We start from the raw sequence: 57,320 nt of genomic DNA, 5'->3' as shown, positions 1-57,320 counted from the left end.
GCACGGAGACACAGTTTGTCTTCATCACCGCGGCTGATTATCGACTTCACCATGGTGACCCGCAAGCAGATGATGAATGCAGTAATGTCCGTCCACTGACCTGTGCTAAACGACAGCTTCACCTCTGTCCCTCTCCGGTCCTCGGGGGGGTCGCCACAGGTCACAGCCCAGTTTCCATGGGAACCGGAGCAATCTGAGGAACATTCCTCCCGAGCGCCGCGCGGCGACACCTCACGCCCGTCTTCTCCCAGCGACTCGGCTGAGATGCACATCGAGTGTGAAAGCAGGAGTGAGAAGTTGTTGTTTATTTAATTTTCTTACGAGTCACAAGAGTGGTCCGTCAACCCCGCTCCCTCTTCACGCCCGCTCCTCCTCTCTCCTGCACGAAAACTCATTTTCACACATATTCACACACATTTCCTTTGCCTGCTACACTACGTATTGTTCCCTCGCACAATATATTCCTGTTATTTTGAACAGCCCAGGTGCAACCCTGTGAGTGTCTCTCTCTCTCTGAGTGAGATGGTATCTGTTATTCCAGCTCTCCAACTGCTGTGACCTAATGTAACTATTGCACCTATACATTCTCAACAGCACAGTCCGTCCCAAGAGGTTCTCTGCACCTTTGTGTCTCACATGCACTCAAACACATTTTATGTTTCAGTCTCAAATACTAATCCACTGACACCATTATAGTATCAGGCTCACAGCTTGTGTATGACCAGTGCGTGTGTGTTTGTGTGTGTGTGTGTGTGTCGGTGTGTGTGTTGTTGTCGCTTTATCAAACACTGTCCGCTGCTGGCAACAAATTTCCTCGCAGGTGATCTGTTATAGTGACAGGGCAGCGAGTATTTTTAGCCGGAGAGAGAGAGAAAGGACAAACAATGAGGCAGGAAAGACACAGGGTGACAACAAGGGGACGAGTACGGGCGAGCGAGAGGAAAGAGAGAGGTCGAAGGGGGAGACAGAGAGAGAGAGAGAGGGAGAGAGAGAGAGAGAGAGAAAGAGAGAGAGAGAGAGAGAGAAATGGGGGAAGTGAAATCTGAGGGTAAAACAAAACCACCTGGATGTTGCTGACTTGCTCCTCTTCTGTCTCAAGCACAGGCTGCAGAAGTACATCACATTACACCCATACACCTCATGTTTGTGCACACACATACTCAATGTGTGTAGAGCCCGGATGGTTTATTACAAGTATTTGTATAGTTTTGCACATCATATTCGAATAATTTGTGAAAACATTGTAATCACAAAAGTTGGAGCTGAGAAACATAGAAACTGCTAAATCGAACCGACCAATACACAAGTCAGTTAAACAGGCCGGGCACTTTTTCAGAAGTAAAACTAAAAGTGAACTCACCCTAAAAGTCAGACACAATCTCTCATGGAAGGTTTTATATGTCAGTGCTCAGGAGTGGGTGGCAATAACAAGCCAGGGCTAAAGGGCATGGGTTCAAGAAAGGTTAGATAAAATCGGTAATAAAAATAATTGTTAGCTGTGGCTCTATTCACAGCAGAGACTTTGGGGCGGCGATACACTCACCTTCTTTTTCACTTTCTGAAGGAGTGAGAATATTTGTTTGATTTTCCGAGACAGGGTGTTTTTCAACATTTCGACTGATCTACTACAGAATAATATATGTATCATATAAATATATAAATATTAGGCGCATTAAGGGAACTGATATCTATGAGTGTGTGTAATTTGGTGAATTTGTTGGACCTTGTTGGAGGTCGTTGCTCTACTGAGCCTGGTTTAACATCTGTCTGATCACATAATTATCCTTAGCAAAACAAATTCAAAATGACTTGGGCTTTTATTATAATGGGACTTAACCTCTGATCTCTGGCAAAGCAGCAACTCAGAAGAACAAGTGAGGAGTGCAGTTTAAAAGGCAAATTACAAACACAGACATATTTCTTTTTACTTCTCCTTTTCCTCAATGGGAATAGTATCAAGTGTAAGACTTTGTGTTTTTGGTTCCGCTGTCTCGACAGAAAACAGCTTCGGCCTCAACCTCCGAGTGGTGAGTGAAACAATATAACATGCTCAGAGTGGTGGTCAGGACATTCTGGTCCGTGCACATGCAAGTTCAATGTCCTCCTCTCTCTCCCTCTTTCTCTCCCCCCCTCTCTCTCTCCCTCTTTCTCTCTCTCTATCTCTCTCTCTCTATCTCTCTCTTTCTCTCTCTCTCTCTCTCTCTCTCTCTCTCTCTCTCTCTCTCTCCCCTCTCTCTCTCTCACACATACACACACACACACACACACTGATTTGTTCCCTGAGTCAGCACACTGCCTCAGCTCCAGTTTCTCTACCCCGGCCCGCCTCTGCCCCAGGACACTATTAGGACATCACTCTCTGTGTGTGTGTGTGCGCGCGTGTGTGTGTTTGTGCGTGCGTGTCTGTGTGTGCATGCCTTTGTGGGAGATAGCTACTGTTGCATTTACGTGATCAGGTCCTTTCACCATCTTATGCAATACGATATTTTTCACTTTGCGAGTAACCCTGGATATTTTTGTCTTGCTCCATCGAATCAGCTACTGTGCCAGTGCACCATAAAAGATGCACGTCTCCTCTAGCTCTTCCAAAAACTCCCCCTACGGGTTTTGCATCTCATAGTGTGTGTGTGTGTGTGTGTGTGTGTGTGTGTGTGTGTGTGTGTGTGAGAGAGAGAGAGAGAGGACGATAGAGAGAGGGAAAGATACTACTAGTTCTGCTAACATGGCCCAAAAATAGCAAACTGGAGAGGTGTGAAGTAAAAAAGGAAAGGACACTTTAGTAAGTAACTGACACGGGGTGAGTCACTTACACACACAAACACACCCACACACACACAACTGTGTGTGTGTGTCTCACATTGGCTTTGTCAAAGCTACGTGTGTGTGTCTTTCTGTGTGTTAGTGTACGTGTGTGTTGGCGGGAGTCATATCTTTGTCCTGCTACCTTGTGAATTGTTCCTTTTCCTCAGTCTTGTGATTTCATTCATCCATAGAAAACGCCATCAAAGATCTCCCATCCCTGGCTTCCTCATTCTTCTCACAGCGATAGGTTCCCGTTGCCCTATATCTCAACAGCCGACCTCACAAACCTTCTCTCAGTCCGCTGGCCTTCCTCAGAGTCAGACACTGTCAAACTGTAAAGGTGAGATGCTTGCAGAGGGTTCACCGGTCTATTGTCACCTGTGCTCTCCCTTCTATGCTCTTAAAATTGACACACACAGATGAACGGGTTTTGGTCATGTGCTGTCGTCATTGCAAATTTTACTGTTCCAGTTCCTGAGTCAGAAGAATCCTCCGTGGGGTGAAGGAACACAATTTCACAATGTATCATCTCAGGTTTAAAATATGGTTCGCAAACAAAGTGATGTGTTTTCCCAGTGCTATTTACATCTGTGTTTACAGGATGTCATAGTGTGAATGAGGAAGTGAGAATGGGAGAGACAGAAGGAGAGAGGAAATGATACTAAGACATTTGGCCCGCTCATTGCCCAGTGGTCACAAGAGCAAACGATGCATGCGTGCACTCACACACACACACACTCTCACACACACACACACACACACACACACTCACACACACTCACACACACCATGTGATTTCTTGATTATTGCTGTAGTCACAATGTTGCATGCTCTGCGGTCGTTTGATCACAATCTCGCTCATGCTCCTGTCAACCTGCAGCTCTCCACAGATAACGCTTCATCCACGGGATATAAACGTTATTGAAATTACTTTTGTGAGCTACATTTCATATACTCCATGGGAATGAATCCCTTCAAACATACAACATATTACAGTTAGACACGTTTCCACGCCTGTAAAGTGCTTTGGAGTATCTGCAATTTCGTAAAGATTGTGTTTGAGAGGAATCAAAATTTAACGGTTGACTGAGGAGCCTACAGTAGCTCTGACTATTGCTCCACTGATTTGAGCAGAATACGACATGTGACAGTTAACAATGTGCAGTAGCTGAAATCTTTTGGATGAAATTACTTTTCTTTACTTTTAATTGAGCCTGGCGATGCCGGTTAAAGCACAAAGAATTGTACAGACAGTGAAAAATATAAGTTATTCAAATATAATCTCATAACTGCGTCCCTGACCTTTTTATAACCATTTACCACAGAAAAACTTAAATTTAAAGTGCTGCTTAATAAAAAACAATTTTTTTTACTCTTTCTTTCTACCTCCTTAGAGTTTTATTTCAGGGGTTCATGTTGAGATCAAGTCATCACTGATTTGAATGGGGTTCAGCACTATAAACCTGTCATAAGGCATCAATTATATCTATATATTAACACTTGTGTTGACATTGATTCATCACCAGTTCATTGTTTTGAACTGAAAGAGAGAGTGCATTATGTATGAATGGTATTCTCAGGAGGATCAGCTGTTCTTCACGTGCCCCTGACTTGCAATTTTTTATATACTCGTGATCAATTATTCATATATTCAACATTTCCCATACCCATATCGACAAAACAAACGAATGAGGCATTTCAGAAAATGTATAGAAAATGGATACTCTCTTGATGCAGCAGGGAGATAAAGTGTCTTGAATGCATGTTGGAATTTTTTCAGCTCATCAGGTTCAGGTCGTGGATTGAACCTTTTTATACAGGACTGTGGAAAGATGCTAAACTTCTCTTCTAACCTGGACCTGAGTCAAATGTTCTCCAGTGAGGACAAAGACAAAAATAGAAAAGTCCAAATATTCACTTTTAAAAGTTGAAGTTTAAAGAATAAAATCAAAGCTGGGCTCGGCCTATGAGAGGAACTTGTCAAATCAGTATGACTGCAAACTATGTCGTACTGTGTACTATGTTTTGAGTAATTATTTTGTTGCATACTTTCTGTCAACTTATGTGTTTACACCGGGGATCAGTGAGAAACAGCTTTTTAAATACCATCTGTTTCCTGTAAGATAATGTTGACTTGGACTTTAACAAGTATGATTTAAATACTTTTGTTCAAAATGTGAAGAAAAATATTTGTTTCTATAACTTTTATCGCTTAAAAGCTCTCAGTCTTATTCCTGTACTCTAATTGTGTCAGTGAGATTAGGATTGAGGGTTTATACATGGTCATATTTGATGGGAAAGGACACACGCAGCACAGTTAAAAAGTTACTTGACTTGTTACTACGTTACACAGGACATCCCCCATACCTCACAGTGGTTTCACAATAAAATGTGTGAGTGGCTTCAGGGTTGTAAGAAAAAGAAGCACATGATGCAGCTGCTCGCAGGTCATGAACAGATGATTAAACCCCAAAAAAAGAGAACTGACTCATTATGACTGTGATGAAATCCTGAAATTTTAGATCTTGACCAGCTGATCGCACACTTCCCCCTTGAATAACATGGCCAACCCTCACTGGTTATGTTCAGCTCACCCACACAGAGTCTCCCTACCGTGTGGCTGGCAAAGCACACCTTTCCCATCATCCCTGTGGGCTGTGATTGGCTGATGGGCTTAGAGGCTGAGGTGGAGCAGCAAATAGCCAAGCAAGTGGGCCGTTCTACTTTGCAGCTCGAGGGAGGTTAATGAGTGAAGGCGCTGGGCCATCAGCCAAACATGAGCAGCAATGCTAAGGCTCCCACAATGAGCCTGACTGTATTACCACTGAGCTCTGTCTAATTATACACTCCCAGAGAGAGAGAGAGAGAGAGAGAGAGAGAGAGAGAGAGAGAGAGAGAAAGAGAGAGAGAGCATATCAGGCAGGGGAAAGAAAAAGTTATCAAGTGTCACTGTCTGTCAGAGACTCCCTGAGAGGCATGACTGCTGCAGATTGAAGTTGTAAGGGTGAGATAGAAGGTGTGTGTCAGCCGGAGTGAAGGAGAGAGGGAGAGGGAGAGGGAGGGAGGAAGGGGGCTGGAGAGATCAAGCTGGAGAGAAGGAGAGAAAGCACGCTCACAGGGACGTAGAGAGAGCAAAGAGGCGTTTAGAGAGTGAGAGGGAGGAGAGGCAGAGATAGGATGAAGGGAGGGAAGGCTCAGCGGTAGAGAGGAGGAAGACACTCGCTGTCTCTCAAAACTGGATATCTCCCCACGAGCCTGCTGCCGCCTGATCCAATGAGTGAACTCACTGCTACTTGCTACGCAAAGACACCCGGCAAGGTATGTGACCACACCACTTCCTCCTCCGAGTGTGTGTGTGTGTGTGTTTGTGTGTGTGTGTGTAGCATGGAGGGAGCGCAGGTGTGTTGGCAACTTTGAATGAATGGGTGAACACACTGTGCTCTGTGATTTGAAATGCTTTGAGGGAAACCAGTTTAGGAGTTAGTGTAACTGCACGTACAGCACATGTCATCCTGAGCCGGGTTAATTATAGGGAGAATATGTTTGTGTGTGTGTGTGACTGTGAGTTTGTGTCTCATGTGTGTCAATGGGCTCTTCCTATGTGCTCATGGAAGGCAGCACCTGTGTGTGGGGGTGTTTGTGCGTGTTGAGGACAATGACACTGAGAGTGTGAACAAGAGGGAGAGTGTGACTGATCCAGCGAAAAGGAGTGTGTGAGGAAGACAGAATCACACACACACACACACACACACACACACACACACATGCATCGAGAGAGAGAGAGAGAGAGAGAGAGAGAGAGAGGTGGAGGTTCATCACTCTGCCTGACAGCAGATCAGGACTTCAGAATTAGAGCAGTGGGCTTAAATAGCCCTGGTCCAGAGATAGCTAAGGGGCCCTGGAGGAGCCCGCTCTGGCTGGAAGGGATGGATGTGAGATTTGGTGCGGGTGGGGGTACAGACGAGTTTGGTACAATTTTGGAAGGAGGCAGATTGAGGGAGGGGGAGAAGGAAAGAGAGTCAAAACAGGAGATGCAGATGTTTTGGGGGCATCTCCGGGGAAGAGCTCCTGCAGAATGTGCAGGTGTGCAGATGCCTCTAACTTCTCATTCAGTCAGAGAGCAGGATAAATAACGTCCTCCAATTCAAACTTTGCAGCTCCACTCATTCAGTGACTTTGAATCTGTCTGTTTCTGCATCCCTCTGTTTCCTGACTCTTTCATGTCCCTCCACCTTTCTCGCCATTCTCGATGGAGGAATACTACGCCAGAGTGCGTGATGATGATTTTCTGTAAGTCTATTTCTGCCACAGCAGGCGTGTCCTTCTGCTGCAGTGATACCCCATATGCTGCACATAGGAACACTTCACAGGTTCAGACAGTTCTCGGCTATAGGAGACGCACAACATTCGTCCCTTGCCGACTTAATTTACTTAGCCTATATCAATTATGTGAAGGATCTGCTGGAGTGTGCAGGAAGCGTTCTGTCACTGAGAGATTGCTCAGTAACAAAGTGTAGAAAAGAGCGTTTATTTCTGGTATTTGTTAACGTCGGGTTTATCACTTTCACATGAAAAAGGTAGGCCTCCTGTGTATCAGTGAGTTTGTGTTAAGGTTGGGCTCAAGTGACTTCAAAAGCTGCATCTCCTTTGAATATAACGTTTTGTATATTATCTTACCCCGACAAAGACTGGAGCTTTACGTTACACTCCTGCTCTGCAGCAGAGCGTCTCCTTGTGAATGATGTAGAGATGACAAAGAGAAGCTGTACCTACACATGTTTATCTTTTTGTGTGTGTGTGTGTAGGGGGGGGGGGGGGGGGGGCAGAAACACAACTTGTCCCTGTAGTGCTGAATGGGGAACACGGCATGTTCTCCCATCCCCACGTTTTCTTGGAGTGCTGTGGCCCTGAAGAGCAGAACGGGCCTCTTGTGGGAGAAGGTTGAGTGGCTGCTGGCCCTTTAAGAGTTCTATTTTTACAGGGGCACACTCATGCAAGGAGCGAGGCAGCACAGAGGAGGCAGTGGCACACGGAGACTCTCTCTCTCTCAGCTCACCGCCTCACTTGTGTGACTCCCCACAACACATCCTTTACAGGACCCTGGATCAGTGAGCGACTGCGCGAGAGAGAGAGAGAGAGAGAGAGAGAGAGAGAGAGAGAGAGAGTCGTCAAACTTGTTCAGTCCCTGGAGGAGAAATGTGTTCTTTAAACGCCCAAATCATCAGAGCTGGAGGTTTTCACCCAATAAGGAGTGGATCTCTCTGAAGTCTAAACGTGATAATGAGTGGGAGCTCGCTATGAAGACACCCTTGTGCACACTGTACACAAACGTGCCAACATTCCCACATACTTGTTTTGATATGCAGATAGCGATGAAAGAAATCTGAAAACATTCATGCCCCCTTCTTACAAACACATAATGCACTTAAGTTTGCTCACGCCCACGGGCTCCTCGAAAGAACTGAGCACATTTCAGAACATTTGTTTCTACACAAACACACGTCCGTGCACTGGGAGGTGCGCACACAGTGCAGTCCACCCACGTTAAATATTACTTATACATCCTCAATATCTGGACCAAAAATAATCTTCTCCTTATGCAATCTAAACGTTGTATAATGCATGGCTTGTCATTATCACAGGGCTCCTTCACGCCCTGCTGTGCCTCTCCACCTAGAGCACCACACACACACACACACACACACACACCACACAGACATCCACCCTGCACCTTGTGTTGACAGTCATATACTCTACTCTAGCACTCTCACCCACGTTGAGTGTGTGCTCACAAACAGCCCGCCAGATAAGTGAGAGGGAAAGACAGAGAGCGTGGGCGGGGTGGGGTGGGGGGACTGAAAGTGAAAGAGACATGAAGGGAGGACTAAGTCGAGTGTACATTCATGCAGAGACTGTGCGTTTGTGTGATTTTAACAATCGTTGTGTCTGGTGTGTGTCTGCCATGTGTGATTTCAAGGCCTTTGTGTAAAAGGCTTTTTCTGTCTTGAGGCCACACACCATAACCGCACATAAACTTGTTTGTGTGATCATTTCTTTTCTACGTCCCTGTTCCTCTTCCGAGTCTCGGAGAGCGGGGAAACACTCACCAGTTCATTAAGTTTCGCTGTCACTTCCAGTCACACACAAGCTCGCATGTCTTTGCATGTCAAAGTCGAGCTCCACTCCTTCCTCATGTGTGGATGCATCTCTAAAAGCTCCCTTATAATTAGAAATGTACATTAAGCCGAGCAGCTCGCATCATTTTCTTTCAAGTATCCTGAGAACTGACAAGTCGAGCAAATTATGCACATCTGCTATGTGTCAACACATGGAGGCATACAGAGCTCCACATCACAACTCACCTGCCTCGGTAAAGCACTTACCAACGAGTCGTACAGCAGAAATTACCATTAAAATATTTGCAGGATTTAATTCTTCATTTACAAACATTTGAGTCGGTCAAGGACGCCTTGGTGGCCTCTGTTCCCAGATCTGCGCCCTCACAGTGGGAGACTTGGCTTGGAAAGCTCAGCTGAGGAATCAGGAGGGTGATAAAATAATCCCAGACAGATGCAGGTGTTTGAATACAGCTGACACCACGACTAGACGACTTTGAGGTGCCAGACGCACCTGACGGCTGCGGTGCAGGAAGGAGCAGGAAGTGATATTTCATAGGATGCCTTGGCTTTCAGATCCTAACGTGTGAGGACAGTTATCTGCATCTTTCTCCGCCTTGTGTTCGCGCAGATCGTTTTCTCTGGCCTCGACACGTGAACATTTGTGTATGATCAAGCAGTATGTTCTCCTCCTCCTCCTCCACACTTCATCTACAATGGGGGTCGACGACCTTTCAACCTCGCCACCCACCTCTTACACCTACAGTTTTTCCCGGCCGGGTTTGTCTTTCTGCGTGCTGCACGAGGCGCAAATGCATCTGCTCTCCTGAACAGCAGATCCGACGTGGACATAAACACAATATATCACACAGTGTCTGTGTCAGCGTACAGAAGGTGTAACATCTGAGACATCCGGTAGCCTGTAGTGTCAACAGTGTCCTGACAGCTCGTCCTGAAGAAGGACGTCTTCTACCTTTGTAGCAATGTGGTTAAATCAATTATCAAAATATTTTTACTTTAAGAATTATAATAACTTGACTTTTATAAGATAAGATGAGATAAGATAAGATAAGATAAAATAAGATAAGATATGATAAGATAAGATAAGATTAGATAAATTAAGATAAAATAAATGAATCCTACAGTGGGGAAATGAAGAGGACAGGCAGAAAGAGACATCAGTAAAGTAATAATGAGTAGCGTGCAATTCTTTTAAATGTAAGGAGATGTAAAAAAAAAATTTAAAAGATAAATAAATGAAATATTAGAGTGATACATGTTCTCTCTCACATGGAGCTGGGACTGTCCCCGTATTCATTTAGAAGAAAAAAGCATTAAACCCACTCAATATCATTGCAGCCTCTTCTAGACGGGTGTGTTTGTGTGTGTGTTTGTGTGTGTGTGTGTGTTAGTGTATGTGTTTGTGTGTTTGTGTGCGTGTGTGTGTGTGTGTGTGCTCTTGTACAGCTTCTTTCTGAGGACCAGTTTGAGTCTACAAGTTACGGAGTGAGGACATTTTGTCCGGTCCTCACTTTGTGACACCCATTTAATGGACTGTTTGGACTGTTAAGACTTGGTTTTAGGGTTAGAATTAGGTTTAGGCTAGGTTAAGGCTTAGGGTTAGGGTTGGGGTTATGGTTGACGTAATGAATTAGTTTGGATGGTTAGGGTTAGGGTAAGGGGCTTGGGAATGCATTATGCCAATGAGTACCCTCACCAAAATAGCAGTATGGGTGTGTGTATGTTTGTGTGTGTGTGTGTGTATGTGTGTGTGTGTGTGTGTGTGTGTGTGTGTGTGTGTGTGTGTGTGTTTGTGTGTGTGTGTGTGTGTGTGTGTAGAGCAATGGCAATAATGACGGTGTATAGCAATGTTGCCTTGAATGTTGCCACTGATAAAGGTACTCGTGACAGGATCTGTGAAACCAGTCTAGACAGTCTCTCTGAAAATGAATGGCACTCGAGCTACCATGGCCAGACCAGGCTGTGTGCTCCCTCTCCATGGAGATACCATCACTGTGTTTGCTTACAGCTCGTTGACATTTTACTGCAAAACCAGACATCCGACGGAAAGCCTGTTTGAGTGGCAGACTCCAGGGGACAGTGCCGAAGCCCACAAATCTTTGGAAGGAAAAGTAATCCCTCTCCTTTTTACCACACACACACACACACGCTCTTGTCCTCGATATTTTCAAGCTGTTTCTACCCCATCAGACTTTTTCTCACTCTCTCTCACTCTTCCCCCCTCTTCTTAACTATTCAATTCAATTTTACTTTATCTGTACAGCGCCAAATCATAATCTATATTATCTCAAGGCAATTTACATAGAAGGACAGGACCTTAACATTTATAGAGAAAAAAACTCCCATTAACGGGAAGAAACTTCTTGAAAGAGAGAGAGACTACGGGAGGGCACAGTTATTAGCATGTGATAAAATAAATAAATGTTGGGGGAGTTCCCCCGGCAGTCAAGCCCTGTAGCAGCATGACTAAGGGGATAGTTCAGGACTCACGTGATCCAGCCCGAACAACAGGCTTTATCAAAGAGGATTGTTTTAAATCTAAACGTAACTGTAGAGATGGTGTCTGCCTCCCAAACCCAAAGTGGGAACTGGTTCCACAGGAGAGGAGCCAAGTAGCTGAAGGCTCTACCTCCCATTCTACTCTTACTATCCCCCTTACTATCCCCCCCCACACACACACACCTTAACCCATAAGCTAATGATCTCATAGCATGAGAGATCTTCTCACAGGGCTCTGAGTTGGACTTATCGGGTCACAGACTAATGAGAGGGGCTCATAGTAAAAAAGTTAGACAACAAATGGCTGCCCAAAGGCATGACTGTGCGTCAGCAGTATGTGACATCATCAAGAAAACTGCTGTCACATAAGCACAGCGGCACGTTTGACTAATGTTTTTTTTTCATTGTCTTTGTGACGCGTGCGATCGAGCTGAAACCAAACTCTGCCCTTTGCGGTTGAAAATGTATCCGGTGCGGACGCCTCATATTAACGGACTGCGATAATGTAAAATGTGCAAAAATGAAAGTCTCATCAGCAAAACACTGAAATGTCAACGAATGACAGCAAAAATGACACGAGAGAAATATCCTCCGCGAGCAGAATACCTGTCACCTCTGCGGTTTGTTGGCTGTTGACCTGTGGCTGCACACGCCAGAGAGCGAGGGACACAGGACGACTGCCACCGCCTGCCGTGGTCAACGAGCCGGAGGAATTTTGGCTTCTGCTGACTGGCTGACCTGCATGTAATTAGTCAAGTCATATTTTTAACTGATATTGCGTAAAAGCCAGCTTAAGGAGCCATAGCTGCCCTATTTATACCCTAGGGGCTAATGGCCTGTACCACCACACAGGGGGATTTCCTCCCAGACCTATACTAAGCCTTCCTTAGGCCTTACCAGTTAGGATTCACAGGGATTAACCCAGCAATACATTACAGGCGTCACCCTGTAGTCTGCATCATACACAATGCACTGTCTTCCCTTCAACTGCTTGTCTCTGTGTGTCTGTGTATAGATCTGCTTTTCAGAAGCCTGTATACACTGTTTATTTTGCTGCACTTTGCTGCACACAGTTAATATCAAGTTTTAATACAAAAACCGCAGACATTTTCATTGATTTTGTGCCACAGGAAGACGTGCATGTCGGATCAAGTGCGTGCACAAGGAATACGCCTAAGTAAATGCTTATTTTGCATGCTTGTGTGTGTCTTTGCACAAGCAGTATGGCCCTTGCGTGTGTGTTTGTGTGTGTATGCGTGGGTGTTAATAGTAACTCCTGAGCCATAAGCCCATCCTCATTGTGGTTGAGCCTGCTGCGGGCAGGGCTGCTGGCTCATCCTGTCGAAGAATGGGTCAGGGCCCTTGGAGACTGACCTGGCCTTTTGCCCATTAAGCTATCGCCCATATCACCCTGTCCTTTTATCAGCTTAGCCTGGCTCCTTGTGGAGTAAGCCACCACACGAGGCTTGTAGTACTTCCCTCCTCCATCCATTCATCCATCCCTTCCCACTTCTCCAACTCTCCCTCTAAGACTTAAGAAGTTGTTTGCTCATTATCTATCTATCTATCTATCTATCTATCTATCTATCTATCTATCTATCTATCTATCTATCTATCTATCTATCTATCTATCTATCTATCTATCTATCTATCTGTCTATCTATCTATCTATCTATCTATCTATCTATCTATCTATCCATCCATCTATCTATATATATCTGTCTATCTATATATCTCTCTATCTTTCTATACAAGTATCTATCTCTTTATCCATCTGTATCTCTATCTATACATCTATATATCCATCTATCTATATATATATCTATATATCTCTCTATCTTTCTATACAAGTATCTATCTCTTTATCCATCTATATCTCTATCTATACATCTATATATCCATCTATACATCATCTATCTATACATCTCTCTATCTACTCTTTAAATGTATCTATTTCTCTATCTATACATCTATTCATCCATCTATCTATACATCTATATATCTCTTTATACATCTATCTTTATATCTCTTTATATGTCTATACATCCATCTATCTATCTATGTATACATCTATCTATCCGTGTGCCGTGTCCTCTACCCCTCCTCACCTCCTCCTGTTCTCCTCTACTCTCTCCTCTGTTCAGATCTGTTACATTCAGCAACAAATTTCTGCTGCATCAGATGTCCATCATAGATCCACACTCAGCCTGAAACGTGATCAGACACCCGATACGAGGCTACGCATGAAGAATGGTAAAAAAAAGAAGAAAAGGAAGAAAGAAAAAGAAAGAAAGAGTGAAATAGTGTTTTAATACATTTAAAAAACAGTCCAGACGCTCAGACAGTAAATCATTATCTGTAGAATCTGTTCATCAACTCACTTGTACTCACCTTGTACATCAATGTTTCTCTTTTTTTGGGGGGGGGGGGGGGGGGGGGGGGGTGTAGTCTGACATATATACGACCTTTCTTGTCAAGGCCTGATCCTCTGAGTGTGTGTGTGTGTGTGTGTGTGTGTGTGTGTGTGTGTGAGTGTGTGAGTGTGTGAGTGTGTGTGTGTGAGATTAAAAAGTACAAAGTCAGGTAAAGAGACAGACAGCCACAGCTTAATGAAATGCAGAGAGAGTGTACTCCAAAGGCCTCAGTGGTGCCAGGAATGACTGACAGCACAGCACGACTCCAAGGTGTTATTGCATGTGTTGATGTCTGTCTGTGTGTGAGTGCGTGTGGGTGAGTAAACGATAAGCTAAATATCAAAAGTTGTGCATGTATAAGTACAGCACAACAGTCATTTCTCTATCTCCACATTGTGGTAAATACTCTTTGATGAACTCGGTATTTGAATCTATTTGCTTCTTTTTCACTATGACTGGACCGTTACATCAAAACTTATATCGACTAGTGTTATGACAAATGTAGGAAAACTGTATTGTTTTTTATTGTGGACTATATGGTTTTAAATTGAGATTGTCATGTCAGAGGTATTTTTTTTGCGGGGGAAATTAATTATTTGCTTTGCTACACTGCTTTGTATTTTTACTTACATATTTTAATCATAAAAGTATGATTACTCAGTGACTTGCTGAACTCAAGATTTGATATCAGTTAATAGTTAAATCCATGTGCGAGTTTATCTTGCATAATTATTGGACTATTTTGTTTAAATGGATTTGCTAAGTCTGATACCTGATGACCTCACCATATGCTTTAATTTCAGAAATAAAAAATGTTTGTAGGCGCAACTTCATTTTTTAAAGCAGCCAATTTGACAGTTAAATTGGTTATTAAATCATTTAAAAAAAAAAGTAATTACAGTAAAATAAACAATTTCATGTGGTACCTTGTACAATTATCAAAATGTATTTATAATTTATTTATAATTAATTAGAGGTTGTTTTAGTTGTTCAGGTTATTGATTTGATTTAGATGTGACATTAACAAGTGGACCCCACTATTATAAATAGAACCATTACTTTGCTTAATATTATCTCAACTCCTGACAGAAAAAGATCTCTGTGTCATACAATTTGATGTCTATAATGAATCCATGCAAGTACAACAAGAAACAGAGCAGACAGCACTTGTGCCCACACAACCTCAGCGCGCACAAGCTTCACACAGCATTCACTTTGACATCTAAGAAAGAGTCAGACAAGACTTTCTTGTCTATTGTCACCTCGGTGCGAGGATGTTTCAGCGTGGCCTTCAGGCTGATGTGTCTGTACACCTCCAAGTCTGATTAGCTTTCCAATCCATTGAGGCTGAGAAGTTAGACAAGGTTAACCTCTAAGTTACTGTCGCTGGATATGATTCTGTGTTTGGCTCTGTGCTCTGATGAGTTGCTTGTAGAAATGTGAAAGAAAATAAATATTGCTTTTTTACAATTTAAGATTTAGATTGCTTCATTAAATCCTATTTCTCCCTGTGCTCCAATTTATGTTCTGGCTCCTGTATTGCATTTCTTTGCCGATAATTAACATAAGCTTGTTTGAATTGAGGTTTGGCAGTGTTTCTTGACATGGAGCAGACAGGGTTATTTGCATAGCATTGCATTTCTAACCTTGGGCCTGTTTATTATTTTGTAAAAGGTTTCTATACTGACAGGTATGAACTACACTGCTCTTACCAATTTAGCCCTAATAAAGCAAGCCAGCCATACCGACACACTTTGCTCTGCCCCGACTGAATTACTGAAGCAAATCAATCAGGGTGTGCATGTATAAGAAGTAACAAAGTGTGTGTGCGTGTGTTTGTGTTTGTGCGTATTCCTGTGTATGTGTGTGCATATGAAGTCAAATCAAATGTATTTGTCAAAGCTCTTTTGACAGGAAGGTTAATCACAAATTGGCTTGATTAGAACAAATGACAAAGTCTGACAAAATCTACCGATAAACAAAAAGTACCAAATGTAGTGTGTGTGTTTGTGTGTGTTTGTGTGTTTTTTGTCTGTGTGTGTGTGTGTGTGTGGTTTAGTTTTGAGTCAGAGCCCAAGTCTGAGAGTGTGTGTGGGATGAGCCTCCCACCATGTCCCTCCCTATCTCTCATCAACTGTGTCTCGGCCGCCCCTCCATCCCTCCCTCTCTTTGATGAGCCAACATGTCGTCTGAAACGTGTTCATGGGAAACTCGGACCAATGATTTGATTACTGACTCATTTGATTGATTCACCCCTTTTCCTGTTAAAAGTCGAATTTAACTGGTGCAACTCAGGTGAAAAGCGTAACATCAGACAGCACAAAGGCACCATATAGTCACATATATAATGTGTTTGTGCTGCATCCTTGACTGTCTGTCTGTGTGTGTTTGTGTATGCATAACGTACATGTGTGTGTGTGTGTGTGTGTGTGTATGTGTATGTGTCTGCATATTTGTATCCCTCACAGTGATTAAAGCAAGTGGGCGGCAGCAGCAACTGGTCTGCCTATGTGGCTCTGCTTAGCAGACATGTTTCTCACTGCTAGATATTACTCATTTCCTCAGCCCTTTGCACACACACGCACACACATGCACACACACTAACACACACACACACACACACACACACACACACACACACACACACACACACATTCACATACACAACTGACACAGAGACGGATAGCAGTGCTCTCAGTTCTTTCCCTCAGTTCGGTGGGCTTGCTGGTGTTATTTCATGCGTGCAGAGATCAGAGTCAGGGTGTAGCTGGAGGCTGCTGATATCTGCGGGTGTTGGAACAGGCGGTGGTGTGGTGGAGGAGCAGTATAGCCCTGTGAGGAGCTGAGGAGTGGGTTGACCCTCTGGGAGGACTGGAATATGAATGACGGCCAAATGCCGGGACGTCTGCTCAACCCGCACTGAGGTCAGTCTTACATCACATCACAGCAACTGCCGGCTCCGTCCTCGTCTGTCTGCTCGCACATTCTCTAACTGCTCCTTTTGAACTGGAGAGCTGCTGTTTGACGTCTTTATCTGTTTCAGGTAGCACTGCTGAATTATTAATTTATTGTTTCTGTGATTGAAACAGGGGGAACTAGTCACTAACTAACTGTTGTTATGATTTTAAGAGGTTTGCAGTTACGAAGGATGCACCTTTAATATTTATCCTGAGCAATACATGCAGAGAAAAGGCGGGATGAGACGGAGCCGTGTGAATCATTTTTTTTAATTTGACTGTTGCATGAGAGCAAGTTGGGAGTAAGTTGAAAAAAACTAGCATTTGAAATTTTAATATAAAAAAATTTCATGCCAGTTGTTTTAGTTTGTGTTTAATTATCAGTTTGAGGGAAATAAATGTGCATACGTGCCTACATGGCCTGTAAAAAGCCTTAAGGAGTCATTTGTTGGAAAGAAAGTGCAACAACATTATTACTGTGATCTGCTGGATTGGATATTTAAATACTTCAACCACAGTAGCCCCAGATCAACTCCAGCGCTGCGTGCATGTGTGCACAGTGTGGGAGTGTTCTGTTAGAAGACGGCTCTCTGCAAACTCCTCCACATGCACAAGTGCGATCGTTGTTTTCTTGTTCTTTTTTGGCAAGTTTAATACCTCGGCAACCTTTTTCTCACGCGCGCTGTCGAAAGAGTCATTTCAGGACAAAGACAGATGGCAGATTTTTATCAATTTTAAAGGTTTTGATTCTAGATTGCAGCAGTGGAGAGGACTTACCGGGGGAAAAAAACCTGAATACGTTTGACAAATGTGGACCTTTTGAATACTGTGTGCGACTTGAAAATGTATTTGATATTTTATAATTATTGTTAAGGAAACCTGTCTTGTAATTCAACTGGCATATTTCTTTTTATAGAAGAAATTGTAGTATTTTCATTCTAATCATTTAGTCGATAAATTTGTTATTTGTGAAGATTTAAATATAATTTCATTGATAGATTGATGATAATTAATTTTATAGACGTGTTTATTCGTCAAGGAACATTGATAGAAATTACACTTATATAAGGAATAACTTTTTGTTGTCGCCGCTGCCTGAAGCGCTGAAATCTGCAGAACATAATTTTTCATGTAAGCCTGCGGGTCAATGGGTTTGTTCAGCACCGGAAACCATGTAATGTCTCAGCTGAACTGAAAATATATCAGTGAAGCCGGACTTATATAATATGTCCCCATCTTCACGCCAACATCCTAATTCACCTAATAACTGCCAAAAACAACTGTTCATCATAAACATTTCCCACATCTGACTCCATCACAGCGCCGCTGTCAGTGTCTGGAACAATAACTCTCCCCTCCTCTCACCACCCAGTTTTCAGCTTTCCACTCAGATGCACAAACAGCTTGCTCCACGCTAACACTTATTCTGTTTTTGGACCAAATCACTTGATGAGCAACAGTTTACCCGCCTCTCCACGGAGTGTCCCCGTCTAACCCCTCCGAACGAATGGATGTGTGTGCGGACGCAGTTGCCATGGTGACAGTGTGGCGGATGGTGAGACGGCGGGGAGTTGGTAGGCTGTTGAGACAGACTTGCGGGTGAGCGTGGGGCTGAGTGGCATCGTGGCGCTGTGGTGTTGTGGCGGCGGAGGGAGCAGGGATGGCGGCGGCGGTGGTGGTGGTGGTGGAGGGAACAGCTGGGCTGGCGCTGCGGCAGCCATCACTTCAGAAAAGCCCATTTAGCTGGGAAAAAGAATTAGTAGAGCTCCCCCGCACTTCTCACTGAATGAAACAAGGCTGCAAAATCTCTGACACATTCGAGGGCTCGAACACAAACACACACGCACACAAAGACCTAAACAAATAAACACTTTCACACATTTCCACCAACAACAAAAAAAGCCGCACAAACATGGCACACATGCATACACTCACGCAAACTGTCACACACACTTCCCCACACCCCTGCTGTGACATATAATTAATATGCCGAGACACACACCCAGTACGCACAACCACTGGTGGCAATATCAACAGTGTTGCTTCAGCTTTTGGGTGGGTGGTGACCAGCTTTGCCTATCACTGGGGGAGTAAGTACAGCCGCCCGAGGGAATGTTTGTGTGTCTGCTGCTGTCCATGTGTGTCTGTCTGAAAGAAGAAGGGGCTGGGGGGGGGGGTGTAGTAGTAAGCTTATATAGAATGTAGAGAACTCCCCGGGGTTGACGTGGGGGTGGCTCATGAAAGTGGTACAAAAACATATCTACATATTCCAATCATCCCCCGAGAGTCGGAGATGAAAACTCTCCTGCTGTGAGTGTGTGTGTATTTGTGTGTGTTCTGCCTCTGAACTTCATTGGCTACCAAATGTATTTTTAGCCCACATGTGGGAGTAATGTGTTTTGAATAAAACGAGTAAGTCGGGTACTTTCACTCCCACCACAGCGCACGCAGGTAATGACTAATTAGTGACAGCCATCAGGAAGCTAAGAGTTTCTGACCTTTTTCAAGTAGTTCTGGAAGAGGGAGTCGCTGGATGATTTGTTTCCACCTGTCTGAAACAGGTCCTTTAATCGCCGCTCAGTCTGAATCTCACTTTCTTCTGTTTCTCTCCCTTCCCTCCCTTTTATTCCCTCATATCTGTGTCTGTCCTCGTTCATCCTCCAGGTGAGTGGCGCTCCAGTGCAAGAGAACCAGCAGTGATCCGACAGTGATGCTGTGTAGCAGCCCTCCGCTCTGTCTGCCCCGTTCGTTCTCCCGCGAGGCCCATGTGACCTAGCCTACACCCGCACACAGGGGGCCCCCACTGCCGCTGGAGCCCACCCATGAATCCCAGCCCCGACCGCGGCAAAGAGTGCCTCCCTCCCAAGAAGAGGGAGTCTCGGCAGGGATCGATAGAACACCACATCACTTTGGACGAGTTCAAACCCCCTGTGCCTCTCCGAAGTCGGCCCAGCACAGGCAGAGGGGAGGGGGTCAGGGAGGCCAGTGAAAGGGATCGAGCTCTGACAAACCCAAACCCCCATCTACTCCACACTCCTCCATCCCTACCTGCTCCTGCACCATGCCTCCCCCTATCCCTCCCATGGCACCTGAGCTACTCTCCGTCTGTTTCTCTTCCCCTTTTTTCAGGGCAGATCGGCGAGAGAAGAAGCTCAGGGTCTCCCGCCTGGAGAGATGATCCTCTCTCCTCACCCCTTCCCCACTCCTCCAGGTGGCTCAGAGGGGAGGGTTCCCTCTCCTTACCATCCTCATCAGCTTCCTCCTCGGCTTCCTCCTTCAAGACTCCTTTCCCGGCCGATTCAAGAGAGATGTGGTCCTATGTCAATAGCGGCCGGCGCGACTACAGCTCCTCTCTCTTCTCCCCATCATACTTGTTTAGCCACCATTCTCTCTACCCCCAAGACCCGAGCTTAGTTGATGCCAGACACAGGTACCTGGGCAAGAGGCCCAACGGCTTGGATGGGCCAGGCAGCAGGACTGTCTCAACCCCCAGGGCTTTGCTCACAGGAGGGTACGGGAATGAGAGCAGCAGAACCAGGCTGGACTTCAGTCCACACAGCTCCCATACCAATGGTGGACGGAGACAGCAGGAGGATCCTACCTCCCACCTCCATTCTGGAGGGCCATTTTTGTTAGACTCTCAAACTCAGGAGGACCCTGAGCCACATTCCTCACTGCATGATAGACATCCGCATGGTATAGTTAAGACAGGCTCAAATTTACTCTCCTCTAGTCCCCTCGGAGCAGACCCCAGGGCTGGTAGAGGGGGACAACTGGACCCCATAGGGGCCACACCAGCTGAGGCCCAGATCTACTACTCTTTGGGATCAGTGTGCCACCCCAGCCCTCAGCCCTACCCTCACTATAGCCCCTCAGGAACACCTCTGTACAACCTGCAAAGGGAGCCGGGCCCCAGGCAGCACAATCTAAAGAACTCATCTCACTCACCCCTGGGTCCGCCAAACAGCCATGAAAGGTTGCAAAGAGACTGGGAAAGAGACCAAGAAAGAGAAAAAGTCTCGCACAGGGACAGGGAGCGAGCTAAAGACAAAGAGAAGCACCTACAGCACGACAAAGACCAAGAAAGGGACAGACAGCGCGAGAGACGACGGGACAGAGAAAAAGACAGAGGGAGGGAATCATCTCCCTGCCATCTTCACACCTCACCCCCAGCCCTTCACCCATCTCCCCCAGCGCTCCTACCTCACTTCGCAAAGGGATCTCTGATCGAGTTGGCCAGTGGGCGGTTGAAACGGGTGGAGGAGCTGCGGACCGAGGACTTCCTGAGGAGTGCCGACAACTCCTCTGAGTTCCACCTCAGCACCTGCACCGTGCTGCTGATCGCCCCCAGCAATGCCCAGGGCTTCAGCCACCTGCAGGTCCACCTCACGGACCGCAACACTCAGGTCAGCTTTCTCTACAGAAGTACACAAGTACTCTTAACTGCATGACATGATGAGTACTTTTGAGTAAGTACATGAGTATGGTGGTGAACTTTCAGTTAATACAATTTGATTTAATAATGTGTGTAACAAGGTTGTGTGCTTTATTGTAGGAGTTACTGAAGGTCTTGGCGGAGTATCCATTCTTTGTGCAGGACCGAGGCTGGTCTTCTTGCAGTCCCCAGAGAACCACGCAGCTGTACGGTCTGCCCTGCCGCCAGCTCGTGGAGGGGGACGTCTGCCTGGCCCTCACCCCGACGCCAAGCCAAACCCACCGGACACACACGCGCACCGGCTCCAGGGCGCACCGCACGCAACTCCCCCCCAAGGCTACAGGGGAGTCCAGCAGCTCGCACAGGGAGGAGATGCCACCTCCACCTCCTCCGCCCCCTCTTCCTCACCACCACCCACCTCCTCCCGCTGCAGCCCCGCCAAGCACTCTGGCCGCAGAGCCCCCCGCTCGAGAGCAGCCACGTGCACGCAAGCGCCGCTGGTCCGCCCCTGACGCCCTTCCCTCAACCGGAGCTGATGAAAGCCTCCTGGATTTACCTCATAGCTCCAAGTTGATGAAGTGGCAGTAGAAACTTGCACACGCATACATATACATGCACACTGACACACACACATGAGTACACACACCCTCCTTGTCTCTGTTGCACCCACGATGACAAACAATGGAGAGACCTCAAGGCAGGGTTGCAGGGAAGGATACAAAATAAAAACAGTAGAGAATTTACGGGTGTCCACACTGCAGGAGCAGCAGATGAAGGATTTCTGGACGGCTCCTTACAGATGCACTGAAGACGTTTAGTGAGACAATCAAGCACTTGTCTGTATTCACTTTGTTTTTGTAATGATTGTCGCACACACCTACTTACTGACGGTGTTTTCTGCAGGGTATCAACTTTCAGTCAGTGTTATGAAAGTAAACGCTATCGAGGAAGTGCAGACATATATGAAAGAAATTTGACTATACATATTACAGATGTTATATACAGTAAATATGCTAAACAGATTTAATGCAATCTTCTCTGTCAATTTCCCAATGCATTTTATTTTTGATTTTTTTCTCTATATTGTTTTTCTTGCTTCCGAGCCGATGTCTTAAGTGTCGGCCTGGGCGGGCAAGTTGAATGTAGGAGCAAATTCTTCGCCTTTTTTTATTCTCAACGCCGGGAGTCGTTTCAAAAAAAACAATTGTTCGTCAAGGCATTATCCTCCAATATGTTCTTAACATTATCTCTGAGAAAAGGGAGAACACTAATGAAAATTGCGTAACAGACAATCCCACCCACACAGACAGGTCTGTGCCACATCGCCTTGACACTCGTGGTGTTTTTCCATTAAAAACTGAATGATGGAGAGAATGAGAAAGTGCAGCACGGCTGGAGAGTAATGGTGCTAATAACACGTTGGAACATGATGCTTTGTGAATACTCTTGACCCCTGTGCACTGTACGCTTCTGTTCCCGTCTCGTTTATTTTTTTGAACGTACTGTATATGTTCGAAGGCAGGGAAAAACAATGAAAGTATTTTAAACTCAGATACGGGTATCTCCTTTGATTCAGCACACTCTCTCACTTTAGTTGTTTGTTTTTTTATTTCTCGAAAAAAGAAAAACGTTACCTGTTGATTTTTTCTTTCTAAATGTCATAGCTACAAAAATATATGTATATTTTTAAAAAAAACATTGTGAATCTGTTAAATGATGTCCGCTAGAAATAAAAGGAGAAAAAAAAAAAGCTTTATAGATTAATCAAAAGTGTCATTTTATTTTCTGGATTGCGTTGTGAGGTACTAAACGGTTAGATAATTATTTCATACATATCATGAATATGGAATTAAGATAGAGATGCAGGAAAAACTTCTATAAAACATTAGTAACAAGATGTTTTCTTACATCTGATAAATCCTGGCAGAGTAGCTGTGTGGTGAACAAGAAAAAAACCTACATAAGATACAAAAATTATAAAGAACATCACTTTTAATTTTCCTCATGCGAACCGGCTCACACTGCAGCGTGTCCATCATTTCTTCATCATATATACATCTTTACTGATGATACGCTACCTCCCGATGATGCAAGGCCTCAGAAAGTCACAGTTCATGTGTTTTGTTCATGGTTGCCCAGGTGCACGGATGCTTTTTCACAGTCTCTCTACATCTTCTCTCGCTCTTTGTTGGAGCTGAGAGTCGACCGCGTCTCCTCACTCGCTCCCAGGTTGAACCTCTGCAGAAGCTCCTCTGCAAACAGAGGCACCACCTGGACCAGCAGAGCACAGAGCAACATGCTATCAGTGAGCCTATGAGGACCTCTCCTGGTGATTTACAATGTTAAAGCTGCGGTAATTTTATAAACAAAAAAATCCTAGATCCTTCCCCCTGATTATGATCCACATAAAAAGTTCATGGGTTCTCCTTTGACCCAAACTACATCCTTCTGCCAGGTTTCAATGAAATCTGTCATCTGGTTTGGGGATTAACTTGCTAATAACTAACTCAGTTGAAACATAATCTTCCTGGCAGAGACAATTATGAGGCTGCACATGAATTTCAGATTTTGACTTAACCAAAGTTCTGAATGAGGAAATAGTTTTCTCTCACTAAATTGTAAAATCAATATAAAGGAATGTACATTTCCATGACAAAAAAAATGCAAATGGAAGATTTATAAGACGAATGAGAATGTACATTAAATTTTGCAATTGCAAATGTGTCTTTTTTAATTCCTTAAATTAAAAAGACACATTTTATTCTCCTATTTCAAGTGAGTGCCAAACACTTTCTAATTGAATCCGTTAGCAAACACATGGTGACATTTTTAATTATGACTCCTTATCTGCAACCAAAAATCTAGACAATATAGGAGGAGATGACAAAAATAAACTTCAGATCTGACCTGTGCCATGATCAGCTTCCTGGTTTTCGGTACATGAGGGTCTGGATACTCTTCTCCAAAGCAGAGCTCGATCTCATAAGAAGGTGCAGGTCCTTTACCCTGTAAGCTCCTCTGCAGCTCTGCACAGACATATGGAATATTCACATTCAGCCTAGAAACACGTCGCCTTTTTGCATTGACAACATTTATTTAATTTCACTTCCAATGATCCCAGTCAATCTGTTGCTCTTTGAGTAGATCCTATTCTGTTCCAGTGAGATTTACTTGACTAAACCATACATGAAGAATTCTTGTTTGCTGCCTTACCGCTGACATAACTGGGTATGTCCAACAGTTTGAAGGTCTTTTCTCGCTCAAGTTTGTTGGGTGCGTCTGTGTGCTGGGCCAAAGGGCCGCTCCAGTACACCCGGCCCTGGCAGAAACGCTTGATGAACACCCCGTCTGGGGCCACCCATAACAGAACGCCCCGTTCCAGGTGACAAAGCAGGCGATTCATTGCTTCGGCCATGCATGAGGGCAGGGAAACAGAGCCCGGGGAGGGGAACGAGAACTGCTGGGCGGTGCAGGGTCCATAGATGCGTTCACTTCCCCAGGGAACCTGGCCCTGCAGGATGAAGCACCCATCTGGGCTGCTGGTGGTCACTTTCATCACAGTCTGACCCTGGTACAACAACGTCACCTGCATACGAAGGTCTACACACACAAGACACAGGTTTTCATTTTTAAGTCATACAGCGTAAAAGGCCAGTAGCATATACAGTCAGTTAGATTTGTGTTTCTTACCCGATACGGTGAGTCCAGGGCTGAAGAAAGTGACAGGAGCAGGGGGAGGATTTTCAGTTTTGTCTCCTTTTACATCACAGTACATGTGCTCCGTCCTCAGATCCACTGAAGCAGAGCAGAGAAATTAAGTCTCAATACTGTAAGAATACTGTGATATATAGAATTGTTTTTATTATTTAAAAATTAAGTTAATTATGGTAAATTCTTCATTTAGACCCAACATGGGTTAGATTCGTTTTCAATACAGGTCCCAAATGTCTCCCAATACAAAAGGAGTCCTTGAATGCAAACATGACTACGTCCTAAATGATGGACTTTCTTTAGGTATTTCTCCTGTTTTATTACATCTTTATGAGTCCACAGGCGAGGATTGACTCTCTCACATCTACTGGCAGGATTTTCCATTTGAATTCTGAACCCGTCAGTGTGTAAAACACTTACCACTCCATGGTTTTTCTTCTTCTTCTATGTCAGCCTGAAATGATTCATTTTGAAAAGGAAGCAATAAAAAACAAAATCAGAAACAATAAATAAGTGAAATACAACCATGTTTATTTTTATAACAGATTTGATAATGTATTTATTTTTCAGGCTTGAGAGCTGCAGGATCCAGATCTGACATGACTTGATAATAATAATATGACAATATTATTATTAGTTCCCTATTATTATCTTATATACTTCTACTATTAACTGGAGCTGCTATCATTAATAACATCTCTACATATAAATACATATCTAAGTGTTGGGTTCTCTACAATATTGTTGGGTCGTAAACTTAATATGTAAAAAAGTGCTTTGATGTAGGGATGTGGCACCATGGAATTAAAACTGAATTGATTTAATAAAATCAAATCAACCATTTGAAAACCATTGTTTCTCTTTAGTGACAAGCTTCATAAACAACAGCAATAGACTCAGGGAACCAGGGATCAAGGGTCTTCTAGCATATAAACTATATCTTTATCTATAAAGTCAGAAAGAAAATTCTGTTAACCATAAAGAGACAGAGGGAAACTAGAAATACTGACCCCTATAGAAAATAAACTGAATGCCCTTACACAGTGTTCTTAACACTTATCTTTACGTCTGTTGGACATATTGCGTCGACTCAAGTATTCTGGAGGTTCACTGCTTTACTTTGTCAGTTCATATCTTCCTGTCTTATTATCAAGTTTTGAACTAACCTGTTCATCCAAAATAACAGGACTCTTTGGAGACATCTTAGTCCTGATAACCACTTCATCCTTGATCTGTAGAGACTCTGGGGAGAGAGAAAAGATCATAGATTTGATCAAGTTAGAAAGAAATGAGCTCCACCAAGGACGTTATGTTTTCCTTTGCTTTGGTTTGTTTGTTTGAGCAGCATGTGGATCCAGGGAACACCGTGACATAGAGTGTTTTCTGACATTGTCACCAGTTACCCAGGGAATAATGGATGGCACATTAATTGGACTGATATACATGAGTGTGTGCAGTTTGGTGCAGCTTGATAGAATCTACTCGGACTGTTGAGCCTTAGTGGAGATATGGGGACATGCTATTCTAGAATATTTATTAAAAAAGGGCAAAAACTTCAAAACCTTTTGACCTTTTTCCTTTCTCCCTCTTGTCATGGTCCAGTTTATAAATATGATACCAGTGCGGATCAGCCAAGGGCTGAGAGACTGGAAAAGTAAAAGAAACCTGTTCTTTAGTTTTTACCTGCTGGCCTGACCGACCCATTGTCGTGCTGGATGCGGTAGACTTTATATGGCTCAGTGATGTCCAGCTGGTTGCGTTCAGGAACCTCCTGGAAGTCCGTGCTCTTGTTGAGTGCACAGCGGAGGCGAGTTTTCCACATGGTGGGGTCAGCCCTGTCCTTTCCCTCCCTGTACTTGCCCTTATATACAGCCCAGGCCTGAACGCAAAGATTGAAATGTTATATTACGGCTAGAGTGTTAAACTGGGGAGATCGTAGACTAAACACACATGTACAAAAGTTTTAAATGAAATGATTGGCAATGCAATTTTGTTTACAGGAATAATTAATGTTGTTGTGTTTACTTTAATCCATCAAGAGCATTTGGAAAGTGACAAACAAAATACTAATTCTACCAAATCATAGGTATATGTCACCTGCCATTTAATTTTTGAATGATGATAAAAAAAAAATCATAGAAATTAAATTTAACTTTTTCTGATTACAATGGTAAAGTTATTACAACCCATTTACAGCTTTAGTAAGAAGCATAATAATAAAATAATAATAATAATAATAATTGGTCAAATATGTTTTGTGTTATTAAGTTTTTGGGTGATACTGCAATACTACAATAATACTACAATAACAGTTATGATAAATTGTATTCATGTAGCACTCACAAATTATTTTCAAACAATAAGAAAGTCCCATTAAAACGACAACATTTTATTATAAATATGTAAAAGTCAATGTGTTCATTTGTCAGAGGCCTTTAATTACGAAATGTTATAAATATAATGAGACACTATTATCAAAATGACCTATCTTCATCAATGTGTTCACGTATTTAAAGTTGAAATTTAACAGGACCCACATGTTGCAGGTGCCATGATTTATAACAGCAGAGAGGTGGTAAAGTGTTGACCTTGAACAGAGCCGCATCCTCCGTCTGCTTGTAGTCCTTCTTGGCTGCGTGTTTCCAGGGGATCCTGAACATGGTCCTGTCCTCATCCTCCCAGCTCAGCCCCTCGTAGCGCCCGCTCTCTATCTGACCGATCAGCCACTCTTTCAGGTGCAGCTTGGCTCCTTCTACCATCTTCAACGCATCACTCGGTCCTTACAGCTTCACCGTCAAACCTCGGACCCACACTTGCGGAGACATGTGCGGAGAAAAGCAGCCCGATCACGTCTTCGCCTTCGCAAGCGAGAAAAACCATCAATACTTAGATTTATTCTGCGTCTGGAATTTAATAACAAAACCGCAGCCGGGTGATGGTGATAAATGGAGTTTGTAATAGAGAGAGAGAGAGTTAATCGCAAACTTGTGCGTAAAAGTCGCGCGTGAAACCAAATGCGCTCTAGAAGCGAAAGTGAAACGTGGAGCTCTGGTTTATACTTTCGTTTTCCTTCTAATCGCTGAGTCGTAGAGAACGTTTAATCATTTCCATGTAAGGTGTGTGAGGGGGGTGTAACACGAGCAGGACACTGGGTCAAAAGGAAATCTAATATTGTTTTTTTACAATATTTTAATTGAGGTTGTTTATCTTTGCTTATCTGCTTCTTAACAGGTTCCTGTATTGTTTGCGTTTGAGTTAAGTCTGGTTCACCTTACACGTGTATTGTAGGATTCATTTTACATGAAACTACTAATTCCCAAGTTTCGTTTTCTTGGGATACTTTTTGTTTTTCAGTTGCTAAGGTAATCAGTATGTGAACAAAAGGAGAGAAGCTTTCATCCAAACACACACAGCCACTGGTGCCACATCAGGATTTTAATATCTGTTTTCTTTCTGTTTCACTCTTGTGTTAAGAAAGTTATTACTTTAAAGTATTGCACTAACTCAATCACATACACACACACACACACACACACACACACGCACACCACACGCAGTACAAATTCACACATGTGGATGCAGCAACAAATTATATCTTAACCTCCACCCTAACCTGTGAAATGAAAGTTTGTGTGTGTGTGGGGGGGGGGGGGGTGTTCCTGTACTTTAACCTTTGTGAGGACCAATTTAAAATGTCCTCACATGTCCTCACTTTTCAGAAATGTCCCTATGAGGACATTTCTGAAAAGTGAGGACATTTTAGCCGGTCCTTACTTCTTCAAAGGGCTCGTTTGAGGGTTAAGACTTGGTTTTAGGGTTAGGGTTAGAATAAGGGTTGGCCTGTTTTAATTTCAGGTAGGATATCTGGATCTAAGAAAATCCTAAATTAAGATCAAGAAGACACATGTATGATAATGAACTGTATAATGCTGTGTAAACAATGACACTTCATACTTTTTTCCAGCAGAGGGCAGTGTTAATCTCTCTTACTCTCAATACCCACACAAATGACACTTAAAATATGAATAATAATAACATATAGATAGATAGATAGATAGATAGATAGATAGATAGATATATATAGATAGGTAGATAGAGTAGGGTAACATTTCCTTTTAAATGTGGAAGCTCTTACGAAAGGTTGAAGGTCAACAGGTGAAATATGTAGCCACGTTTCAAAGAGGAGACTTTCATCAAACTGTCCTACGGCGTGTGTCTTCGCTCAACTCGACAACTTTCATTCTGCTTCTCATCCGGATCAAACAACACACCTCGACATGGCTTTGTCGCTTTTCTCCCAGTTTATTGTTGTACCAGTTCAGCAGTTAAACATGTTTGAGATATCCGAGCACAATGTAGAAACAGCTTAGCCAGCTCTCAATAAATAGACTTTTTTTTGTTTTTAAATATGACAGATTGAATTACAGCAGAGGAATATAAACCTGACATTTTTTTTTGCACACAGAATAAGAGGCTTTGAAAAAAAATCGCCCTTTTCTCTCAATACTTCCGCGGATTGTTGTGGGCTTAAAAAAACAAACAAAACAAGCGTCAGGTTTATGTATCGACTGGTGAAAGATCTCGACATTTCCACAGGTCCAAGTCGTCAGAACATTCCCCCCCTCTACCCTCAGCGTGAAGCGCACACGGAGAGAGGTGCTTTGAATTGGACCTCCATGCTAACGTCAAAGTAGTTTCCCGTCAACTTTGTTTTAATTTCCTCAGAGTGTGTGTGTGTGTACTATCAAGTGAAAGAAAACAGGCAGCATTACATACAGGAGAAAACACAAACCCAAGTTACATTTCAGGAAATAAATACACTTCTTGCTTTTTTTCTTTTGTTGAAAAAAAAATTATTTACACGGTATTGTACACATAAGAAATTCAGAACATCGATCTGGGTCTCTCAGTCATAAAATATATATATAATAAAAATCTACAGTAAAAGAATGAACTACAATAACAAGTTGTTGAAATAAACAAAATATTGTTGACTGTGAAGGAGTATACAGTACAATCACTGCTTTAAATGTCTTGTATACACAGTAGAAAGCACAAACGTGAGTGTGTGTGTATGCGTGTTTGTTTGTGCACGTGTGTGTATGTATGTGTGTGTACTTGTAGTGAGGAATCTAAAATTGATTGAAATTCTTGCTCAAGAATAACAAGAATTTTCTTTTTGTGTCACAGAGTGAAGTTCAGCCTTCGCCCTTTGACACAGTTACACGGAGTGAAAGCTGAAGGTTACAGGCGAAGATGTTTCACTGCTTCCGCTCTCGTACAGCGTTGTCCGTCAGTCTGATGCCTCAGGACAAACCTGGAAAATGAGACAAGAGCGTTTTCCCACACAGGAAACTTCTCTTAAATGCTCAGGACCTTCATCAAATGCATGTGAGACGCAGTTTGTTTTGAAATCCATTTTCTGCATTAATTTATAAAACAGCTTTACGTGTGTGTGTGTGTGTGTGTGTTTGTGTGCCTGTGTGTGCATACATGTTGTGTGTCTGTGTGATGATGCTGAGAGTCTAGTGGCAGCCACACGCTCTGACCACCATGTTGCGGTATTTCTTGAGGATGACGTTGGAGCTGTCATCAAAGTAGAGCACTGAGATGGCGTGGAGCTGCGTGGGGGCACAACAAGGCTTCGGGACGGTCTCTGGGTTAATGAAATGAACCTGGGAGAGAGAAAAGAAGAGAGAGAGGAAAATGGTGAATTCATCATTACACCATGAATGAATATGGTCATAAAGCTATTCATCGTACACCTTGAAAAGTTCCACTTTACTGTGTTTCGATAGCTTTCTTTAAAATACATCTGCTGTACTGTCCTGACAGCTGATGAGATGATTAGACTCTAAACATGATTGCTGGGTTTTTTGTTCCCTGCGTATTCGGTTACTCACGAGGGTTTGCACAATGGCGTGGTTTGTGGCGTTCATGTAGGAGTTTAGTGGGAAGGCGCACTCTCCCTCGCAGTAGTACGCCGCGTATCCCTCTGGAGCGATGATCCAGTCCTGATAGTGAGGAGGGAGGCAGAGGCACATTTAGGTTGTGGAGACGGGGAAGTGATACAGAGCGATGAAAGCAGAAATGAAGCGATGAAGGAGCAGAGAGTCCAGGTAGCCAGTAAAGTTGGAGCCGAGCACCCGAGGACCAATTGTGAGACAGATCTGGTCGTTATACGTCTTTATATGTGTGGACAGATGTTGGTGGTGCAGACTTGGGTTTCATCTAAACTTCAGTTATCACATAATCCAGATTTGGGGCATTCAATCGTACATTAACAAGGGATACAATGAAGACAAGGCTTTTTCTGTGTCAGTTTTGACTGTTTACAATGCATTACCTTTGCACTGTTATATCTTTGATTCTGACGTTGTTTTTTGGAGAATTTCACGAGTTCATATTGTCCATTGTTTATTGAGGTATAAATTTACAGCTGCAACTACTAAATATCTTTGTTATTTTTTAATCTGCCTTTCATATTCTTGATTAAATAACTAAATGTCCAGCCTATATATTTCTTAAAAGTTTAAAATCAAATTGTTGTCTGCAGAGCTGCATGTGGCCTCATTATTCTCTATGATCCGTGTAACAGCTTGTTTGTAGCAAAAGGAAAGTGACTTGATAAATAGACCATATGAAAGATATTTTCTCCTTGATTTACACTCTATAACTAATTCGGGCCACAATTTAATTAACTTTTAGTGACTAAATCAAGCTGAAACTGCAATAGTCTGGTTGTTATTACACCCTAAACTATATATGTGTGACATTCATTGGAATCCTGGGATAAGATAAGAAGAGTAAAGCGTCTTGCTTTGCGTACCTGCCACCCCAGGTCCCTGAAACTGACGTAGAGCTCGTGCTTCTTACACGCCTGCTTCTGATCAGTGCTGCTGTTTTCTGAGGAGAGGGACAGACAGAGAAAGGGACAGACATTCAGAAACATGTGCTATTTTCCCAGTAGAGCTGCAAGATTAACTATTTATCACAGTCAGGCCCCAATTAGGCAGAGATATAGACCAGATCTAAACACAGCCAGAGTTCCCATATGAAGCATTAACATTCAGACAAAGGCTGAAGGAAATCACCTCCAGATACAGCAGCAGTTTGGTAATTGCTTCAAATGAATGGGCCACCCTGCTTAGAAGTCACTCAGCTGGGCTTTGAGTTTCCACTGGCTGAAACAGATGTGTACAAAGAGGAGGCTTGCCACATTTTATATAACTGGAGTCTTTTATTTATTCTCTCTTTTTTCCTCCACACTCATTTCAGCTTTTCTTTTTACACCATCCATGTGTTAAAGAAAGGATAATCTGTTTTCTATCTAATAGTATTTCTCTCTCTCTCTCTCGCTCTCTCTTCTTCTTCTTCTGGTGACCTCTGGGGCTCTGTGGTACATTAGTTCCTGAGAGCTGTTCACATTGGAAATGATCACGAGCGACTGGTTCTCATCATCCAGTTAAAGACCACTGGTATCCAACGTTCCAAACAGGCTCATTTGGCCCATGTGCTGTGGCCCCGGTTGCCCCACAGCACACGGCAGATGTGTTCTGCCATAAAAGCCTGCGCTGCCTTACCTCCATGCAGGGAACTTGGCCCAGACTCCTCTGTAATGCTCGTGTAAATAAACAAAGACAGCAGAGGGGTATTTGAAGCTCCAGCATTACGGTGTAATGTTTCAGCGCTTCGCATAAACACAGCGCTCACACCTCCAAGACGAATGTGCATCGCATGTTTTGTTGTGCAAGAATCCAATCAATTCCAAAAGCGTACTTGTGTTAGTGTTGGACGTGTTGTGTATTTGTGAATGTGTGCCTCGTGAATGAGTTCATACTGTATATGTTGGCCCGGGGTTCTATGAACATGTGGATTTTTCTCACATGAACCAACAAGCAACAGTCGACTGTGACCCATTCCATGAATTCCTGACGAAGCCTACTAAAGCCAGTTTGAAGCAGGGGCTGGCCCAGTAAAGCAGTATACACCAGCACTGACTGTATATATACAGTACATACTCCTACCTGCAACACTGGCCACTCGGAGTGCCTCTTGGCTCTTTGCCCCCTTGGAGCGGTTGGGGTTACGCTGTTTGGTCCCTCCCGGCGCTGAGCGGATGCTTCGCAGGTGCACCTCGGTTGCTTTGAAGAAGGCCACCATGAAGGGCTGTTTATTCTGAGGCCCACTGCGACCGATCACCCCCGCCACACGAGGATTGATACTCTCTCCTGCAGCGGGAGAGAACATTGCAACAGGTGTTATGTCAAAGAAATCCAGATTTTATTCATAAAAGACAACCACTTCTGACATGTCTTTAATGCTCCGATCAGTTTTATAAATTAGATTTTCCTCTGTGAATTCCTTTCCCTTTTTTCTCATCCCCTCTCCACCTCTACACACTGAACATGAAAGCTTCTCTATCTGCAATTTGTGTGGGTGTGCGCGCCAGCAGTTCTCACACAGAAGAATTTCTCTCTCTCTGATCACCGTGTGGTGGTAAATCAAGGCCTCTGGTGGCTACTGGCGACGGGACGTCCCGTGTGCCTGTCTGTACATGCTCTCCCTTCATACCCGATCCAACACACAAACACACACTCATGGATACAACCTCCCATACACACCCCTCCCACAACATGCGAGCAACACATTGCCTGTTTCTCTCAAGTAACGTGTAACATCCTGCCGTCCTGTGACAGATAATATTCTCTGTTTGTTGATCGACTTTATCACCGACGAACATCCGAGCCTTTTGATGGCGAACTCACACGGAGATGTTATCCTTACAATGACGCAGCGTATTTTCTAAATGCCTGCTAATGATGCTGAGGGTGCGACGGATGAGTGATGATGAGTGATAAGGAGGAGTGGGGATTCATTTATCTTTGCTGTTCACAGACAAAGAATAAATCACATGATTGTTTGGCATTTTTGCAGACCTCCATGTTTGTTAGATCATATCCAACAATACCAACCCACTGCACATTATACAGTTATATTGGGTCTGTCTAAAGAATATGATAATCTGATGGTTGTGAGGTTTTATAGTACTCTGTAGTTTGTAATGGTTTCAGTGTGGTTAACATCAAAGATGAAGGCAACTCATTACATCTACTCCTGTCATAGTACAAAGTCGTGTTCATCTCCATATTTTAAATTGCATTATTTAGTAAAACACTAAGCCAACATAGAATTATATTGTGCATTTATATCACAATTTTGTACTTGTAATGAATCCTGAATCATATCATATTTACTCTGGGTAAATGTTTTTAGTTCTTTTAAATCCCTGTTAAAGACTTGTGCTCTGAATTCACTTTCTCCTTTACTCTTTAAACTTTAACCTTATATTGTACACGGCTTAAAGTTGAATGCTTCTCCCTCTTATCTTACTGACTATTGTAATAATTTAGGATGTTTTATAAAAAAAATATTTTACTCTTTTTCCACACAATCATGTGATTTATTCTTTGTCTATACACAGCAAAGATAAATGAACTCCTCCTTATCTTAAAGCACCTTATTACTGGGCTATACAAATAAAGCTCATAATTATTATTATTTTTAACTGAATTAGCTTCTGTAATTCATAATTTCATTCCATCCACCACCGTGTACCTCAGGTTCAATCTAAAACACAGGTCCACACAACAACCCTGCAATAAGGCATTCCTTTGTGAAGCCTATAATTCTTATTTACACTCAGTGGGATACTGGTTCATCTCCAAGGCCATTTGTCTGGTTTCCCATCTCCTCATCTTTGCACCTTGTATTTTCATCATCTGCAGCGTTCTATCTATGTGCAAAACGCTTCTAACCAGTAACATTGTCACCTGTAGCCTTCTACCTGCTGAGGGATACACTGATCTGAGTGACTCTCACCATTTGTGCTCTCCAGGGCGAGCTGTAGGCCCATGTTCCTGCTCGGGTTCAGGACCCAGTGGTTACTGGTGGCTGTCACGTCGAACACCAACCAGCCTTCCTCTGCTGCCCAGATCACCCGCGAGTCCAGCAGGATCAGGTCGGACTCTCTGGAGAGGAAGACGACGATAAAAGTTCACACTTGAAGTCAGAGATGAACGTGAGTCAACAGGGATTATATGCACGATTACAAAAGATAGGTTGGAACCACGTGACCGAGTGTAAAGCTAAGTGACCGAAGCACAGAGCAAAGTAATGGAGGGGAGAGAGGGGGAGTCAGCAGAGTGTGAAGGGGTGAAACAAAGAGAGAGAGAGAGATGGAGCAAGAAAGCAAGTCATGGAGGGAGGTGGGGAGAGAGGGCTCCAGATGGTGAGGCCCAGGGGAACACTTCGTTTTCTTAATTGACAATAATGGCTTTATAAACGACCAGTCCTTTCATACACTAAACGCAGTCCATCAATGGCTGGAATTTTGTGGCAGAGCCAGAAAGCCAAAGAGAGAGTGCGAGGGAGAGAGAGAGAGAGAAAGAGAGAGAGAGAGAGAGAGAGAGAGAGAGAGAGAGAGAGAGAGAGAGAGAGAGAGAGAGAGGAAAAAAAACACAGCTGGGAAAAACTGTGTGAAAATGTGAGTGAAACAGGGCATGTCAAAGTCAGTCCCACTGTCCAACAGTGAACTCTGGATTTTCCACTCGTTCGCCATTGAAGACTCAAATCTCTTGTTCTTGATGTATCCCGACCTGTTTTGTGACTGGGCAGATCGTGTGTCGCAGAGCTCTGGTTCATTCATGTACCCAGGCCCGTCTCTGGCAAAGGAATAAATGACCGTGTTGTTCCCTCTGGACAACAGAAACCTTCAGGAGGGGTCGAGGAGAGTGGGACACTGTGACATGTACACATCTTCAGGATGAGCCACATGGAGAACGTGGGGCCAAATGTGAAGAACTTCAATTCATGGTTTTATTTACTGACAAATAAGTTGATATGTAGTTAACTAATTGTCTAAACTACATTTAATCCTGCAGGAGACTTGAAAGTTTGAAAAGGTGGTGGATTGACTGAGTGGTTGTTACTTAATTTAAAGAGTGACTGATTAATCAATCAAACAATCACTTCACATATAGTCCAGACAGTCACTGCTTAACAACATGAGGAAAATAAAACCAACATTAACCAATACCCACCTATCGGAGTGTTCCTCCAGCACCTGGTAGATGCTGATGCGGAAGGTCTCGTTATCGAACCGCTCGTGGATGAAGTCTTTGTAGATGCGTAACTCAGCAGCAGTGACCGCCTCCCCCTCCGGGATCCGCGAGAGGTCAAATCTGAACTCTCTGTGGTGCCGGCGCACTGGGAGGAATTCCTTGTCGTGCTCTACTGCGAAAAAAAGAAAGCGTAAAAATGAAATACATTTGTCTCATTGTGTGTCTGCAGTGGACAGAGAATGCTGTTTCCTTTCACATGAGCTGGTCTGTGTGCTTCCTTTAATCATGTGACTTCATATAAGCTTTATGTTAGGTGTCCAGTCTCCCATGGATACAAAACACATGTTTGCAACAAAAAAAAAGAAGGTAGAAAACCAATATCCTTTCCTCTCAGGTTTTTTACTCTTGTTAACAGGGACCTGACAAAGCTTGACAGACTCTGGATCAGCCCCAGATTAAACACATCTATAGATGTGCTCTACATATGTTGGTCTATGATTGAAACGTTCATGAGGACTCGCACTAGACGCGATGCATCTGGCGCACACTGGGCCCTGATAGAGAGAAGCAGGCGGCCTCTGACAGTTTTATGAGCCCCCTTTCTTCTCCTTCTCTTCCTCCCAGAGCCCCAGAGAGTCGTCCAGTCTGCCCTTCATCTGGTTCTCATGAGTTGGGGCTACATGTTTGGTGTACCCCCATCCCCATCGCCTCCTCTGTCTTCATCCCCACACCCCGGCTTTCCAACCCCCACTGTACCCCAATGACGTGCCCCACCTGACCCTGCTCCTCTCATGTCCCAGCAGGACATCCCAGGGGTCAGCGGCTTGTCTCTCATCATCTCCTAGCTCTCCTTCCACCTCCAACTTTATCAACTGTCAGACAGACCCCCCACATGTACACAGAGCACTACGTAGACAAACAGATAGATAAACACAAACTCTAAAGTGCCCAAAATAACTTACAATCAGTTATAAACTTGAAAAGAAAAACATGAAATCAATAGATTATATAACCACGCCACAGTGGCTTTGCAAACTGTTTTTAATCTTGTCCTCTTTCCACGAAATTCCCTAAACAATTTATAATCCATTAAATAGAATTGAGTAACAACAAAATTGAATAAGTGATTCATTTTTAAAGAGATAATTAAACTAAATTTCATCTGGATTTCGGATAACTCATTGTGAATTGATATATTTTGGGCAGGGGCTACAAATCAGTTCAACCACCCCCCCCCCCCCTTGTGTTTGGGATGACATGAAGACTTGGTTCAAAGTAATCAACAATCAGTTAATCAGTAATCAAATTAATCTCTCACTGTCTTCATACAGTTATATATCAACCACATCCCCTGCAGGGCTGAGTCACAGCTGGGTTACAGAGGAAGGACCCCCTCCTGCATCCATCCGTCCTCCATCCATTGTTGCTCAACAACTCTCTATCAGGGCCCACTGCCTCCATGGCTCCAAGCCACGACTTTGGAAGGACTACAACAAGTCCCTGGATCTATGAAAAGCCGTCGACACGCTAACACATCAGTGGACTATTACACAAACACACACACAGACATGCGAGAAGGCAAAGCAATTACAACAACAAAATACAAATAAACAACAAATCTGAGTCAAACAAATCGCAGATGACAACACACTTGTTCTGCACCAGCTGTCAGTAATAGAAGTGTGCAACGATGCAAATGTTATGCATGTTTGCACGCTCACATGTGGTTTTATTTCTCTCAGTACACATCGTGCTTCTTATGCAGTTCTCCCTGTGCACTCTCATCCCCTTTTGTGGACGTCTCTATTAAACCCAGTTGCTGAAGGACATGATACAAAGGCAGCTCTGTGAAATGATTGGCCGCAGCAGGAGTAAAAGAAAGGATCTAATTACTCTTCATTGAGGGACAGCTCTGCACTCTGTTGGCCATTAGATGGCCCTGCTTTAGGCGGCCATTGTCCTCCGTCTGCTCCGGGCACACACTGGGCTGCTTTGAAAAGCCGCTTGACTCTTCCTGAAAACAATTGGAGGGTACGCGGACTTCACTGTAGACCTTTTATCAATTCGACATTGCTTCCTCCAACCAACCCAGCTTATTTATTACACTTGTTCCAATCCTGCGCTGTGGACCACTCCGTCAATCATGTCTTTCATCAAGCACTTTACATTGTACAGCTGAACAAGCCTGAAGCTCATGGGAGGTCACTGTGTGCTCACCCCACACCCCACGCTCTATAGTTGCCCAGACATATTATCTTAGCTACACCTTTGTGATAGTTACAGGTCTCTGTCCATGTCTGTTACCGCAGAGAGTCTATGTCCATAAGATAACACATTTAAATCCATGTGCCTAAATCTATGAAAATCGTTTTTGCGTCATTCAGATGAAAACCTCATTAACAAACATAGTTAGGGGGGTTAAAACATAACCTCTTTAGCTGAGGTAAACAAAAGGAGGGCAAAAATGTGTCTCAAATAAATGTTATCTTTCATATTCCTTAAATCATCCTGTGACCATCTTGTGGGATTTATCTTGCATGAGGTTGGGAAACACTGTTGGAGCCTGCAGCATAACAGGACACAGCATACAACAAAGCAAGGGCTACCATTCTCATTTTATTATCCTTCCAGGAAACAATTACTTCATGTTTTCTCTCACACATTTCAGATTTTTCCATCCTACCTCTCTGCTCCAGGGCCTGCTTATTCTTCCATCACACCAGGGACCTGTCCCTCCTCCCGTAGCCATGTGCAGGTGCGCTCCGTCCCTTGAGGACACCAGAGCAGCCGCCCGCCCCTTCACTGCTAAACCTCTTCATCGTTGCATGTGAGAACAGCTGGATGCTTCTGTTCAACTCCCACGCTAACTATTTCTATCACATTGCTTTCCATTTCCACTGCTTAAAGCATGAATTTCATCATGTACGCTTTTAGAGAAACTGAGCGCAGTCATGATTGAGCCATCGTCCTTTCTTTCACTTTCTCCCACAGGCCATTACAGCAAGATGGCAGTCATTAGATGAGGGGAAGACGCACAGTTAAAGCCAAAAAGCGTTTATGACTTCCTCCAGGAGGAAGTGAGTAGCCATCGCCCCACCTGTGTCGCACAAATGCACTCACCACAGACATGGCAGACACACCCTCTCATACCATGTGAGCCCTTCATTTGGAGTAGCCAGCTTCCCGATCGGTTGCTGCACCACACATGGAAATACACACACACACACACACACAAACACACACACAAGTATCACAAAGTATTTCCTGTGAAGTGAATAGTCTTGTGCGTCACACACAATCATTATGGGTTTCTGTAATCCATAATTAGAGATGCAACAACACACACATACACATGCAAGAGACACACGCACACACACGCACGCACGCACACATGCACAAACATCACAAACACGTGCACATGTACAGTGAGCTTCTTTTATCATCTGATCTGATTGCTCCTCACACAAAGTGCTGACGATGCACAACTATCCCACATCATTTCACTCGTGCGAGCCACACACGTGCACAGCAGCACACATAAGAGATGCCGGGATGATGATGATGAGTGCTCCATCCCTCAGATCTGCCATGCACCTGGTAACCAGAGGGTTACTGATCAAACACTGTGCTAGCATCTCAAGATGTATGTTTCCCTGCTGGGCATACGGACTCCTTCTCCACTATGGAGTTTTACTTGCTAAAAGCCAAAACAGAAGATAGTCAAGAGGGATTGAAGGTTTACTACTACTTTCTAATGTTTCAATGAAATGTTTGATTTTTACAACACTGGAATTTGTCAAACACTGTAATGCTCAGTTTCTTGTTTGGTCCATTGACTGTCTATCCAACCAATAAGTATTTAGTAGGTGTAGCCAAGGTCTAATATAGTTTATTCCTGTTTGAATGAACATTGAACACGAACACTGCAGTTTAATACCACATTCACTGTATTTCTGTCATGAACACTCACTAGCGCACCACAGCTGACAAGAGTCATGAAAGTTTGTTTAACAATTTTTTTTCCAAATCTATTAACCGTACATGTTTGGAAATCAAAGCAACAGCTTTTAAACTATGTCACACATGCATAAACTGTGTGGACTCTGGCCTATTAAAGTTTCCCGTCTACAACCAGAACAATTGGGGTCCAGAGTGACAGTTAAACTGTGGAAATCCTAAATTTATGAGAAACCAGAATGTTAGTTTTGGGGGATTTCATTGAATTTGACAGCAACTATCAAATATGACCAAATATCTTTCAACTCTTGTTTTGTTGCTTCTTGTAAATCCCTCCCTCCCTCTCTTTCTTCTCTTTTCCCTCCTTAATCCCCTTCCCCCTCTCCTACCGGGCCTGCGGACCCGAGACACTTCTCCGACACCTCGGGCTCCGGAGCAGCAGCAGACAGATCTGACGGCTCGAATTAGCCCAAGTGTCTGTTCGCCGCCCTCACACCCCTCGGTCCCGCCTTGCACGCTTCCGCTGCTCAGCGGGGGTGAGGGCTGGGGGAGTTCACCCCTGGCACTGCTCTCACTTCTCAAAAGCAACGGCTTAAGCCTTGCCCCCACCCCGCCACCCCCCTCCCAACTCCCACCTTTAGTTCCCTTGAGTTAATTGTGCTACCACTATCTGCCTCCCTGTAGAGGCCATTAACTCCAACGACACACCTGATACCAAAAGACACAGGGAAAGTGTCCAATCAGATGATTTAATGGTGGGATCTGAATTTCCATGAAAGCTACTGTTACACTAAATAGACTCATGAACATTTTATTGATAAACTATAATAACCAGTCTCTTTCTTCTGCTCTTACTCAAACATGTGACTTAACGACAGAACTGGGAGCAAGTAAGTCATAGTTTCCATAAGCTACAGGAGAGAGGGGAAGAAAAAAACGAGTGCAAGCGAGGGGCAGATCGCTCGAGATGTTTATCCTATAAAGAGAGAGGAGGGTTTGATCTCCCGGGTACCGGGTGAGTGCCCACAGTAGGGCGATTACAACGTTAGGAAACATCCTGCCCACTGGCGACTACTGATGACATCATGGCTGTGTGATGTATTTATACTGCTGCGGGGCCCGACAGCCCTGGCTCCCTGGGAAAGGGTCACAGGCATTTCATGCTATAACTTACGGTTAACGATCATTAACTCGCCGCGGTGTTTCTGCATGTGTGCGCAATCACGTACGCAAGCCTCCGAGCCTCTGTGCACGCAGAAGCACCAACCACAGGAAGAAGAGTCTTTACATTTATGATTTGTGGTCAAACCAATCTTTTCCGAGTTCTCCGACCCGGAGGTCATCTAGAGGTCTGAGACTGTACTCGCAGCAGCTTTGTTAACCTTTCTCTCGCCCTCTCACTGAAGCCATCGCTGCCCTCTACACTCATAAACTGTAGTGCTGGGTTCCAGCTCGCGCTTCACTGGGCATCATGGACCAGAGATTTCTACTGGATATGTCACAGCGTGGAGCTCAGAGGAATGTATCTGTCCGTAAAGCCTCCCTTTGCCCTTTACAGAGCACCGAGGCAGCAGCTGTGTCCAATGGTCTGTTCATCCCAATTACCAGAATCCAGATTTTGTTCGTTTACCTTCACTCTGTTGATTGTTTTGGTTTAAATAAAAGTTTTGTCATTTTGGGGAAATAAACTTTAGAGTAGGAAAGTTAGATGAGAAGATCAATGCCAGACTCACATCTGTTGAATGTGAATCTGCGACTGGCTAACTGGACTTAGCACAAAGTCTGAAAACAGGGGGAGGCAGCTTGCCTCCATCCAAAAGTAACAAAATCCACCTACCGACATCTACACAACTCACAAATTAACAAGCTATATCTTGTTTATTTGATCTGTACAAAGACAAAGGGAAAAAAAGGCAATTCACAGGGGATTTATGTGCTGGACTAGTTCTTGGCGGGTCACCAGTTGAGACTCTAATAAGTTACTGCTGCCTCATATTCACGTGAGAGTCATACTAATTTATCGCTCTGCAAAAAAAAAAAAAAAAACACATTTCTCAAATGTTTTCAGATTTACATCTCTGAGATTTTTGCAGCCTGTCCAGCTACTACAACACCCATGAGCCCACTGCTGTGGAGAGGAAGTGAGCCAGAGGTGTGAATTAGAGGAGGAGTGAATTCAAGAAGCTTTGTTATTGTTGTTGCAGCTGTTTCCGAAAATGTGGAGCCGGTTTCACCGAATTCAACTGGAAAGTTTGCAAAATTAAAAGTGAATCGATTTAATCTGTAGGTTATAAAATCAACAGTGTAATGTTTAATCAGCCCTAAAGACAGGGAATATGATGTAAAAATTCCCCATCCCCAATTCTTCATGCCAAGATCCACAGCTTTGCGTCACATAACGGTCTCTATAGGAAAAATTGGAATTTAATTGGAATGGAATTTAATTTGTTTAATTGTTTTATTTATATATTAACTTTAGGTTTCTATTGTTGATTCTTAACATTTTGAACCCTTACTTCACTCTAAGCCAAACTTGTGAATCTAAGGTAAGGGTAAAATAAAATATAATATATAATCCAATCGTGTTATATAAAAAAACATAATATTTCTACATTGAAGTTACAAGAGCACTAAAAAGTGCTTTTGATGATCAAAAACACAATCAGCAAGAGAGAGCACGAGCGCCATGAGTAGTTGAGCAGAAGTATTTTAAGTTTAAATATAAAGTGAGTAATTAACCATTGAAATGAAGAAAACAGGAGAAAATAGACAAAATAACTGGGTTGAGATAGACCAGTTCAAAAAAATGCTAACCGCAACACAGAACCACCGGCAACCAGAGTGTTAGAGCTCGAGTTGTTCTTTGATTTTGACGTCTACATTTACATTTTAACCTCAAATATATACCAGTTCCTAATATCATTCGATGGTCTGCTTGATTACTGATCATCAATATCAGCTCTGAAATGAACGTTTTGAAGAAAGTCAGTCGACTCCCAGTCTGAAGATGCCTCACAGGGACTGAAGGTCCTGCGGGACAAATTGAGTCATCTCGAAAATTGGAACTGAGGCATCATTATGTTCCCTCAGAAGTCTGTCAAGAGAGACTATGCATTAGTGGAAGGCAACAGTGACAACAAAGAAACCACATCCTAAATCTTCAGCGGTCATTGTTCTGCGGTGTGATGCAATGTGCCGAGAGACGGGATGAAGGGGATGAAGGGGCGCGGACAGATGTGCGCCAAGCAGTGAGGGATGTTCCTCCGTGCTAATGTCACTGTGACCATCTGCACTTCCCCTCAGCCGCCGGATAAAGCAACTCAAGAGACGTGAAACCACAATCATTCAGTTCCCCCCCCCCCCCCTCACTCTTCCCCTCATCCCCTTGTTTTTTATGTTCTTTAATTTCGTGGCCACAGGGGCCACACCCTCCCCGACCAGCCAAGCCACCTCTTATTATAGACCTCAGGAAAATGCACATACAATATGCACATCGGCACAAACAGATTGTCCGTTGTGTAATTTCCTCCCGAAGCAGCGTCTTGTGACGGGCACTCTGGCACTCGGATTTTAACCGCTTGTTTATTTTATTCCATTACAGCTCATTCCTTTTTAAATAAACTAAATATCTGTAGAGGAAACACAGCTGCACACTCACCAAAACAAATACCATAGTAACCTGCCACATGCAATTCATATTCCATGGTGCACATACGCAATATTTCATCAGTTCTCATAAAAAAGAAACCTTGCGTACAGTTGTTGCTTGGCTTTTACAAGCTTTGATTTGGCTGTCGGAGCCTGGTGAGGAATCTGGTCAGGATTACAAGCTTCCGCTAACGCAGTCTTCCATGAGGGAAACTAACACAAAGTGCAGCTGGTGACTGGGCAGGGTAGGTAGCTTTAAAATAGTGTTTTACGATGCACAAACACCACCATCACTGCACTAACAAGAAGGTTCTGAGCCATATTATGTTCCCACAGGGAAAAGGAATAATGAGATAAATGGGTTTAAGGAAATGCACAACATGCTCTCTTTATCCACCTTCCGACCCTATTCTCCATTTCCTTCTGTCTCTTCCTGCTGCTCTCATCTCATTCCTCCTTTCACCTCTGATCTGTCAGTGCCCCAGTACCAAGCAAAGAGGACTGTATTTGTTTTTGCAGCAGCGGAGCTGTTGGTCCCAGGATCTCTGGCTGTGCACTGGCCCACATCTGCTCTCTCAGCTTCACCGCTTGGTACCTTGGTACATGGAAGTGCAGGGGAGTCTTATATGCTGCAGGTCACTGATAAGCCCATGGCCAAAGTAATCCAGATGAAAGAGAAGTGGCTGAATGTGAAGAAATATCATGCATTCTGTAATTCACTGAAGTTTTTATAATTCTGCTTCTCTCGCATGCAGTATGCAGTGGTCCATTTTGTCTGAGCGACAAATCATATGAGTTTACCACAAAAACAGAGTTCTGAGGGATAGAAAGAAAAAAGGAAAACGTCAGAGCAAGAGAGGGAAATTATTAGAAAAACTAAAATGAGTCCAGCATTCCTGGCAATGTAGAAGCTCCGTCCATCATTGAAGCCGAGCGTTCAGAACAGAGCGCCTGCTGCTTAGTACATCTGGGCCTTTTGACCACTCGCCACACTGTCAAGTCCCACCCGCAGTGTGTTTCATCATCTCTCCCAGCAAGTGCCTCGGCCTGGCCAAGAGCACAGAGGCTCTGCTATGTACGTCCAGATGTCATTCTGGACTGCTGGGTTCAACAGGTGAGTCAGGGAGATAAGTGGAAAACAACACAACATTACAGAATCTTGCCAGCTGTGTAAAGTTGGGTGACGCTCATGAGAGGAGAGAGTCTTTGTCTACATTTGTGGCATTTATTAAAAAAGCACTGATCCTCGACAGAATGCATCAAACGGCGGAGAGCATTAAGAGAAATTACCTGACAGGAAGGCCGGGTTATCTGCACCAAGTTGTACATTCCTGTGCTTCTGCTCGCTCCTTGTCCAGCACAAGGCAATAAAACATGCACTCAATAACACTAATTAGCTCCAGAAGCATTCCTTCTGGGGCAAATCAAATGTATGTGCGTTTCTCTCCACACATGTATGCATGCGTGCCTGGGCTTTTCATCCACTGGGAGTGTATACAGAAGCGCTTACATAAATCTACAGGAGGGAGAGCAGCATGCTAACAGCGAGGACATGCTACATGCACAGAGGAATGACAGGACGTCCAACACATGCACATTTCGGGAAAGCAGCTTCTTGTGGAAGCTGGAGTGACGAGGACAAATCCGTCAAATCAACATTTAGCGGTGAACAAGGAGGACAAATGAGACTGTGTGTGTGTGTTTATGGCAGAGATGAGTGAGAGGTGAAGTAGTGAGACAGGGAAAGCAGTGTTTGGGGTTCAGAGAGAGTGTGTGTGTGGATGTATATGTGTAGATGTGTGAGAGAAAGGTGGGGAGTAGAAAAACACACAGAAGAACTTGAGAAAGTGTTGAAATGTTTTATGTCTGGGAGCGCAGGAGGTTCAACCCTCTGGAGGTGAGGGCCAGAGCTGGAGGCTGGAGACTAAACACCCCACAACACTACTGGGACCAAAGGATAACTAACTAATTAAAACGAGGAGGCCAGTGCTGATAATCAATACTGTTGGTTCAGGGAGAGCAGGGAGGGACATATGGTATCAGGTGGTCCTGAGTGTGGGACGGATTGGAGACCGGAGTAGACGGGATGGTGGAGGTCGAGATGAGGGGACTTGTTGGACTCTGAACAGATAAAGTTTCACTGCACAGCTGCATTGGCGTGCGGACAGAGGGAAACATCTGTATTAACCTCAGCACCACGGGCAGCCCGCTGTGGAGAGGAATGCAAGGAGCAATAGAGAGAAGGGTGGGGAAAGCTATGAGTATTTGAGATATTGGAGTTATTCGCTTAAAATTAAACATATGGACCTCTATCGGCTAGAAACCCAGAGCTGCTTGACTCGCATGTAACTGTAGTGTGACAATACGGCCTCTGAGCCGGCAGCTGTGTGTGTGTAAGTGTGTAAGTGTGTATCTGTGGGTGTTTGTGTAAGCCGGTCACACAATGTTGTCTGAAAGCTAATAAACCCAAACTAATTTTTCGTTAGCCACCTCGCTTCTCTGCTCTGCATTGCCTTCCCATTAACACATCCCTAAGGCAGAGGGAGCCGGCAGACGGCTGGGCGGCAGCTCCTGTGGGCGTGGGCGTGGCCGGTGGGCAATGAATGGTGGAGGGCCAGGTGGTGCCCTGACGGGTCACCAAGGTAACGCATAGGATAATTACCCACTAGTGCACTGACTCACTCGACACGCCAAGTCTGTGCGATACCTCTTCCCTCAACAATCACAGCCTCAAGTCCTTATTTAAATATAGGCAGAGCTTTGACGTGAAACACAACACGACCACTACGTGGAACACGGTGGTTTAACTGGGCGAGATAATGACTGTGGCCCAAATGTTGCATATTGAAACAATGAGAGAAGGAAAACCTGGGTTTTTTGTTGTTTACCGTTGCTCAACCCTTCCAATGCATCACATCTGGTGCCGATCAACAGCGGCACAACACTGAACAATTAAAGGACCCGTGTGTAGGATCTAGTGGCATCTAGTGGTGAAGTTGCAAATTGCATCCAACTGAAGAGCTCTCATGTCTCCTGCTACTTCCAAGCGTGTACACCACATGTCCGCCTCCGAAGAAGAGGAACAGCTCCTGATGAAGATATAAAGAGCTAATTCTAAAATAATACAACACAATCATTTGTTTCAGGTGATTATAAACTAATGACAATATTAAAAGCACATAGGGTTGTTTTTAAATGGCTTGATATTTGTTCCTTTTCTCGATGCTTTTATTTTATGGCAGCAGGCACAAAAGCTGGACTCGGAAACCATCATGATATTAGTTATGATATTCTATGATACTGACAAACATGCATACAAACCCTTACATGGTAAATGTATCACTTGTGAAAACTGTGTTACTTTTATGCACAAGTATGTGTGTCAGAGTAAAATGTCAACAACAAATGTTTGCACCAACTCTGTGAGTGCTCATAGATTTGCAATGTGAAATGATAAGTATGGTGATATAAGATATACTTTTTATCGTCAACAAATTAACCCTAACCCTGTTTAATGTAGAAAATGTGTATTACAGTAACCTGCAGCTGAAAATAGATGCCAGGATTTGTCGCTGTTGTGAACACGTCTGTGCAGAGAACCTCCTGCTGCCTTGTGCATGTGTAGGTCATGTCTGAAAACGGCTTCAGATTCTCCTGCAGGTTAACCACTGTGTTGATTCAATACCTAGCACTACAGTATATGTGCACACACACACAAACACACGCACACACACAAAGTTGGAATGCAGTGTTGCCTCTTTTCCTCCTACTCACTAAAGGTTAAGTTAATCAACACAGGATTTCGTGCGAACAGGAGAAATCAGGACGCTCTGACTCACATATACCTCATGATAACCATTTACAGTTAAACACTATAAACCACCACCCCCCCCCCCCCCCCCTTTTCAAACATAAACACAGGTGATGAAGTTGCCACTGTTTCAGTCATCCAGGATGCAAATAGCAGACGTTCAAGTCAGATCCTTTTCCTGTGGTCCGGGAAGAGTAAACGTGTGTGTGTAAGATGAGTGTTTGTGCGTGTGCCTGGATGGCAGCGTTTGACTGGCTGGTGTGTGAGAGAGAAGCTTAACTGAACTGCAGCTCAGCCAAGGCCAACGCAGAGGCCAGAAGCCCTGGAAGCTGTGGTTTGTTCAGGAGGAAATTACTTAATTCATGGTGGCTCAGGGTTATTGCTGGCAGAGACCACTGGGATTCAATTAAATAATTGTGGCTAGAGAGAGATAGAGAAAGAGACAGATGGATAAGGATGGATAGATGGAGAGAAGACAGACAGCCTTGTTGGGGTAGGATCATAACATGTCCAGCACACGCCCCGGGCGCCTGTGTGACCTGTGTTGTGTGTAACGGTGTAAATTATGAACGTATGCTGTAAGCCATTTACACAGCTGGCCTTATAAACTGCAGTGACTCAGCGAGAGGACGTCCCTGGCCTGGGGTCTGTCCCAAAGCCCACACCCACCCTGACTGGCTGCACTGGAGTCTGCAGCACTTACACACACACACAATGTGACAACAAGGAGACGGGGCAAATAACATTTTAGATCATTACCAAGATGATTAAGTGGATAGAGATATGTTCTTTTTGCACTTCTAACTAGATGGGTAGCTCTGGACTTTAGCTCGATGACATAAATAGAAATCAAAAGTAGAACGAATCATCCAAATAAAATTACAAACCAGTGCTGCAATAACAAAACAAAACCACAATGAGCAAAACGTTGAGCGGAAGGGATTTGGAGAGGAAATGGTGAATCCCATCATGGAAATCTTTGAGTCCATCTCTCTGTCATGAGAAGGGTAATGAAACAGCATATATCTGCTGTTTTAAATTAAGCTGCCTGGATGTTGATGGTATCACATAAGACTCGGGGGCGAAGGGGTTGACCCGACAATGAACTCTGCCGATAGATGCGACACATGGCAGATAGCTCACACGCAATGACGCACACCTGCTTTAACTATGGATAACACTAATATTTTAAACATTCTCTACAACTGACGTGACCTATCTTTGTTTTACTTTGTTTTCAGGGTCATCCTTGCAAAAGCAGTGGACCCCCAGATCCCTTCCTCTCTCTCAAAAGCTCCCTCCCTTCTCATCGGCTCACTGCAGCCCTGGTCCTTGACTTCGCGAGGCCCTTGACTTTTGCGAGTCTCTGCGGTCAAATCCATCTGTGTCACAGCCTGTCAAAAATAGTCACAATGCAGCAGCTCCCACAGTAATTACACAGTGCATTGGAGGAACCAGTGTCACCTCCCCTTGTCTTGCCAAGACGCTCCAACAATGATCTTTCCAGGATTGAATTTAAACTCCAGAGTTCTTTGCGGAAATTCAACAGGACTGGGTTTGTTTTGCACACATTTAAATACCACATATGCCTGCGGAGAATTTCATAATACTGCATCAGTTGCTTTGTGCGAAGGAAAAATAACTGCTCATCTGGAGCATTTGCTGTGACTGAATAATTGGTTCTGCAAAAATATATTCATAATAGTGTGTATATGTATCTGTGAACCTGACACCACCTGCTAATGTTGTGATTATTTACCCTTGACAACCACTGAGTGTTGCCGGCGGCTGTAAAATAGGCCGAGACAGTTCACACTCTTTACACATGATGATTAGATACACACAAAGGGGCTCAGAACAACATGTGACAGCCAACCATTCAAAAAACTACATTATTCTATTGATGTGAAGTGCATCATACGACATGACTTCTCCTTTTACGACCAAAACTGACTCAACTAAACTCAGATCATCATTATTTTGTGCTCAGTCTACAGGCCCGTCTCCTGATCGGGGAGAAGGGAGCACCCAGTGCACTTTGAACCCATTCTGATGTTGACTTACTCATTCTTTAGATAACACGTGGTTGACCTAATAACTGCCGGCGGGTCTGTCATACGCAGACCCAGTACCTGAACATTAGCTGGCTGCAGTGCACAGCTGTTTGACAGAGAGGGAGGCTGGAATGTGACACTCCTTGGTATTAGCTGAATAACTGTGTCTCGTCGTGAAAGTATCTGCGTCTAAACATGGTTATTGTGCTGTTGTCCTGTGTGTGCATGCAGGTGCAGCATCGGAAAAAAATACATGTGGTGTAACAAGTTCAAATGTCACAGGAGAGATACTTTCACCGTGGATGAGTAGTGAGGGTCTTAAAAAAAGAAGAGATGGAAAACAAGTACAGGGCAATACGTTCACCCTCCCTTGTGGTGAAGGATAAAAAACATTTAGGTGATCACTTGTCAGCCACTTCAGAAACTTTAAAACACAAAACTTTTCCTAATGTTTGGGGACTTAATGTGTGTTTGAGGCTATCAAAAATAATGATCTAATCATTTCATGTGCAAATGTAATACTTCTAAAATAACTGAAATGACTGGACTGACATTAAGGGCACAATATTCACTTCAGTGGCCTTCATTTTTTGACTTAATTGAACGTGTCTCTTTATCCTGCAGGGGCTTTTTGCTGCATTGAATTTAGTGTTAGGTTGAATGTGATTAGTTTCTGGTCACACAAACAGGGAAAGAACAAGGTGCCTACCTAAATTGACAAAGCTCATCACCATGTCTGCATCGTTTAAGAAGTTGTTGTCTTGCAGGCTGGCTATCGGGGGCCCCTGGGTGGTGAAGACGGGCTTGTAGGGGTATGAGTATCTGTCCTCGTCCCCCTCTGTGGACATGGCGTTGTACAGGTCCAACATAAACATCGGGGCTGCGTTGTGCTTTCCGTGGAGGTGGGGTCGCGGCCGGTGCGGCAGCCCCAGGATCGACAGGATCTCCCGCTGCATCTCTCTACGCTCCTGGCTCTTCAGCCGACGGTGGATAAAGCTGGAGTGGAACTCGTTGTCCAGAGTAAAGTTCGTAAAGGCGGTATCCGCCAGGACGCAGTAGCTCCACACCAAGAGCAACGCGGGAGCCCGTCTGTCCCAAATCGGTGCCATTGGTACTTGTGCGTAATTGCGCCCAGCTCTGCTCGCCGAATCTCTGGGAAATGGATATTGAACTTTTAGCAACAGGTAGCCTGTGTTCAATATCCTAAGTCAGTTACGGACCCTCATGTTGAGGGAAGCACTCCCGAAAGAACCATCAACCTAACCCCCAGACTTCGCTAATGATTGGTTCTCTGGGCAGATTGTGTTCGCGTGGACCTTTATCCTCATCCAGCCTGTGGTGCAGCCTGCAACTGCGAGAGGAGGCTGCTTCACCGGGAGAGACACGAACACGGTCTGTAGAGGAGGCGCTGAGAGGATGGGAGGAGCAGGGGAGAGAGAGAGAGAAGGGGGGGGGGGAGAGGTGCCTGGCTAATGGAGAAAAAACTCTTCCTTTGTTATCAGTTGTAGAAAGGCTTGAGGCAACATGTGCAAATAGAAAGAGAGATTAGACCGTAATTTGTATCATAATACCTCAGTTTATTAAAAAGCACATTTTGTCAGTGGAACCTTTTTCCTTTCCCACAACTCCGAGTTCCTGGGTGGATTCAATGACAGCAGATGTGCAGTGACAAGAGGCCTTTTCAGAGTTGGTTTGCATTATGGAAAATAATTTTCACAGGATAATTGTTTGCCCGTGCGAGGGAAAAAACTTCAAGGGAGAGGTTGCAATGCTGTCAAATCTGCAGGTGCACCATCTGAACGCCTCGGGTCATGTGGTCGTGAGCGCTCTAAGTCAGTTGACCTTTGATGTCAGAGAGGCAGCGTAACCGCCGCACAACGGCCATTTCATGCTGCATTTTTGCAGACATCCAAGCTTTTTTCTCCCCACTGCTGGAGCAGGAAGTTTGTGACAAAGGCGGCGGTGCACAGGCGGAGCACTGACATGCGAAGAAGGGGTGCAGATGTTTGGCAGCTGCTCCATCCCTCCATCTGCCCCCCTGGCCCCAGCACCTCTTAAACACCACACTTTAATGGAACGCTCCTGACCCTCTTGTACAGCTCCGCTCTCACTGACAGAGACCGAGGGATCTCAGATGGTCCCTGCACCATGGAACGGCCGCTTCATCCCGACAGACCTCCTAAAACTTTTTCACTACACAGAGAGTGGTGTTGTAAAAGCTCTGGTCGGTTGATGTGTTTTAGGGCTACAGCTTGCCAGGTGATTTTTATGACAGTAAAATTAGACTTCAATGGCACAGCGAGAGCGGCTGCCAGACGGCTTGAGCTATGATTGCAAACAGAGGAGGGGAGGAAAAGAGGCAGAGAATGTCTTGGGGTATTCTACACTTAGCTCACCTTCCTGCCCATTTAATGTGGTTGTTCTTGTCTTCAAAGGCGTTCCACTACTCTTTTTTCCAATGACAGTTCAACATGGCTTAAAGCCTGAAAGCTCACATGGGCTGCCACTACTCATTCTGTATATCTAATCCTCTATTTGCTTTTGAATGGCCTTTCAGTAGTAGCCTGTAACATATAAACATTTCTATCCGGTGCCTCAGATAGAATCAGCTAATGGCCGCAGGTGTTTACATTACAGCAGTTTCCGACAAGGGACTTGAAAGGCTCTTGGTCTTAGCTCTAACTATACATCTTCCTCTCTCTCTCTCACTTTCTAGTCCCTTTCTGTCATTGTCTCATGCTGCTGCTCTCTTGCCCGGGCTTTAAGGTTGGTGAGGTAAACCCCCCCGGTGGTCCTCCAACAACCCCCAACCTTCAGCTCAGTTTGTGCCCAGAGACGAGCTGACGATCCTGGGCAGGACAATAGGAACAGACCCCCCTTTGTTTTTGCCTCCATGGGCCTAGTGACAGTCACAGTAAACAGTGGGCACAGGCTGAGGCCAGGCTGGGTGAGCTGCACTGAGGGCCCTTTGACAAGGAGAGCGAAAGCAGAAAAGCCGAACAAATAGTCTTTGAACCTTCTGTCAAAGACACATGGAGAACAAACTGTGGAGGTAATAGTTGGGAAATTTCCCAGTTATCTCACAATTAACTTAATATTTTGCCAAGGTTCTATAAATACAACATGTTAATTACTGATCCATTACATTCAAGCAATATATAAAACTTTAAAAGATAGTTGACACTTTTTCCCTAACAGGACCAATCTACATAAAGCTATCAAATTATTCCATGAGGGGAACAGCTTCTTAAAATGTCTTATTTATGCTTCCAACTTGCTCCAATCTGTGCAAATACACTGCACTCCAACAGGTTGGAGCATGATCCTAAGCTCCAGAGGGGACCACACAGCAGTGGAGTGAAAATCCCTGCATAGTCTTTCACACCCCCGCACATGATGTTGCTTTTCTCTCTTTCTCCTCCTCGAAGCATGTGCGCTCTTTCCGTCTGCCTGGTTATCTCTATTGAGCAGCTCATGCGGTCGGAGGTCAGATTAATATTTATTTCATGTGTTGCCTCACAGAGCAGCAGGCAGCAGTCGTTTGAAGGCCCGTGGATGCAAGGAGGCCGATGAGGTTTGGAGGAGGAGCAGGGGTGAGGGGGTCTGACTGAGCAGAGCAACATACAATACAGTAAAACTTTTCTTCAGGGTAAACTGACCCTCCAATGAAGCAGTGTGGGGTCATGGTACGAGGACAGGAGAGGGTGGAGGCACATATTTTCCTCTACCCCCTCCCCTCTGCGTCTGTCTGTCCTGTCCGCCCTCGTCTACGTTTTTGCCGTAACCCCACTGTGTGCACTGCACAAACCAGCGGCCTGTTAAAACAGCCTAACCAGGTGGAGCTGAGCTATTGCAAATGTTCCCCTTCTGGTGTCTCACACTTCCAGGGGCCTCATGGACATATGAAACACAGCTGCGAGACAGGCAGAAGAAAGAGAGGGGGTTGGTTTCATGAAACAGCTCTGAAATGGTTCACTTTATATATCCCACATAGGTTTTGGATTTGATAGCATTTAGAAAAATCTGCAACCAGCAACGAATGATTGAATCCAAGTGCTTTCGAATACCTTATCAAATCCATTTAGTTTTGCATTCCTATTTTTAAACGTTACACCTCACATAAATTTTAGAAACTAAACTTAAGAGATTGACGTTCAAAGAGTTCCAAAAGTTTTGCCAGACAGATCAATGACTTAGATCTATTCCTTTAATACTAAAACATTAGGAGATTTTGGAGCCAAACAGACGAGCTGGCAGCTGCAACACAATCTCTGTCCCATAATCAATTCCAGCCTTATTTGTTTGGTATAACAAGTTTCATGACAGCAGTGGATGCTGAAAGAAGATATTTCCGGCTAGAAAACACATATTCATTATCTTTTTGAAATTCTGCAGCTTGCTATCACTCAGTACCCACTTTCACTCATATCCGGTATGTGCTATCACTCCCACGTCTGTCTGCAGCCGGATATGGCACCCGGGAACACCGGAGTAGCTTGGATCTGATTCATAGCGCTCAACAGTCCAGCCAGTCCTATCAGTTATAGTTGGTGTCAGTGACAGTCAGAGATTCTGTTTTAGTTAAGCTTCCCATAATTCCCAGCTTAGTAGGGCTTATCCATTGCAGGATGTTATCACTCAGGCACTCTGTCACTTGTGTCGTCGGCAGAAAGTCCGGGGATTGACATTGAGCTGGTCTCCTCACCCAGCCACACACTTATCAGCATCCATTACTGAGGTGTGAGGGCCTGATAAAGGTCCGTGCAGCTCCAGCCAGAGGTCCCATTTAGATTCTTGTCTGTGGAGCAAGAGGCCTTGCCCCCTTGACTCTTGCTCTCATCACTCTGTAATGCTGTATTGGCCTGTCAATCAGAAGGGACCCTGGGTGATCAGTCAGCCCAGACTCATGCTGGTCGGAGGAGCCATTAGAGAGGAGGCTGCATAGCCAGACTGGCTCAGGCCAAAAGCTGATGAGAAACAGAGGAGCTGGAGAGCCCGAGGTAGAAGAGGGGGGAGAGGAACAGGAGGTGGATGTGCTGAACTATGTGGATTGTGAAGGGAGGGCAGCTCTGTTTTCTATTTGTGAGGATTAGGTTGACAGATCTGTATTTAGTTTCTTTGGGCCTCTAGCTGCAGCTAATCCCCCTCACCTGCAGCGGGTGCCCCCCTCCCCCCCCCCCCTCACCTCTTTCCTCTGACCCTGCAGCCCCTACTTCCCCCCTACTGCCCAGCACAAACACTCATCCCGAGACAAGCACATGACTCGTTGCACTCTGTCTCCTCAGGTTAGGGCCCCACACTCGACACAAATCTCCTCTGGGCCAAAAGAACAGCAGGGGTCTGGAACATTAGAAAAAAGGACCCCCACAACTTGCAGTGTTCCACATGTTCGATTTTTTTCAGTTTGGGTGAGGGGTCGTCACTCATCACTTAGAGATAGCAATTACTCAGAAATTAAGAGCTATAACAACGGAAGCAGCTTGCCAAAGCCACTCAGGAGAAAGGGGGACCTTTGGCAAAGCTGCACATTAGGAAATATTCAGGGTCAGGTCAGGGGCACGGACCTCTTCTCTTTAGATCCCGGCTCCCACACACTCCGACCAGGCCTTCGCACTGTGAAAAACAAAGACTTTAGTGCCTCAGCAAACACACACAGCATGCCTGCCAGCATTTCTGCAAGGTGGGGACTCTTGATGACCTAATAGTTGTAGAATCTAAGCATTTCTCTGTTTTAACAGCAAGATGATGCAAAGAGGAGACAGGAACAGGTTCTGAGAGGTTGTTGATGCAGCTTCATGCGGGAAGTCCTCGGGGCATTGTATTTATTTTATGTTATTTTAGTGTTTGGATCTTGGAACAGACCTAATGAGATTTAACTGTCTGTTTGAGTAAACTGAACTGCTAAAGATAGAACAAACATTTGTGGCGTCTCACGGAGCTTAGTGAAACACATTATCGTTACACGCAGCTATAATCAACGTTATATTAAAAACCACTTCCACATGGCTGACAGATACAATATCTGTTTGGTTTCTCTGGGACTCTTACCACAGCCAATTACTCCCCATTGTGAAAACACCGCACACAACCAGAAACACACACATACAGTGGACACACCTTTGGACAAGTAGCAGCAAGCTCACATAAAGGGGTTTCTTAACTGAGTGCCACAGAAGGCGCTAATGGGGATCTTTCTGAACTCCGCCAGCAAAGGCCTATACCTCCTTACACAAATGAGGTGCTAAGTGGCCCCCGCACGCGGACCTGGATGTTATTAATGAACATGGCTTGCAAATGTGCACTGACCTTTAGCTTACAGAAGAAAACAGGTAGCTTCTTGAAGTAAATCTGTGCATGTCAGGACATCACTGCTTCCTGTGGGTTAGTCTGGTAACTGCTCTCTCAACTGTGGCCACCTGATCATGTAAATAAGGAGAAGAGAAGATTCATCACATTAAAGAAAAAGGTAGACTACAAGAATAAGAATGAAGAACTTGTTTTATCAGGAGGTGACTTAACACCATTGACTGACTGTTTGCAGAAATGTTATTGTCTTCAAGTATGAGCAGCAATAGACAGCACAAGTAAAAGCCCTGAACTCAAAGTCTAAAATTAGCATCAGAATTAAAAGTATTCACTGTGCAGAATGCCCGTGTCTGTGTCATACCAGTGTTATTCTAGGTTATATTAATTAAATCTCACCGTGGGGGAGATTTAATCTAATAAAAATGATTCATTGAGAACACATCCTCTATGAGACTCCTGTGGGATTGAGGGTGCTGCAACGTATTTGAGCTAATCTTAGGACTGCAGTGTTCTGGAAAGAAGTGTCAGATGTTGAACCTGGACTCCGCTGGAGCCAATCTCCCAGTCTGGGGGGGGGGGGGGGGGGGGGGGGTTCACATTTTCACGGCGGCCACTTTGGTCATTATATTCCACATCTTTTCCTGTTGTTCTTCCAACACTTGAAAATACTCTTCTCTTCTCCCTGAGGTTATTTTCAGCTGGTACTGCCCCATCCATCACACCGGTCTGCTTCTGCTCCTTATCAACCATCACTCTGTCTGGTTGGTTATCCAGCAGTCTGGAATTTAAAGGTCCCGCAGGTCAGGATCTTAGCTCTGTTGTTTACAACCACTTTTGTGTCCAGTTTGACTCAGAGACTGCTACTCAGCCCAGATATTCTTCATTACTCGGTTATGACCCTGTGTACACCCCCACCCCAGCTTGCATCTTACACCCTCTAGTGTTCTATCTGTGTGTTGTTAAAGATTAAAGTATTCAAATCTCTTCCTGACTCCACGTGGAGCGGTATTGGAGTGGTGTGTGTCATCACATTAAACAACTCTTCTGTTCCTATGTGCTGCACTGCCTCTGGGGCCTCTGGGGCCTCTTTGCACAGCCTGCACCTTGAATCCAGTAGGATGTGGTCGGCCCCTGCATCTACGGATCTGGTGCTCACTATCTGTTCTTGATCAGAGCCTCTGTTCTTTCTTTCAAGCAAGTTACTTGGCAAGATTTTTTTATCCTTTTGGGATAATATAAAACATGACATCCTGTTATTGTATAACAAGGAACCCTATTTTCTTTAATAAAGGTTTTGTGCCATTTACAACAAGTGTATTGGATTTGGCGGCAACGCACTTTACCCCTGAAACTACTGACGTGTTTTGTGGACTCAAACACTCCACCCACCCCCTCCATCCTCATTTTGGGTGAACTATCCCTTTAAGTAGCAGATAAAGTAAAAGCTGGAATTAAAATACAGCAAA

The 57,320-nt window shown here is 44.3% G+C and overlaps 3 protein-coding genes across 5 annotated transcripts; 1 reads left to right on the top strand and 2 right to left on the bottom strand.

The window, feature by feature from the left end:
* Positions 1 to 5,734: 5,734 nt before the first annotated feature.
* Positions 5,735 to 22,774, top strand: zmp:0000000926 (serine/threonine-protein kinase fray2). Of its 2 annotated transcripts, none has more exons than XM_062392328.1 (3): positions 5,735 to 6,120; positions 19,474 to 21,215; positions 21,365 to 22,774. In XM_062392328.1, the coding sequence occupies exons 2-3, from the start codon at positions 19,632 to 19,634 to the stop codon at positions 21,830 to 21,832; spliced, it is 2,052 nt and encodes a 683-aa protein (XP_062248312.1). In that variant the 5' UTR covers positions 5,735 to 6,120; positions 19,474 to 19,631; the 3' UTR covers positions 21,833 to 22,774. The 2 variants fall into 2 exon arrangements, with proteins under 2 accessions (XP_062248312.1, XP_062248313.1); XM_062392329.1 differs by lacking the exon at positions 5,735 to 6,120 and adding an exon at positions 16,472 to 16,776.
* A 230-nt stretch (positions 22,775 to 23,004) lies between these two features.
* irf10 (interferon regulatory factor 10) lies at positions 23,005 to 27,989 on the bottom strand. The gene is made up of 8 exons (XM_062392337.1): positions 27,544 to 27,989; positions 26,639 to 26,834; positions 26,122 to 26,198; positions 25,376 to 25,409; positions 24,935 to 25,039; positions 24,458 to 24,844; positions 24,152 to 24,270; positions 23,005 to 23,515 (listed from the first exon to the last, which is right to left on the bottom strand). Exons 1-8 carry the CDS (start codon positions 27,712 to 27,714, stop codon positions 23,411 to 23,413), a joined length of 1,194 nt encoding a protein of 397 aa, XP_062248321.1. The 5' UTR covers positions 27,715 to 27,989; the 3' UTR covers positions 23,005 to 23,410.
* Positions 27,990 to 29,245: 1,256 nt separating this feature from the next.
* Positions 29,246 to 50,887, bottom strand: bmp7b (bone morphogenetic protein 7b). Of its 2 annotated transcripts, none has more exons than XM_062392332.1 (7): positions 50,258 to 50,887; positions 36,058 to 36,250; positions 34,838 to 34,986; positions 32,983 to 33,186; positions 31,785 to 31,861; positions 30,859 to 30,969; positions 29,246 to 30,630 (listed from the first exon to the last, which is right to left on the bottom strand). In XM_062392332.1, exons 1-7 carry the CDS (start codon positions 50,655 to 50,657, stop codon positions 30,481 to 30,483), a joined length of 1,284 nt encoding a protein of 427 aa, XP_062248316.1. In that variant the 5' UTR covers positions 50,658 to 50,887; the 3' UTR covers positions 29,246 to 30,480. The 2 variants fall into 2 exon arrangements, with proteins under 2 accessions (XP_062248316.1, XP_062248317.1); XM_062392333.1 differs by having other exon boundaries at positions 36,058 to 36,247.
* Between the last annotated feature and the right edge of the window lie 6,433 nt (positions 50,888 to 57,320).

Source organism: Platichthys flesus, chromosome 7 (assembly GCF_949316205.1).
Source record: "Platichthys flesus chromosome 7, fPlaFle2.1, whole genome shotgun sequence".
Classification (NCBI taxonomy): domain Eukaryota; kingdom Metazoa; phylum Chordata; class Actinopteri; order Pleuronectiformes; family Pleuronectidae; genus Platichthys; species Platichthys flesus.
Note: the sequence above shows the minus strand (reverse complement) of the source record. Positions and strands in the feature narration are given on the sequence as shown.

Coding starts and splice junctions, on each gene's coding strand:
- zmp:0000000926 (XM_062392328.1), top strand. CDS start 19,632: ATGAATCCCAGCCCCGACCGCGGCAAAGAGTGCCTCCCTCCCAAGAAG. Junction 21,216..21,364: donor TCACGGACCGCAACACTCAG/GTCAGCTTTCTC, acceptor GCTTTATTGTAG/GAGTTACTGAAGGTCTTGGC.
- irf10 (XM_062392337.1), bottom strand. CDS start 27,714: ATGGTAGAAGGAGCCAAGCTGCACCTGAAAGAGTGGCTGATCGGTCAG. Junction 25,410..26,121: donor CTGTTATTTTGGATGAACAG/GTTAGTTCAAAA, acceptor GAATCATTTCAG/GCTGACATAGAAGAAGAAGA. Junction 24,845..24,934: donor CCCTGGACTCACCGTATCGG/GTAAGAAACACA, acceptor TTGTGTGTGTAG/ACCTTCGTATGCAGGTGACG.
- bmp7b (XM_062392332.1), bottom strand. CDS start 50,657: ATGGCACCGATTTGGGACAGACGGGCTCCCGCGTTGCTCTTGGTGTGG. Junction 31,862..32,982: donor CCGAGTGGCCAGTGTTGCAG/GTAGGAGTATGT, acceptor CCCTCTCCTCAG/AAAACAGCAGCACTGATCAG. Junction 30,631..30,858: donor ACGCCATTGTGCAAACCCTC/GTGAGTAACCGA, acceptor TCTCTCTCCCAG/GTTCATTTCATTAACCCAGA.